The sequence below is a fragment of the Aedes aegypti genome, chromosome 1, assembly GCF_002204515.2.
Source record: "Aedes aegypti strain LVP_AGWG chromosome 1, AaegL5.0 Primary Assembly, whole genome shotgun sequence".
Classification (NCBI taxonomy): Eukaryota; Metazoa; Arthropoda; class Insecta; order Diptera; family Culicidae; genus Aedes; species Aedes aegypti.
The window spans coordinates 146,975,617-147,047,705 of NC_035107.1; the positions used below are offsets into that span (position 1 = coordinate 146,975,617).

Below are 72,089 nucleotides of genomic sequence, written 5' to 3' on the forward strand. Positions count from 1 at the left end.
TGCGCGCTACTCAGACGTTTTGATCAATCTAACTTCCAATCTCAAAAACTTCCACATTTATGATAAACAGTACATTAATTTCAGGTTAAGCTTCTGAGAATTGTTTTCTGAATATTTATTTATTAAATGGCATCCAAACAGGTCACTCTTTTATCTTATTTTATATATTCGATCTAATGACTTCGACTTATATATTCGATCTATTGAATTCGACAGTCCGGAGATGGTGGCTTTGTAGCCGTAGGTCCAAGACAGAAGTTTTTCTATCAATATTACAGGCATAATGTGATCACCTACAGCGCTTACATCCGCAAATAGTAAGATAGTTAAATCGAGTCCTTAATAAAGAATCTCGTGTAGAAATTCTTACAATATTCTGCAAAAATTTGAATTAGTGTGGTTTGAATAAGTTTTCCAAGCCCAACAGTCCAATCCAGGCGTTGGCCATAAAACAACACATGATGAATCTCACAGCTCGTAATAAACAACTCTTCCAGGGCTGTAAAAGAAATAATATTTTAATAAATAATGAATAATTTAGTAAAAATACATTCAACAAAGTCGCTGTGGGAGAATGTTTTATAGATTTTGAACGTTGCTTGATGTTTCCATGTTTTCATAAATTTTCCATCTTGTCACAGTTTGCTGAGATGCAACCATAAAAATTATAGTGAAGGCAAGAAACGTCATGTGGGGGTGGTTCAAAAGTTTATGGCAATCTCGCGTAAAAAGCTGGATAGAGTGGAAGTCCTAATGATGTTGATACTAAAGAACTACTTATTGGGGATTTGTTTGAAGTTTTTAAAGATATTATTAATCTTCGAACACTTGTGACATATGACAATCATGTTTCTCATGTACCCGAGGAGGAAAGAATAACTCGCCAATTACTTATGTATACCATATTTTGGTATCATACCACAATTAGGTATTGTTCAGTTATCAATACCTCATTTTGATATTATAATGGTATTTGAAAAAAATGTTAAAAACAATTAAAAATACTTCATTTTGGTATTCGACAGCTATTGAGGACTGCTGGAGGTATTGAACTAGTATTGAAAAATTTCACTTTTATATGAAAATCCATCAAATATTATTTAGGTATTACAATACCTGATCTAGTTATCGGCTTGGTATTTGTAGAATATGCAGAAGGTATTATTTGAGGTATTTTACCTCTTATGCAGGGCTCATTCATACCTCATTCAGGTTGTAAGTATTGGAAATTATCTGGTATGGAATACCTCAATTTGGTATTCAGTAGTTATTTTCTTCTGCTCGGGTAGTAATCATCCTGTTGTGGCTAAGGCAGCATCCATTTATTACGTAACGCTAAAATTAGAATTTTGGGACCCCCTCTCTCTTCCCGTGACGCTTTTTGTATGAAAACTTCCAAATATTTGTATGAGCCGTAACGCTTGAGCCTACTCCCCCCTCCCCCTAGAGCGTTACGTAATTTGTGGATGCCGCCTAAGAATGTTGAACACTATATTCTTTTACGTAAACTGCTGCACTACTCGGTGGAAAACTAGACGTAAACATCGAAGTAGTGCCAGATATACAAAGAAGTAAACTTTGTTAAGCAAAATAAATACGGCAGACTTTGGTGGGCTGGTCACTTAGTGTGAAAGTCGAAAAATAAGCTGTAAATTAAAAATTCTTCTACTTCTTGGCATTACGTCCCCACTTGAACAGAGCTTGCTTCTCAGCGTAGTGTTCTTATGAGCACTTCCATAGAGTGTTCTTATGAGCTCTAACATAGAGCTTTCTTTGCCAAAGTGGCCATTTTTGCATTCGTATATCGTGTGGCAGGTACGGTGATACTTTATGCCCAGGGAAGTCAAGGAAATTTGCATTATGAAAAGATCCTAGACCGACCGGGAATCGAACCCAGACACCTTCAGCATGGCTTTGCTTTGTAGCCGCGGATTCTAACCACTCGCCTAATGAAGGCCCCAAATTAAAAATTATCACCATTAAATGTTTCACGTTTATCGAACGTACCATCAATTGCATATTGGAATTTATTTCTTAGATTTCATTCCATTAAACTAAGCTAAACAGTAAGCATATAAAAACATACTCAAGCCACTCTGGTATGTTAAGTCAGTTCCCAAATAACATTAGCAGCTGAACAACAGTTTATTCAGCTGAAATAAACTTTAGAGTGGTTTGTTCAACTCTTATCCCACTAAAATGTTTGTTGGGTTGTAAATATTTTTATAACAACTATAACTATAACAACGGTAACCGTTTTATACTAGTTAAGAACAGTTTTGCCAACTTTTTGAGTGTTCTTGTAGGTTTTTTCAGTGATATAGCAAAATTTGATTATGGATCATATTGAATTTTTAAGTAAAAAACTTCAAATTAAGATTTCTCGAGGGTTTTTTTTTAAATTGGCCCACCGTGTCGGGGCCCCGTGAAATTGTCGGGGCACCGTGTACAGCCTTCCTGAGGGACCGATTTGATCCCCAAGCTAGATATTTAAATCAGTTCACAATTTGTTGAATGTACCTAGTTTATTTTTATGATACAACACCTACAAACAAATTTTGGGATCAATAATTCCATGGATGTTATTCGATTGCTTGTGCTATTTTCGCATTGTACATCGTAAAAAATATAACATAGTTATTTATTTGGGCGAAACATCTCAAAATCTCCTACCTCCACTATTTCCACGACACGGGTAGAAATCAGAATCCATAAGCAAGATTATGACTCATGATATCATAATTTCAGAGTGTTTTCAGCTTATGAAAATACACCATGATTTGGACTCAGATTTGGAGTCAGATTGCCGTAACGCAACACACGCGTTATGTTTTTGTAGCGGATTGCTCGGAATCATGGATCACATGTCTAAAATCATGAGTCGCGCTTCCGTTTATGATCGACGACATTAAAAAAATAAAAAAGCTATAGCGAGATTCGAACCAAGAACCTTCTGATTGAGAGACCCGTAGCATACCACACTACCACTTGAACATGTTTGTGGGGCTCGTGGTCGTGTGGTTAGTGTCGTCCGGCATGGGGTGTGGGTTCGATTCCCGCTTCAGCCATTGAGAGACTTTTCGTCAGGAATGTTTCTCGGCTGTGCTACTGGAGCATGCTTGTCCGTTGTCTAGTGTTAAGTTACAGTCTGTGCAGCTAAATGGCTAAAGACGTTGTCCATGTCCATGTCTTTTTGTTTAATGACGGTGATCGAAACGAATGAAGTTATGCAATGCACCCCGTTTAGTGTTGCCAGTCTGGATGTTAAGCTTATGGGGGCAGGATCCGTCATTAATTTCGGAATTTTCAAAAGCAGTTTTTTCCAAATTATGAATTTCATGACTAGTAAATCATGATTAGGGAATCATATTTTTATCCGTGTAAGAGAGCGTTTACCCCAGATTTTTTTTTTAATATATTGATTATTCCACTAAGACCGAAATTTTGCCCCATTTTACTCTAAGAAAAAATATCAGTCAAATATATGAAAAAAAACTCTTTGAATCGATTCGAAGTCGTTTCTAGTACATGACACTGAAGACGTCCTTACAGTTGTGGCGTACGCGTGCCTGTCAAAGGATACAAACTCTAGTGGAATTGAAGGGTACAGTACTAAATTCGGGTTTCATTCACTTATAGGTATTTCACTTAACTTCTCGAAGATTTATTACCAAGAAAAACAAATGTTCATTAAACAGTGGACTCTTATGCTAATTTCAAATTTATGTTTTGAATAAATATTTTCATTATTCATTGATTTTTAAAAACTTATTGACAATTTTCATTACCCAAAATTGCTCCACGGGCCGCATTCTAGAGCTCCGAGTGGCACATGTGTCACGTGATAGAGAGAGAAAGATCAAATCCGGCGCAGCAACCCTATCCATGCATACAGTGCCTTAACCCATCAAAAGGCGCGTCGGCGGCATATCCAGCGTGGCGTGGCGATTGGGCCGCAAAATGCGCGACTTCGGCTTCACCTCGGTTGGGATATCAAGATACGGTTGTTTTCCACCAGACCGCGCAGCCACAAACGAGACTCCTCGCGCCGTCACTCCCCCTTGCCACCCTTCCGGGGACCGAAAACCGCCGTTTTTTACCCGGTTTGCTCCCCGCGATTCGGTAGAGGGATTCATCAAAAGTAAGAGTATTATCACTTCAGCTCGCTAGTTCATTCAAGCCTTTTGAAGTGTTTGGTGGTGTGTCGAGAGCATTGTTCAGCAGCACAAGAGGAGACCCGTGCCATAGTTTTCGCAGCAGCAGCAGATTCTGCACACATCCGTGGACTCGAGTGGAGTGAAGTGTGAAGTGTTTCCCGATCTAGGTAGAACTTAAACCCATCAGAATGAATCGCTTCGTTGCCGTTTGCTTATTGCTGTCTGCCAGTGCATGTGAGTACAAGATGTGAACTGAGCGCGAATATGATTAAATTGAAGAAGATGTGACTAGGCGTGTAGCATTTCTTATGATTACATAATTTTCTAAAAAGAAACTAATGACTATTTAAGGTGAAGATAAATCTAAGCTCTGCCTGAAGTTGTGAATAGCACAAATCCAGAAAACAGAGCACACATTTCTGCTGAAAATTGAATCGATAGGCTACTGAATGGGGTGAATAGGGTTGTTAAGCGATAAATTACTGTCTAATAATGTCACTTTAACTCAATAACGTTAAAGATTTTTGATAACCCTTCATTGGCGATAACCAAACGATTAATCAACTTCAACATCAATGTGTTTTCGATAAATTTGCGATAATGTAGCTACAACAACGGCCAAAATCGACATTTTATCCGGAGAAAAGTGAAGAGAGATAAAAAAAGTCCGGAGTTCTACATGTTTGTGTCACATTTCTTCGAAAAGTTATATCAAAAAGTAAGTTGTAGATCTAATTAAAACTTATAATTCCTGAAGGCAGTATGGCAATAACCTTAAAATACTGTACTTACAGGCAAATTTTGAATTTTTCAAGATTTTTTGTGAAGTGATGTTTTTTAAATTAAAAAAATGACGTTCTCACAGCTTTTACAGCAAAAATTGCATACCTTGCATGACCTTTCGAATGCTGCTAAAAACAAAATACATGCCTTGCTACTACATTGAAAATTTTATCCGCTCAAATGATGACTTTATCATATTTAAACTTTAAATTTTAAAATTGGTTCAAATTAGAACCAGCATTGTCAACCTTCCTGATATATCTGGAATACTCCAGATTTTTGAGGCCTCATTTTACAAAAATCTGGAAGATCCAGATAAAATTTGTAATAAATTTGTAAATTTTGTAAATAATTTGTAAGGTTCTCCATACACGACATATTAGATTCAGACTATTCCAGACAAATTTTCAAAATCATTCAGAAATTTCAAAAATTGACTTGGTATCCCTGATTGGAACCTTGACACTTATGATCATGTTTGACTTTCACTACGCCGACAAATTTCCACTGGAAAAACAAGTGCTTACACAGAAGTTGTTCCTAACTGACATTTTGGAAGGGCACGGAAAACAAAATTGATCCAACACGGGTGTGACAAAATTAAAAAAAAGCAGAAAGAAAGTTTATTTTGGACTTAAACCTACGGAAAACACTTGAAAATTGAGTAAAATGTGTATCTGGCTTAAACTTAAGCGCTTGGTACTAAAATTGAAACAGGGCCTCAGAACCCTATTATGGGTTTCATAGTATTGCACTCAAATTTGCTTATATCTTCAAAGTGACAAAAATTATAAACATGCAATGTTGGGCAAAAATGTATATCTTTACTTCTTCTACAACTCTTCTAACAACCATATTCACATAGAACTAGAAACAAAAATGTTTGACTTAAAAGCTAAGTGTGATGTTCCGCTCAAGATCAAAGGATAGTGCTTTTCTTGACCATTTTTGTCAATAAATTTTTCACGCATCGAGATAGACGTTTGATTTTCTGTTGAAGTGCATAATTTCCTTAAATTCTTACTATCAGAAATTATTTAATAAGCTAATATAAAGAGTTAGAACAAAAGTATCGTCTGAATAGTTGTGCATAATAACATTATCTGAACGTTCACTGAAGAACGTAACCATAAATTCCCTTAAACAAAAAATATAACTCAATTACGAACAACTTATCCAAAAACATCATGCGTCTAAAATCAACTAGAACTGAGAAAACACCTATTTCTTTTATTTTATTGCCATTTTATTTTTTTGACAATAAAATTATGTTTTGACATGTTAAATTATATTTCATGAAAAATCGATTTCATAAACTGATAAAGATCAAAAGAGTACTGATTTAGTCGAAATTTATTTGACAATATTTGAATTCCACACAACAAAAAGTTATACAATTGTGATCAATTTGCCCCCGGATTACGGTACCACAAAAATAAATTGATTATTTTAGGAGGCTTGATGGTGCTTTTGAAGAAATATAGGTTGTTGAATTTTTCAGACAATTTCTTATAATTATTGATTTTGATAATCTTGAAAAATCAACCGTTCTAAACGTTGTTCCTTTTTCATGTGAAATTTAATTACTTTGGTGGCTCTTTGATTATCTCTACATCGTACAAACCGATTGCGATAAGGTGTCCACTTTATAAAATGAACAGTCTTAAATTATCGATTAGAAAATTCATAGGGTAGGTGTAGCAATTAAAGACGTAATGGTTCCCTATTTCGCCATACGTGATAATTTATTTGATTTCATGTTTTGATCATTTTGTGTGTTTTAGTACAGTCAACTCTCCCTTACTCGATATTCGGTATCTTGATATCGAGTTAGACAACCAGAAGTAAAAGTTTGTTTTCATGGCTACCTCGATGGCCCCTTTGATCACATTTGCACTGCTTGTGCGTTCTCGATACCTCCCTAGCTCGATGGTCCCTTCAATATCTTATAGCTATGGAGAGAAGACTGTAGTTTGATGTCAAACATGTATCGATGTGGAAATAGACCTGTGCGCCGAAATAATTTTATTCGGCGGCGGCGTTAGGGCATTTTTGTACCGGCGGCGGCGGCGTAATCGGCGTCACGCCGTTAACTAGTTTCGGCGGCGGCGACGGCGGCGTACATCGGCGTCATGAAAATTGGACATCAAATGTTTGAAAATTTTCTTCTTTTTTCCGGCGTTCTATAAACCGTAGGAACGTGCTGGCACAGAGCCTTCTTCTCACCTTAGTTTTCTACAAACAAGTCCACAGTTATTAACTGAGAGCTTTCTTTGCCAAAGTTGACATTTTCGCATACGTATCTTGTATAGGGGCTGTCCATTAATTACGTAAGGGATTTAGGGGGGAGTTTGGAGATTTCTTATACGACAAACAAAATGTTTCCAGTTTTCTTACAAAAAATCTTACCATGGGGGGAGGGGGGATTTAAAAATGCAGAAAATTGTCTTACGTAATTAATGGACAGCCCCATAGCTGGTACGATGATGCTTTATGCCCAAGGAAGGCATTTCCTATTATATATTGAACATTTCCAATTATACGAAAAGGTCCTGAGCTGGCCGGGAATCGAACCCAGACACCTTCAACATGGTTTTTCTTTGTAGAAAATTTGTGAAGATTACGAAAAAAAAGCCCTCCAGCGATGGGATTTGAACTTACAATCCATCACCCAGGATTAAGCTGAATATTTTAGCGTTTAGCGCTACGGAAGTTTGGGCACATAAATATAAACTAAATTAAAAAACGACAAAACAGTTGCACTATCACCATAATTTTAATAGTACAGTGATTGAAATTGTTGTCCCGTATTCGCTTATCAGAAATAATATTTGAAGGATTATGAAAACCTTTAAAAAGCGTAATATAAATATTTGCAACAAATCCTGAAAAAAAGCTTGGAGAAATTTCTGGGGAAATCCTTGCAAGAAAACTCATGGAGATATTCTAGCAAATTTCTGAAGTTTCCCTGATGGGATACTAACAGAAAACATTTGAAAAGTTCAATCATACCTTTAAAATCTCTGGACAAATTTCAAAAACAGAGAATCGTTAAGAAAAATAAAAACCAGGTTAAAAAGTCGAAGAACCAGAAAGAAACTCGCAGAAAAAATTGGAGAAATTACCCCAGAAATATGTGAATGATTCATCGAAAAAAATATGTAGGAAGAACCTTTGGAATTTTTTTGCTGGTTTTTTGGGAGAACTCTTCGAATGATACTTGCACAAATGTATTGAAGAAATTCTCGAAGTAATCCAAAAAAGAATCAAGAACCTTTTAAAAATTCAAGCAGCAATATATGTGATTATAAGGACTAGCTTGAAGATGTTCTGAAGAATACATTGGAAGAACCCCTTCGGAAATACAAGACAAAAATATTGGAAATATTACTGAAGGAGTTCTGGGATGAATCTTAAGAGCATATCTTAGAGGAAGAGTTTTTAAGCGAATACCTAAAGAAACGCATTGTGCATTTTTTTTTAGAAAAACTCCCAAATTACCTAAAGAAGTTTGTAGAAGTATTCCTTAAAAATGTTTGAGGATTTCTCAGAGTGGCGCTTAAACAAATCTCTAGTTTAGTTAAAAAAAATACACAAAAAAGATTTTTAAATAAATTTCCTGTAAAAAAAGCAATTTTCCTGGATGACTAAAATATATAAAATACAAATGAGAAAATGATCCTGCAGCTTGAAATGTTCGTTTATTTTTATTCGAACTGGTCAAATTTGGAGGACTTAATAGTTCACATTTATGAGATATTTTTTGAATAAATTTATAAAACACTGTGAAAGTTTTGGACAAAACCATATAAGGATTTGTTAAAATATCTAAAACACCGTACATCTTCTGGAATTCAAATAATATTCTGGGAGATTTTGAAATTATATGAAAATATTTCTGCTCTGTGTATATGTAAAATCTAAATTTAAATAATAATTTTCCGCAAAGTGACTAAGTTCAATAGCCAACCCTTCGCCCCCTAAGAATGCACATTGGGCCAGACCGCTAAATTAGGTGGAAAAAATTATTTCGACTATGAAGATAATTCTTTAGAACAAAAGTGTCTTGAGCAAAATTGTTACATATGATGAGGACTACATTTTGACATTAAGTGACATTAGGGTGGTCCAACAAAATACGGAAATATTTTTGCCAACTTTCATGCTTTTCAAGTTAGCGCTTTGAAGTGTTCTAGGAAGTTGTTCTTTGTTTAATTTTGAACAACTTTGCCGAAGACGCCAGCCTTATAAGTCTACTGTAGCCCTTGCTATGGCGTTTTCAATGATGGGAGTAGGGTGGTCCATGAAAAATTGATATTTTGCCCTTAACTTTTTTATTTGGAATTCTATCAAAATACTTCTTCTACCAAGTTTTAGAACTAGTTGAAACGTGCATTTTGGTGAAAAAATTAAGTGATTCTATCCATTCGTTTATGAGATATGACCATTTTTATTCAAAAAAAATCATATTTTTCAAACGTCAATATCTCAAAAAGGGGGAAAAACGGGGATAAAATTTGTGCAGGATCTGAAAGGTATAACTTAGGGATTCAAACGGTATATTGTATTTCTGAAGGATATTGGAGGATTTACAGTATAATTTTGATGTGAAAACAAACATTTTTTACTGAAAATTCATGATTTTAGCTGAAGTATTGATGTGTGCTGTTAAAATCGAAGTCAAAACCATCTTCTTAATCGATTTTTTTTCTCCTATAAATATAAACCTTTTGTAGTAGAGGTTGACCGCAACTTTGTATTCACGACAGTTGATTTAATGCATCAGTAATAATATGTATGAAATGTATTCAATAGAATATATAATTATGGCTTCTACAAGCATTTATACATGCTGTTCAATGAAGCTGAACGTTTATTTTTTGTAATGTAAACCGATCCAAGCTCAAGCTCATGCTAATCAATTGCAAAATAATTGTTATACAAAACCAAAAACCATTGCCTATTGCATAGTCTAAATTTTTAATTTTAAACTAAATTTAATCACTTTCAACCAAACACAGCTTGCTCATTGGAAATGTACAACGAATCAAAATATTTTTTCGTTAATAATTTAAAACATAAATCAATCAGACTCATACTCCGAACAAGCGGATTTTGTAAGGCATGTTGGTTGAAATATTTCACTGATATATGTCATCAAATTCCCAGGAAGTGTCAGTCAATTGCAATTCAAATTTGATGTGTTTGAATCTATTTTATACCTTGAGAGTAGTTATGACGTTCTACCTCGATGTCAGATAAACCAGCTGCAATTAATCAATTTGCAAAATTATTTATATGAATAGGTTTATTCGTGCTATTCGAAATTTTATTCACAGTGATTGAAATATGTGGCAGAATAATTCCAGTGTTCGGCAATGGAAATAAAATGTTGTTCCGTACTTTTGCGAAAAACTAAAAAATAAAAAGTGAAATATTAAAATTTTTATCATTAATTCAGGTTAAATTTCACGGTCCACGGTTCACTGTTAAATTATGCAAAGAAATTTAATATTTCATAAATATCGGCTGATTTTTGCCCATTATTACATTTGAAGTCAGCGTAAGCTGCAAGTGTTCGGAATATGAATCTAAACAGAAATTAGTATAGTATGCTGAAAAATATTCATTTAAACAGTTTTCAACGCAAATCATGTTCAGGACTTTGCCGTATTGTTCAATATTTCAACTAAAATCATGAATTTTCAGTACAACAAGCTCGTTTTCACATCGAAATTACACTGTAAATCCTCCAATATCCTCCAGAAATACAATATACCATTTAAAACCCTAAGCTATACCTTTCAGATCCTGCGCAAATTTCATCCCCGTTTTTCCCCCTTTTTGAGATATTGACGTTTGGAAAATATGATTTTTTTTGAATAAAAATGGTCATATCTCATTAACAAATGAATAGAATCACTTAATTCTTTCACCAAAATGCACGTTTCAACTAGTTCTAAAATTTTGTTGAAGAAGTAATTTTGATAGAATTTGAAATAAAAAAGTTAAGGGCAAAATATCAATTTTTCATGGACCACCCTACCCCCATCATTGAAAACGCCATAGCAAGGGCTACAGTAGACTTACAAGGTTGGCGTCTTCGGCAAAGTTGTTCAAAATTAAACAAAGAACAACATCCTAGAACACTTCAAAGCGCTAACTTGAAAAGCATTAAAGTTGACAAAAATATTTCCGTATTTTGTTGAACCACCCTAATGTCACTTAATGTCAAAATGTAGTCCTCATCATATGTAACAATTTTGCTCAAGACACTTTTGTTCTAAAAAATCATCTTCATAGTCAAACTAATTTTTTCCTCCTAATTTTGTGGTCTGGCCCAATGTGGAATGGCTTCGGAATTATGCGGAATCGCTGGTTCTTGGGGAAATTATTGTTCTGGCGAAACTTTTGTTAGATCCAAGCAGCCAAGCTGGCCAAATTTTAAAATATAAATCAATGAATCTTCCAAGCAATCCATCAAATATATGCTCAAGAGATGTCAATCCACTCTTATTTGTTGGGAACGTTTAAAAAAGCTCACTATAAATACAGATTTTTTTTATATATCAAGGACTAGTCAAACTAGTAATTTAGATAAGACTTCACCAAGAATCAATTCCTAACGAATCTGTTCATGATTTCAATATATCTCCCGAACATTTGCCAAACATTTTTGTGTGATCCGCTTTCCACAAACCTTTACAAATCTAGCCAATATCATCATCAAATCAAAACAAATTCTTAAATTTCGGTGTTCTCATGTTTGAATTAATATTTTCCCGGGTATTTCCCGTATTTTTCCCAGGCTTTTGAAATTCTCGGGTTTTCCCACTTTTCCCGGATTCCCCGGATGGAAAGACACCCTGTTCAAAGCGATCTTTAGATAAATAACTCCTGTAGAAACATATGAAAAAATCCGATAAGGGTTTTTAAAGGTTTATAGTAAATTTTCTGCAGGATTTTTTTTGAAACCCTTGGACATATTTTTTTTACACCATTGGTTTCAAAAAAGACTGCAGGGAGAATCTCTAAAGTAATTTATGAGAGAATACTTTGAAGAATTCCAACAGATACCTGGATAAAAATAGGCAATAATGCCAGGACATTGACTTGCTACAACTCTTTGAGGAATATATGATGGAACTCCTATCAAGATCCCAGGAAGTGTCAAGGAGGATCTCCTAACGAAATTTCAATTGAATTTTATCGAAGAATATTTTGTGGTCCATAGAGCCATTACCAGAGGAATCACTATAAGCATTGTAAGAGCAATTTCTGGTCTAATAGGCATTCAGAAGTAATATCAGAATGAATTCGTGCAGCAAATTCTGAAAGGAGAAATCCGCGTAGGTATTCTGGGATAAATCCCTGAAGAATCTCTGGAAAGTTTAAAGATGGCGTTTATAGAAAAAATCCTGAGTTCCATAGAGGAATTCTTTAATGTCTTCCTTTATGAATTTCTGAAAGAATCCTTATAGAAATTCCTGAAACAATATAGAACTCTTTTGTAGAGCATTTTTTTAGTAAAAGTATCAAATTTTACGAGCTGAATCATTTATCGGCGTGAAAATAAAAAATAGGAGGCGTAGTGCAGATCGGCGTATGGCGCGCCGCCGATACCTCATTCGGCGTCGGCGTGACGTAAAATGGATCGGCGGCGGCGGCGTGGCGCGGCGGCGCACAGGTCTATGTGGAAACATTCAAAAGTTATACTGATACACTTTCCTATGTTCTACACAAATGCTATAAATAAGCTTATCTATCATTCTAGGGTTGAGCACCGTGACTTTGCGAACATTGATTTTTCTCTGGAACACCCTACTGTTCAGTTCCAAAGATGGGTGTTTCTGAAAATTTATTACGTAAGTTTTTTACGCAGTTTATCTGTTCAAACCTGAAATTTATTCGATGAAAATGTGGTCACTGTATTTTAGTTGTAGAATAGAAAACAGTGAACACATTTTCATGTGAATTTCCATGATTTTGAACGTAAAAACTGCTCTGGCAGCGTCCATTTATTACGTAACGCTAAAATTGAAAATTTTCGACCCCCTCCCCCCCGTCCGTAACGCTTTTTGTATGAGAATTTTTAAATTTTTGTATGAGCCGTAACGCTTGAGCCTACTCCCCCCCTCCCCCTAGAGCGTTACGTAATTTGTGGATGCCGCCTCTTGAAATTTCTCAAATTGATGACGGATCCTGCATTTTGCATGCTTAACCAACTGCTCGGCAGGCAACAGTGGTGCTCCTGGCGGGTAGATTAGATCAAAGTAATCCAGGCTACTATGTTCTACAGCAAAACAGCAGTGTTGCTCTGAATGTAATTAAATGATCATCTCAGCATAATTTAGACTTTGTAATCACTAATAACAAATTATCCTTACGTCCCATCAAAATGTGGTTTTCGGCAAAGTTGTAGCTGGGAAGATTTCGCATTAGTAGAGTTTGTTCACTTTTCCATAAATTATTATTACGAGCAGTTAGAAGACTAAACACAAAATGTTTGTCTTTTCCATAGTAATTTCCATAGAAACTTCAAATGGCCTGTGCCAACCAAATTTCTTCCAAATCATTTCAAATTAAGGGAGAATAATTTTCATCATAATTGACACCGTTTAAGCATAGGGGAGCAAAAACTTAAAAATTTGCATCAGTCTAGTGACATATTGTGTTTTCGGCAGCTTTGTCTCTTCGTCACGGGTGGATTTCTAAAAGCTATAAGGCACAAATTTGTATCAATACTCTTAGCATATAAGTGCATCGTACTGAAAAATTTCAGAATACATAAAACCCCTTTTGAAGAAGAGCACAAAACGGACGAAAACACGCAAGTTCCCCTATATCAAATAAAAGTAATATTTATATGACGTACGGTAGTTTTCATAACACCTAATGACTGAAAATTCGGCTCTCGTGGCTATCGATTACCTGCACACACGGTGCACCACCATCTGGAAAGGAGCTTGCCTGAATGAGGAAGCCAATCATCATTGAGAAATGGTTTTGCTTTTCGCAAATCATCATATTTTGCAAGCCTTTTACGCTTCTTCTTTCCCATTGGTGAACTGTGCACGGTTTATGTTTAGGCTACTACGATCGAGCGCAGACATGACTTTTACTTTCGTTCTCGTATGCTGCACCCTAAGCTGCGCCGTCGGTGTCTACACTTTTCTTACGCCTAAGAAAGGCGCGGCTAAACGGGCATGGCCAATGCTTTGTTGGCTTAAGGCTTGGTTAGTCTGTTTGGTTATGACCGGCAAATGTAGTACTCAGACCTGCCAATACGTTCCATTTATAAGGTACCGTGGGGTAAGTGGATACAGAAAAATCAATAGCCAACTTCATTGCTCTGTTCAGCTAACGTGAATAATGTAATTCAAACATTTTTCTGTGGATAACAAATGAGGTACTAATGTACTTCAAATTGTTATTTGTTTCAATTGTTCTGATTGTTATGCATTGAGTATCAGATGTAACTATATTCAGTAAGAATGATATTACTCTCATTCTTGATATTAGTGCTATTTACATATTTTGATTTTAAAATAAAGAAAAAAAAATTATCAAAATATTATTAAATACATTTGTACATTAGTTTACACTGATTCGAACAAGAACAAACATTGTTGTACTGAAGTATTGTGAGAATATTCCTAACGATGTTTTCGAAAGACACATGTAGTTTAAAATTATTAACTACATTTACTTTTGTTCAACAAATTGAAATATTTTTGTATCATCTGTCTAGAACAATTGATATGGTAAAACATGTACGATAATATTCTTTCAATTGGACAATTTGTATATTTGTTCTCTTGCATTTCAATTTAGATAAAGCACGAAAAGTTTAGTTTGAATTTTCTTTATTAATTTTTTATATATTTTTCATATTAAAAAGAGTGCACAAACCTTTTAGATGGATTCATTTAATTTTTTTTCTAGGAATGAAAAAAGTTAAAGGAAGTTTATTCAATAATCACTTCCCCGGATGTGTAGACATAGATTTTCGGATGAACCAAACAAATCTTCAGGTATCAGAAGGCCGGCTCCAAAGGCACGTTCCCCACCAGTGCCAAAGGTCATTAATGGGGGGTGGGGAGAGGGGGTAGGTTCTGGCCAATGATCACGGTCCATATAAATTTTAAAATTTTAATATAGAAAAATAACCACGAGAGGGGTCTGAAAAAAATTGCCACGTAGTTAATAGACAGCCCTTATCAATATACGATATCGAGTAAGTATTCGTTCAAAAGCAATCCTGCTGGGTGTTTTCTCGGATATTAAAGGTGCTTTCGATAACGTATTGTTCGATGCCATATTAGAAGCTGCACGAAACCATGGTTACCTACAATCATTACCGATTGGATTTATCGAATGCACGAAAATCTACATGGCTTCAAAAGTGATTCTAAAAATGTTTGCTAGTGCACCCAAGGGGGAGTATTTTCATCAGGTTTTTTGGAAGCCCGTAGGAGATACGCTATTGAGGCTACTCAATTATATCGAGTTTTCTAACATATAGATTCGATGACTATCTTTATCTTCTTTGATAGATGATATGTACACAAGCACAGGGCCCAGATAGCCGTAGCGGTAAACGCGCAGCTATTCAGCAAGACCAAGCTGAGGGTCGTGGGTTCGAATCCCACCGGTCGAGGATCTTTTCGGGCTGGAAATTTTCTCGATTCCCAGGGCATAGAGTATCTTCGTACCTGCCACACGATATACACATGCAAAAATGGTCATTGGCATAGTAAGCTCTAAGTTAATAACTGTGGAAGTGCTCATTAGAACACTAAGCTGAGAAGCAGGCTCTGTCCCAGTGGGGACGTAACGCCAGAAAAGAAGAAGAAGATGTACACAAGCAGTCAGTAATTTGGCTAACGCTAGTAAATATATTGTCCTATTTATACGGAAAGACGAAACCGCGAAGAAATTCAACCTCTCCGTCTTGTCCGTATGTCGAAATCATTCTAGTTTCCAGGTGCTCATTCGTATCTCGAGGTGCCCAGTCGTTTTGATTTCAAATAATTCAAAGTCAAAGAGTTTTCCACAAAACATCCTTCACTGAAAGTAACATATTTTGGGCATGACCCCTTAGAGACACTTGGGTCCTAAAGCCCTTTCCCAATTTTAATACCAAACGTTTTATGTTTGGGCCAGAAACACATGTTTACTTAATTTTGCAATGTTTTTCGAAGGTTTAAATCCAAAAAACATTCATTCCGGTGTTTGAGTTTTTGTCACACCCCTTTTGGGGTAAGAATTGCTCAAGCACAGTGCATAGGCTGGTTTTAGCGGGTCGTCGTTGGTGCGTCATTACCGCATTCCCTGAGTTATCTTCTCAGGGAATCTGTTTGCAGATTTTTCCCTTGTGAAAAACAAAAAAAAACACCCCTTTTGGGTGTGTGTACTTACCAGTCAGGTTGAGGCCTAGGTGGCCTCTGCTATACGTAGGAGACGTCTCCATTCGACTCGGTCCATAGCTGCCCGTCGGCAGCCACGCATTCTGCGAAGGGTCTGCAGATCGTCCTCAACTTGATCGACCCATCTTGCTCGCTGCGCACCATGTTGTTATCCGACATTCTGGTGACATGCCCGGCCCACCGCAGCCTCCCAATTTTTGCGAGGTTGGTTCTCCCAGCAGCTGGTGCAATACATGGTTCATTCGTCTTCTCCACGTTCCGTGTTCCATCTGCACTCCGCCGTAGATGGTCCGCAGGACCGCAACACCTTCCGTTTAAAAAAAAAAAAAACCAAGGGCGCGTTGATCCTCTGCCCGGAGGGTCCATGTTTCATGCCCATAAAGGAGTACCAGTCTAATCAGCGTCTTGTAGATGGTTAACTTTGTGCGATGGCGAACGTTGCTCGATCGGAGCGTTCTGCGGAGTCCAAATTAGGCACGATTTCTAGCAACGATGCGTCTCTGGATTTCTCTGCTGGTGTTGTTGTCGGCGGTAACCAGTGAGCCCAAGTGCACGAATTCTTCGACAACCTCGATTTCATCACCGTCAATATGAACTTGAGGGGCGGGGGCGTGTCTTCTGAGCCCCTCGCTATCATATACTTCTCATGTGATCTTCTGGCGATTACACTCATAGACCGCGCAAGCAAACTCACGGATCTTTCAGAAAAACCCAACACAATAGTACATGGGATAGGCAAAATTTTGCCTATTTTCAAATGATCATAACTCTATCAAAAATTGGGGAAATTGGAAGTAGTCGATCGCAAATTTGGTCTAGTTTCAGGAACTTGCAAATTGGCCTCCAGACACCGGAGATGTTCCGGATTTTCCGAGGCAATGTTCAAATGGAATTTTTCCGACTGTTGTATTTTTGTGCGGTGTGAAGTTGTATAGATGTTTACTATTTTTCTAGAAACTAGAACTAATAGGAAATTGAATGCCGCCGGACGTTGGTGTATTCTCTACGCGAATAAGTGTCCTTTGACTCATTAAATCCACAAAAGCACATTGGACAGCTTTATATTACAACATGCTACCTCATATATCTTTGTTCAATCAACTTTCATTCGAAAATTAAGCTTTGTTTGAGCTTGAGAGAAATAACACTACCTTTTACCATGATAACATTTCAAAATAATGTGCTTTGTTCCTCAAAATTTAGATTAAAAAAATTCAGCAATGCCTATTTTTTGAGATAATGTTCTACCAGTCACGCCGTGTTAATATGATGTGGCCGTTGAGCGGTAAAATTTGCCACAGATGTAACAAGAACCCGCTTTATAGTGTAATTAAAAAAAAATGAATTATCGAAGATTTTAGGACCCTATTGGCGGAGAAAGTGCCTCTAAAACCGGCCTTTGATACCTTGTTACGAAAGGTCGACTATGCTCAAATGCAAAACAGCCAAAGTTGCCAGACTAATAGATGCGCCACCCAAAGAAAATCACACTCAGAAGAGATCAGATTAAACTACAACATTTATTGCTTCAAACAGCGCATCTTTGCCTAGCCTAACTAGCTAATGCTACGTAATGTTTGCTTCTTAGGCAGCGTCCATTTATTACGTAACGCTAAAATTGGAAATTTTTAACCCCTTCCCTTCGTAACGCTTTTTGTATGAAAAATTTCTAATTTTTGTATGAACCGTAACGCTCGAGCCTACTCACCCCTCCCCCTAGAGCGTTACGTAATTTGTGGATGCCGCCTTATGCTAGGTTATCAATATTTACTGTCTACTCACGATGGGCCCATCTTGTGATTCTTTCTGGTACCGTCCGCTTGATCTTTTGGTGACGTTGAGGTGTGCCATCCGAGTTGCGTTACTGCAGCGCATGCATTGGCGTAATGCTGGTGGATTCTTCGCTGGCGGTCGCTGCTGAAGCCCGATCTCTCCCAACAGACAATCGTGAAGGGGTAGCCCACGGTAGCTGGTGCTTACTGTGCCAACCGTCTATCCCACTGCTCTTGAGCGTGATCCCGATCGCTATGGTCCAGTGATGTCATGCGTGTGCGGCTCTCTCAATGGGAGCTGCTGAGAATAGAGTATGGGGAAGAAAAGGCCCTGAGGGCACAATGCCGTCATTTCTCATGTCCACTACAGAGGCTAATACAATCTACTCACTCCGATTGTTGGAGGCCTTTTGGTTGTGTGTTGAGAGAGTACGCAATCTCTCGCTTCGCAATAGTGGTGATGTGTACTGGAAGGATAAGCTCAAGGTCAGATACTCGCGTTTCTCCTGAAGCGCATTTCACTCACCGAGCGTTGTTCAGGCTTTTGCCCTTGAATCTCCTTCCTTGGTGTGAAGAGCTACAGACTCATCGGAGTGGGCTGTAAGGAACTTAGTATAAGCATCGCGTTTCCTGTGTTGTGGTGTAGCATCAACTCACCTAGTAATGTTTAGGTCGCTTTGTGGTAGCCCAACGGCCGTGGATGACATGCAATTGACCAGTGGTGCGATGTGGGTGGAAACCTCCCTGGGTACACACGTGGGTTTCTTCAATCCTCCTGCAGTTCGTCTGATGTACCGGTGAGCGAATACTGCTCACTATATGAGGAAGGATTCCACCTTAAGATAACGAGTTGTGATAAAGATTACGGCATTTTACCAGTCCATATGAGTTTCCCGACGTAGTTCGGTTTGGCAGCAACGACTCACTAGAAGCGCCCAGCACAATTCAGCCATACGCACTTGATCACTGCTCACGCTCTTCTGAGCTTCTTTCCGTGCAATGTAGTCGATCTTCGTGGGAGCGTCGGAAGTGAGGGTACAATGGCGATTGCAAGATAATTGATGCTCGCAATTTTATATCAAGCGGACGGCCCATGTATCAAATTTTAGCTTAGCTTAGCTTAGCTTAGACTGACTACACATATCAATGGTTGCTATTCCGTGATTGACCGAGGTCAGTGAAAATGCACAAAGAATCAATTAGAAGATCGGCTGGGAATGGCCATAATATTCTTCAGTGTGCATAATTCAGTGCCTCTATTTATACATGGTCAATAACGGCGCCGGCCACGTCCTTGCAGTCAGGTGGGATTGGGGGAAGGAATGTTAGTGTGTAACCTTTGCTATTTGGAGACCGTGTTTGCCTCTGCATCTCCACAAAGGTTACTGGGATGGATGTTTGTTAATGGGGAGGATCGTTGGGTCACAGGATTCACTTTGATAAGCGATTAGACCATGATAAATAATTATTTGTGAGCTATAAATATGCTTATATGTAAATATAATATTTTCATTTGGTGTGAACAATATCTATGTAGAGAAAAATTATGCCGACAATTGAGGTGACGAACCTATCAAAGTTTGTTGAATAAAGTGAACCTTTCGCAAGTCTACACTCGTAGTATCGAACCATTGAAAGTTTTTTTTAATTACAAAAATAAAAGTAAAAGGAAAAAGGTGTTTTGAGAAAAAAAATGGACGTAAATAACTTATGAATCAGAGTTTATGTCGACACTCACAGTGACGAACCTTTCATAGTTTGTTGAAAAATTATTAAAGGTGCAATCATACATATTTTATAGATTAGATATAGTAGCATGAAACGAGGTCACCAATTGATCCGTCATCCTTGAGCAGCAACAATCCACTTTCAGCTTCACTGGTTTGCTCGGCTATATAAAAACACACAGAGAAAATAGGCACGCGACCCGAGAGGGAAAACAACTGACGACTGCTCGGGCTTTCTTGACGCACTGCCAAGGAGCAAGCGTCAACGTCGAAAGATCAAAAAGAACTAATCGAACGCGGCACTTTTTCACTTTACTCGACCGATGCGCGACATGTTTGATCCTGCCCTCATCGCCGGCCCCCGCAGGAGCAAGCATCAAGGTCGAAGGATCAAACACAACTAAATGATCACGCCACTTTTTCACTTTCACTCGACCGACGCGCGACATGTTTGATCCTGCCCTCATCGCCGGTCCCCGCAGGAGCAAGCGTCAAGGTCGAAGGATCAAACACAACTCAGGACGGCCCATGTATCAAATTTTATATCTACAAACACGGACCTGTCACATGAAAAGGCCTTTAGGTCCAATTCTATGTGCCCTGTATGGTCTTATCCACTGATGTACTAAACTGACTCGGTCGAAGAATTTTGACACTAGAGCGGGTCCAGATCCCGTGGAGATCATACGGGAGCGTGCCCCGCTCAAGTGTCACAATTCTCAGATCGAGTGAATTTAGTACACCGGTGGATTAGACCATGTCTCTTGTTTTCATTAACTCTGTTATGTGACTGGGTTGATAGAACAAGCCATGACAGATAAACACGAAGTACAGACAATACAAATTACTCAAATACTGCACAGGGGTTCACATACCATATTCTCACGTAACAGTCAGTGTACCCTTAGTAGACAGTCTCTTATAGTCACTTTGGTGGTTTTTACGGCCATTCAGGAGCTATTTATCCAAGTCCTATTCAATTAAATGTCCGAGATGAGCCAGCCTCGTTAATAAAGATAATAATAATCAATTAAATATTCTTATATATTGATTCATTATTCAAAGTAAAAATATAAAAGTTTTGTTAAAAGGAAAATAATCATCATAGTTTTTCAAATTTTCAAAACCAGATTATTTGCTCAACACTTAAGCAATGATCATGAAAATCTATCATTGTATGTTCCTTGCTGTGTGTTATGCAATGATAGGATCTCATGTGGATTCTTTTTTAAATTTGAACTAAAACCTGGGTTTTAAATTTTGATGATTGGATGATGGATTCTTGAGCCTTAAAATAGATTTTGATTGGTGTTCTGCCCACGCTATGAAGACTATAGACACATGTTGTTGGTTGCACAAGCGATATTTAGTACAAACATATGATTGTTTTCTTCATATATTTGTACAATACCAAGATGAAATGCGTTCCGATGACGTAAAAACAATGCCACTGGCTCTATTTTTTCGTTTTTATACGAATATTTGTTCTTGACTGTTAGCTTATTGATACACCGAATTTAGATAAGAAATAGGGCTCCAAATTTATAGTCATGACTCATGAGTCCTGCACATACTAATCATATGTGGATCATTTTTATTCCACCCATGATCAAGCGTGTAAGTAAGAGAGCATTGCCCGTCCCGTCGCAGGCATCATTACATCAGTCAGTGTAAGGTGTCGGAGAAAATGAGTCTGCAACCGGCCAACACTAATCGATACATATGTGTGGTATTTATTTATTGTACAAAACGTCGAACCCGTAGTCTGTAAAAGCTCGAAGCAGCAATCGGGCTACCGGGCCGGCTATAATGCACGGTAAAGATTTTGTAGTTACATAAGTTTTGTTTACGCGTGTCGGCAAAGAGCCCACGAGCACAATGGATGTCGATAAGTGTGCCACAGTTTACAATTTTTCATGTTCGAAAATCGTATTAGCGAAATTGATCGATGAGCGCAATATGGCCTGGCCCAGTGTTGATGCTTCTCGTTAGCACCTGACCAGGTTGCGGCTATGAGGGGCAATGGATCAAGATATTTGGCAATACGCTGATTGTGAATCAACTTCACATGTTTGCTTATTTGCTTTGGGTGGCCTGTGTGGCCTTGAAATAATTTTGGTCACTTGTGTCATTAGTTTGGCAGGAGAGATAAATTGGTGTTATACAAACAATTAATAACCTGGAGCATTTCAATGTCACTTGCTAGAGGATTGAAATCCTTGAATCGGTTCTTCAGAGTCGCATCTGTGAGAGAATAGAAAATATAATTTGATGATAATCAACTCATCTGTGTGAAGCTGAATATTTAAATGAAGAGATTAGGTCCCACACACGCAGCGAACTGGACTATCGAATTTCATACATTTTGCCTTATGAAAGGTGGAATGATTATTGCAATACGAACGCTTTATGTATCGTTTTTGCATCTCTCCACATTAAGGCGTCGATTGGCGCGTGGTGTACGCTCGGGCCTATCGATCGCAAGGTTCTTGGTTCGATTCCAGGTTGCCGCGTTAAACGTTTTTTGTTTTCAAATTCGGGTTTCATAAGGCAAATTTATGAATTTCAACCCGATTTCTTGTGGCGAATTTTCATAAGGGGTTCCTATGTTTATCGATAGTCCATTTGCCTGAGTGCATTAGTTAACAAAAACTTGGTAACCCCGTGTCAGATCACAACTTGACCCACCCAATCGCGATGTTGTTGTGTCAGTAAATTGTCAGAGAATATTCTTCTCTCTTTTCTCTTTCCTGCGAAAGTGCTTAGTATTCTCATGAGCACTTTCAAATTGACTGAGAGCTATTTTTGCCAGTGCATTTTTGCGTGTGAGCATCGCGTGGTAATTAAACAGAGACTATATATAGACCTCCACACAAAAATCATGCTTTTTGTTTCACTCTTTCATGAAATTAGTAATTAAGGCCGCACGGGACGTCATTATAATCATCCTATCCATTTGAAGAAGCAGATCTCAAGTACCACTCAATATAGGGATGTGAAAAATTTATCACTATATTCTATATATGTGGTGCACAATCGATTAAATTTTCAGCTTCATCGGTTCACTAAAACTCGAGATTTGCTTCGGCAAAGTTTTGATGATAATTGTTAGAGTGAGACAAAAGATAGGGAAAATAACACGGTCTCCCGTGTCCCCTTAACAAAGCCAGTAAACGCCAAAATTCCATACAAAACAGTGCAGTATTTTTGCTTTCACTAAGGCATATACGGGTTATTGGGAATTTCTCGTCGTACCAATAAGTACGACGAGAAATTCCCAATAACCCGTATATGCCTGAGTGAAAGCAAAAATACTAAAACCCTTACCGCTCAGCGAATACTTACGGATTCAAAAAAAAATTTGTCAGTGATTTACAACTTCTATCCCAGTTTCAGTTTTTTTTGTTTTTAATTTTTGCACAGTTTTAGGATACAGCTCACTTATTACGTGGCACATTTTTACCGTAAACCACCTTCATAAGGCACGTATGGAATCTCAGACCTAACGCGAGCAACACAATTGAGCCATAGCAACTCATATTCGACCAAATCTGGTCATAACTAGAGTGAAGTAACCCAACCGTAGAATGTGTGTTGTTTCGAAACTTCCTCATCATCCCTTAAAACTTTAGGGGACATAAGTTAGATTCAGATTTTGCTACCACTGTCGTATAGGCATTATTTTATTTGACCCAATCCAGTTTATTGTAAGATCACATGTTGAACTCGACTAGATGCTTCCCTTGAGGTCCCTATACATTTAAATGGCCGCTACAGAAATTTTGCATTGTATGCACCTTTCCAAAATTCTGCGGAAAATATCGGTAACGTATTATATGGGATTGTTATACAGACATCAGTGAATTCCCATGGCATTTATTTCAATTGTTCACTTTAAACTATTTGGTGCGACATCTCAACATCAGAAATATTCGAATCCAAAGCATCTGAAATGGTTTGCATAAATGGTGCAATATTTTGGATCAAGTGATCACAGAAGTAATGAAATGCCAGGATTCATTCACTAAATGAAATTTTTCAAGGCATGCTTTTTAAATCTCTCTTGTGCAATGATGATTTTGGAAGATTGGTCCCGGGTCCCAAAAATGGTCATATCAAATACTGGACACATGGTTATCCAATCCAATCGACTTTAAAAAGGTTCACGCTGATGCGTTTTTCTTAATTCCATGATATAGTGGCCACATTATAGGGTAAAAGCACCGGTTTTGGCCAGCCTAAGAAAAAATGTCGATTAAAAATAAAAAGGAAGCCGTATTTATTATACAAATATGTGAAATGCAAGCTGTCAATCCATATTATGTGTCTAAAATATCAAAACTGAGCTAAAATTATTTTTTCGCTTTGAATATCCCGTTGGTCAATATAAGCCAACGGAACCAGTTTCGGCCATAGATTTAATTTCGTTTCCTTAATTGGCCAATTGCATTGATTTCTCATGAGAGTGGCCAAATTAGGAGTGCCCGGGCCAAATTAGGTGTATGGGAGTTAGAATTATAAGGAAAATGAATTGTTTTTCATATGTTTTGAATCAATCTGACGAGTAAATGAATGTAGGGTAGAAGCACCGGTTTCGGCCATACGCCAGTTGTAGCCATAGTGGATTATACGCCGTTTTACATAGCCAATCAGTATGAAACCTTTTGTGTTCAGTAGATCACATTCACATGATAGATATACATTCATTTACTCGTCCGAATTGATTCAAAACATACGAAAAACAATACGTTTTCCTTATAATTTCAACTCCCATACACCTAATTTGGCCAGGCTACTCCTAATCTGGCCACTCTCATAAGAAATCAATGTGGTTGACCAATTTAGGATCCGAAACTAAATCTTTCACAAAATCAAACTTGGAAAATGAATCTATGTTGCAGGTAGGTTTGAATATCTGCCGTAGTGGAACATTTTAAGTTTGATACGATGAATAATAGCGTTTACGAGGAAGTAGAACGAAACCCTATTTGTTTATCTGTAACTATTCCTGATAAAATTCATAAGGATTTCCCAATGAAATTTCAAAACCATTCCTAAAAGAATACTCGGAGAAGTTGCTGATAAAATTCCTGTCAGATTTTTTTCAATTCTGGGAGGATTATCCGTCGAAGAAGCAATAGTAGTTTGATAAATTCTTACATGAATCTTTGGAGAGAATCTGGGATAAAGTCTAGACATCTTTTCTGAAAAGATACATGGAAGAACATGATGAAATTATCGCTGGAATATATGAAGGGGTCTTTTAAGGAACCCATGAATTATTTGCTAGAGAGAATAATTGGTAATTTGGATTTTTTGCACAAATCCCTAAAGATACAAGAACACGAATGTTCAAAAATAAAATTCACATAGACACCGCAATTAATTCAAGAAAACCCGAAAAACTCTAGCCGGTATATATGGAGAAATCACCCAAAGCCTTCCAAGAAAGAAGTCATCTGAGGAATCCCTGAAGAAATTCCCGAACAATCAATGAAATGTGTTGGAATATCCTTAGAAAAACGCATAGGGGAATTAGATAAAAAATTCTTGAAGTGACGCTTGAACTAATCTATTTCAAAAATCCAGAAAGAATCTTTGGCAGGATTACTCAAGAAATAGAGAATTTAAAAAATATATTTAGAGGAAAATTTTTTGAAAAAAATCAATACTAGGGGGAGACTTTCTAGTACCGGACACCTAAGCCGCTAAATTCGTAATTCAAAAACTATTTATTTAATGCGGTATTTGTGCCTATTTATGATCAATATTGTTGTTTCTGTAGCGTACAGAAATAAATTTAAAAATATAAATATGAATTTTGATGATGGTTTCAGTACCGTAATCCGGGGTAACATTGAATAGTTTTTTTTTTAATATTTATACAAAATTTCATTTGAAAATACAAATGTTGCAAGTTTTTTATTTAAAAAACGAGTTTTCAGCGATTTTTTTTATTTAGCTGATATGGGGTAACATTGATCACCTGTGTAAACAACGATCGGTAATATTGAAAATATCGTAACTTACTTTAATCATGGCTTCTGAAGCCGAATATGAAGGCCAAACGCTTACTCTTTGAGTTATTTTAATATTAAAAACACCTCGAACCGCGGAATACGCCTAAAAGTAAGCAATTTCCCAAGAAAATTTTACATTCTCTACAGCAGTGGTTCTTAACTTTTTTGAAGCTGCGGCCCCCTTTGAAGATCTACAAACAACCTGCGGACCCCCAAAAATGGATCCTGATGAGATATCTCTCAAAGATCTCAAAGTTATTTGTCAGACATAAGTACTTGTCATTAGGCAGGAGTACAAAAAAAAGTTTGAAATTCATCATAGATAATGTAAAGATTTGTGCACTTTTTGATTACGGAGATTGGTACGTGTAACAAATTGGGGAAGATTTTAAACGTTAATAACTTAGTTTTTCGTGAACCAACCAGAATTTGGATTTTGATCAGAATAAGCCGATCGATCCATGTTCAGAGAGTTTAACAGTTCATGAATCATAACAGTTCGTGACATCGCATTCGGAGAGCTCTATGAATGTTGGTATTCATTCTCTATCATGGTACGTGACGAGAGAGCACTCAGGACGGCTACGATATCGAGCCATTTGAGAGATTTATGTTTTGCTTAAAATTTGTAACAACAAGAATGAGAGAGTATCAGCGAATGTTACACGTAGTGACACAGTGATCGGCACCCAAAAGTGGATATTATGTGTTCTATTTCTTTATCGTGTCTCATTACCTTCCATGAACGTTAAAAATAATGCGTGTTGTGTGAATACAAGGAATAAAAATTATGACTCGTTGCAAAATATGAGTTCTGTAGCCTTCAAGAAATCTCCAAAAATCTCCTGCCAAAATAAATCAAAAGTACCGGGAATAAGTGATGAGATAATCACAGTAGTTCATTGAAGATAGTCTCGAGATTCACAAGGTTGTATGAAAAGTTTCACAAGATTTACTCAAGGACTCTTTCAGAAATTCAAAAAATCCTCGCTTAACATGGTATCAATTGATATTTTAAGGAAGTCTATGATTGGCTACTCAGGAGTAACTTATCAGCCGTGGGATGAATTCGTTAAAATTTTCTCCAAGAACTCTCTGAAAACTTTGTCACATATCCATCAAGTAATTTCGCAGATATCTACTAATGATCACTATGTGAAAGATTTTTTTTTTCAATCCTACCTATAACTGCCTGGAAACAGAGGAACTATTCGAAGATCTCATCAGTAAACTTGCAAAATTATAACTAACAAGGATTAAGCTGCTAATATTTCAAAAAATCCTTTAGAAACGATCCCAGTTTCACTTTCAAGATCACACTGTTGAAACATTGAGCAGTGTTTAATGAATAGAATTATAACGACTGTGTGCAGATAAAATAATCCTCTTGTTCATTTTCATTTGCGTAGTTACGAAAGGAAAAATAAGTTATATTTCAATAATATTTGATACATCAAATGCTTTCTTGAAAGGAACTTAGTATGAGATGTTTACATTTATTAATCAATCGACACTTATTTCTCAATGGATTTGCGGACCCCCTGAAAGGTTGTCGCGGCCCCCTAGGGGTCCGCGGACCACTGGTTGAGAAACCCTGCTCTACAGTAACTCGTTATTGATGCCTAATTAAATATTCTTATGAAAGTTTTGATAATATAATCGGTTTCTGCAGTCAGTGTCATTTTTAGTGAGAACCGCTATTTGCTTGCTCATATCGCTTGCAAAACTTATGTGAGACGTGAATCTTCGGCAGTGCCATCCTTAACCATTGAAATCATTGTTTCGAAAAGTTGTCAAATTTTCCCATGAATTCAACGCAATTTTTGCACAAATCCTAATTTTTGAATACCGTACTGTATCAATATCCGGACGCTTAAGCAGAGGCAATTGTTTAAACTTCAATTTCAATGTGTTTTATTTGGATTTAAATGCAGCCATCTTGTGTTACCAACAGTTTTAAACTTAATCATTGTAGTAACAAACAATTTAATGGTAAAAATAACGATTATGCCATGAAAAACATTGAAATGAAAAGGCATATCGTGTCCTTAAATCCGGACACCTGAAGCAAGCTTTGTTTTCAAATCCGGAAACTTTAGAATCAAAATCCGGACAGTCATGCTGTGATACGAAATTTTCGTATAATACTGATTCAATAATACCCTCATTGAATTAATAACAACATTTACAAGCTTTTCATATTAACATGTGATCTATGCAGCCTGAAAGAATGGAATCTATTCACATTAACACAAAGTTTACCTAATCCGCAGCTCAAGATTCAGAATAAACTGCTCGTGGTACAAACTACAGAAAAATATTGAAGTTTTTCCGCATAAAAGGACATCTGAGCACTTAAAACATTTTTTATGATATATTCTCAAGTCTCACTTACAAATATTCTTTTACATAGAAACATAACAGGACTTTACTATGATGTCCGGATTTAACGACACTTGCACAGTTTCCCGGACAGCCTAAGTTCGCGCTTTAAAATTCATATTTACACTATAATCCACCACTGCCGTGTTTCCAAATGGTTAAACTATCCTTCTGTCCACAATAGCACTGAAACACTTCGTAAATATTACATTTTTGCAAACATTATCGCCAGCTAAAACTTATGGTGGGCTCGACGACGCTATAATCAAAATAACTTCCACTACCAGAAAGTGACGTTTATCTTAAGCAGCTAGTTGCTTTTTATTTTTTAAGGCTGGTTTGCTACTGACAAGAAAAGGAATCGCCTATCTCGATGCGTGGAAAATTTCTTCCCAGAATTGGTTCAGAAAAACACATTTTTCTGATCGCAGTACGCTGTTGAGAAGAAATGTCACTTCAAAGGGAACCCTCTGTAGGAAATTTCTTGACCCATTCAGTCAAGGAATTTCTTTACTTTTCTTGAGCGAAACAGCATACTTAGCTTTAATAATTAACGGGCAATGGTAACTAGATTGTAACTGATAGTAATATGTTTGGAATTGTAACTAGAAGTTATGAGTAAAATTAAACAAAATAATGTAATATTATTCGATAATTCAATGAATTTTACCGAAGTGTCCGGATATTGGTACTGTCTGGATTTCGATTCACCACATATAAGAAAAAGAAGCGCAATACATGGTTTGGAAATATTTTATCAATAAATGATGATACGAACTTTTTATGAGATGAGTCATTTCGATCAATGTTACCCCGCTGATCAATGATATCGCGGATGACGGTACCAAATTGACCAATATTACTCAATACCGGGAACTATCTGGAAATGTCCAGAATTCTGTAAGTTTTTACATCATTGAATTTTTTAGTCTAAGATTCGTATTTTACATTCACAATAGTAATGAGTTTTACTTAGTATGCAATTGATTCATGAAAAAACCTCTTTCATATATCATGAACACATTTCACGTGTGGTTCGCAACCATTTCTCTCTATAATTTATTGCTTTGAACAGCTTAACATAGACAAAGGTGAATACATGGTGAGGGCCGAGTAGGAATCCTAGATAGAATTCGAGGAGATATATGTAAACGAATACTTGAACATTTTTTTTGTAGAAATCGCTGAAGAAATATTTGTTAGAATCCTTGGAAAAACTCAATGAAGATTACTTTTTAATTTTCTGAAGATTCCATAAGGTGTCTTATTTCCACATAAATTCTTTGAAGAAATAAAGGCATCCTTAATTCAAGTCCTACTTGGAAGAATCTCTTGAGGAAAAAAATGGCAAACTTTTGGTAGAATCACTGAAGAGATCCCCATTGTAATATCCATACATTTGTCCAAAGGGGGAAACAACAGAAATAAATACACTACACTTGAACTTCATGATGTGCCAGAGTAAACTTCTGACTCGTCTACCGAGCCAGCCGATATTTATTTGATCTGAGTATAATAGAGTATAATACAATATGAACCTTGCTATTCAAATTATGGGTTTCCATGCATTCGTTTACATAGGGTATCTATTATTTACTGAGCCATTTCTTGGTCACAACAGTCCTTCCCCCTATAATAATGCTTATCTGCATTTTACAAACAAGATGGTGAAATTGTCGTATTTATTTTCTTATTCTTCAGAGCTCGACTAATATCAAACTAAACATACTAATCAATCATTAATCGAAATCACTTTGAACAACACAACTATTTTTTCACAAAACTATCATCCATAATGGCTATCAAACAAAGATCTGACAATGATTATTTCCAAATGAAAACTATCATTATGTTGATTACAGTCATTACGTATTGAAAAACAACACTCAAATAGCCTAATAACATTACCACCGAATAATGTAAGCCTACAGATAAAAATTACCTTTTACGTTACAATCATTACAAGAAATATTATGAAACTATTCAATTTTATTCTGCTAGTCGAAAAACAATACACATTTCTATTCCCTTTCACACTAAAAAAAGCTTTTTTTTTTACTCGCTGTTATTTTTATCTTTACACGTTATCGGTAATCTTACGTACCTTATGCCTCACCACGAAGTGTTCTGTATAGCCAGCTTCTGATCAATCCGTACCCAAGAAGCTCTCCACTGTTAAATCAGGCTCGTCCATCATTGCCATTCCGACATTTCATTAATCAATTCATTGGTCAAATCAATTTATATGAGGTAACTCTCCACATTTTTAATTTTTACTCTACGCATTCTCAAACAAAATCCTTTTCCAATATATTTGGTATTGCCATTGCAATCGATGCGTAACATAGCACTACAGCTCATAACATATGCCAGTAGGCAATACACAACATTAAAACTTCTTCGCAAAAATCTGCGCCAGTCGAGGCGCCGCGCCGTGGCGATTCTCCATTTGGAAACAAATGCGGCACATACTTGGACAACTATTGTTACAGCCATTGAGCTGGTAACACAAACTATTGTTACAGCCATTAAGCTGAACTGGGTATTAGCCGTCAATAATAGGTCACTATCACCATATTGCAACTGTAAAACCGAATCATGCATCACAGCTGATTACCGAGCTAGCATAACTTTTGCGCTTTTTACACTTCACACGCGTCGTTAGTTTTTCTCTCGTCGCCAAACTGTAATATCCATACATTTGTCCAAAGGGGGAAACAACAGAAATAAATACACTACACTTGAACTTCATGATGTGCCAGAGTAAACTTCTGACTCGTCTACCGAGCCAGCCGATATTTATTTGATCTGAGTATAATAGAGTATAATACAATATGAACCTTGCTATTCAAATTATGGGTTTCCATGCATTCGTTTACATAGGGTATCTATTATTTACTGAGCCATTTCTTGGTCACAACACCCATGAGTATTCCTTTTACTGGTTTCTAGATGTATTACTACGGGCACGTATGGGGTAATAAAGATATATCTAAAAAAAATCTTTGGAATTTTTTAGAAGAATTCTTAGATATTTTTTATGAAATGCATGGACAAATCCAGGAAGAATTTTTGATACGTTTTCAAAAGCATTCATGAAGAAATATCAAAAATAATCCTTGAAGAAGATCTGAATAAAATATGCAAGTTTTTCAGAAAAATATGAAGCAATCCTACGATAAGTTCCTGAAAGAATTCACATTGGAATCCTTCAAAATCAACGAATTCCTGATAAAACCTGGAAGACATATTTTTGAAGCAATTTATGAAGAAGTTACTGGAGGCATCAATAAAAAACATATCGGAAAAATCCTTGAAGAGATTTCATGAAATTAGTTCCTGAATATTAACTCGGAGGTGTTCTTGGACACGTTTACGAATTGTTTCAATTTACGAACCCCCGATTTAGCGTAAATTGAAGTTCCAGTGCACACCAAGTTCGGTTCTATTTTCCAAGTGTTTAAGTAATGGATTTCACTGAACCGCTGAAAGCGGTAGCACGTCAAAAGTTTCTGACCCGCACTCCTGTGCCAGTTCATCAAATCCGCATAAGTCTGATGACACGCTCGAAGTACCATCCAACTTTCAATGAATGGCAGACTTTATTGCTTCGAGTTCAGCAGTAGAGGTTCACGCCGAAAAGTGTTTCATGGTTACTGATCCGCTCTAAGTAGGGTATCCTAAGCGTTCGACACGTCGTCGCGCCATAAGAAGACAAACACTACGAAGAAGACCCGGATCGTGGTTGAATTGTTCTGGCGAATGGTGCCTATTTTATTAGCTCTCAGTCTCATTTGTATGGAGGAATGTGCAACGGAGAGTGAGGGGTGGGCTTGAACTTGGCTTGGCGCTGGGCCGACTCTATTGTTAAGGCGGGCGGTTCTGTACTTGGTGAATGAGTACATTCGAATGACACGTTTTCTATGAATCCGTTAGCGATTGATTGGTGTTAATGTCGTTTGCTCCAATTTGGGAAAGGCAATTGATTATGTACCGAATTTATCCTCAATGCATGGTATAGGTGGTTTAGGACACCTCATTGACTTTGGATGTTTTCTTCAATTCTTCAGTGTTACAATAATTCCTCATAATCGATTCCAACCAAAAAATATCGATGGGAAACAGATTGCATCATCATAATCATCAGCATTGTCTCGATCGTGAGCATACTTGTCATTATGTAGTTCAACCGGTTGGCCTTGCACGTGCGCATGTCCTGTCTTTGCCTTTTGTAAGTACCATGCCATGCCTTATGCCGGCGGACTTCGAAAAGTGGTCGATAACACTAATGGCTTGGCTCCATGGTTGGATCTACATGCTTTCGATAATTTGTGTCTCCAAGGTGTGTTGTGGTGGACGCCTTTTCGAAAGTTGTTTCCTACCGTATTGCTCTTTGGTGAAAAAAACAAAATAAAAATGAAAACCAGCTCGGTGATATTAGCAACAGTGTGGGACCTAGCCATTGAACGAGGTAGTTTGACCTGTATGTCCTGTAGGTAACGTGTTTCAAGAAGTGCGTGCGAAGTCAGCAAAAGGTGTAGGTATTTGTCCATAGCCATGTTAGGCTGCAGGATGTAACCATTAATTCATGGTGTCCTTTTAACAATTGAATGAAAAAAGGATTCCTGGAATTTGTCGAGACATCATTCAAGGGGGAAACTAGAACATCTTGTTGATGGGTGCCCAACTGAAGATTTCTTGAGAGAGATAGAGGAACTTGAGCAGATTGCTTTAAGAACTTGAAAGGGATTTGCTCGAAAATATCTGGGAAAATTCATGACCTTATACCTTCAAGCATGGAAGCATGTCCAACCCCAGTTTTTTTTGAAAAAGAAATGATTGAAATCAGTGAAAATGGCACTACCGCAACTATAGGAACACGTGGGTGTTGTGGAACTAATGGATCACTTACCCTATGATAATTATAAGATATAGATGTAGTTAGAAAATGTTTCATACTTTCAAACTGTGTTTTGAGTTATATTAAAAGACAGGGACACCGTCTTCTGAAAGAAAAGTTTCAATGGCTGCAGGGGGAATCGAACCCACACCCCATGACACTATGCGCTCATTGTCTGACGACACTAACCACACGGCCACGAAGCCTACAGTATATGTTCTCCATGTTGAAATTCACCAAAGCATTTGAATTGAACGTATTTTTTTTACCGTTCGACCACTTTGTAGTCCTATGGTGAATTGGAAAGATCTTGAGATCAATTAGTTACAATTTTAAAGTTTAAATCAATGATTTTGAATTATAATACAAATCAAGTTTGTAACTGAAACGTGTTTGTGTATATGAATTATACAAACCTGATATCAATTCTGTTCAGAGATTTGTTTCAAACGAACTGTCTTTTTCATTTTAGATAATTCTACATTTATATAAACTCTCTGTAATTAGAAGATGCAACGTTAATTGTGTGAAAGATATATAAAACTTGCTTTTAGCAACTTTGAATCAGTGGCGAGATATCGATTATGTATAGCTTCGTAACGATATGTTATCAATTTTGAAACAATTGTCCAGTTTTACAAGTTGATGTAACATTTTTTTTGTTTCTCTCTAATCTGTGTTTTCTATGCAAATTTGAGAAAAAATTTGAGAATTTTCTAGGACTTACTACCAAGGTCCAAGGATTTAGAAGACACAATAACATCAATAATTTAATCATGCAAAATCACAAAATACCTTATTTTTAACACGCGCAATGAACCTTACATCTATCATGTCGTTTCGAAATTGATGGCTATTCAAGAATCAGCTCATGTTTTTTCAGTTGATTTGATTTTTGAGATAAAATGTATTGCTCAGTCGTACATGTTAAATTTTAAATTAATCGGATTTTTTAAATCTTCCCGATTAGACGGAAGAAACAAGATTTTATTCCCCTGATATGATTTTGTTAAATCACCACTTTTTATAAAATATGTACCGTTCGTATTCTAACAAAAAATCTAAACAAATTTTGCTCCAAATAAGATAAAAATATAGCAAATTCTATCATAATTATGACAAAACTATTACAGAATGTGTTTCAATGATGTTAAAAGAACAAAATTATTGCAAATTATGTTATTGTTCATAACTTTCCGACCAGATGAAAGAAACAATAATATAATAGAATGTTTTTCTTCAATATGATGTAGTTATAGTTATGTAGTTATCAGTTGTTATAAAACACATAACGTTAGTAGTTAAAATAACATTTATTTTATACGAAAATAGCACCAAATAGATCACGACAAATCTTATTTTAATTATAACAAAATTATCCCAGAATATGTTTTAAGGATGTTACAAACAAAAAAAAAAAAACAAAAATTATGTTAAGGGAAGTATGCACTTCAACAGAAAAGTAATCGCCTACCTCGATGCGTGGGAAATTTCTTGCAAGAAAAAGCATTTTTCTTTGATCGCAGTATGCATTCCAACCACTTGCTATTACCACTATTTGCAAGATAGTTTTATTCTGTTAAAGTTTGTCGAAGACGCTAATAAGATAAAATTGAGTTTTAACATTGTTTGATCCAGATTTGTTCGCCACAGTACTCAGAAATCACAGTTTTCTCAATATATGTGGTACTAGTGGTCCCGGCAAACTTCGTCTTGCTATCAAGTAGGCTGTTGAAAAACGCTGTGGATAGTCCCATTCAAAATGACAGTTCCGTTTACTATCATTTTTTCTAATTTTCCGGTGAATATCCTGGGATATTTATACATACAAACGCGTCGAACCTCTTGACGAATAAAACGGAAAAATAATCATTAAAATCGGTTGACCCGTTCAGAATCCATTTCGTGACACACAAACACCACTCCATTTTTATTTTCATAGATAGATATAGATAGATAGATAGATAGATAGAAAACACACATGGACATTATTTCTTCAAGCCCTAGTCAACGGGAATCATAAGACATAAGAAATCTATGAAATAATTGACCATCAACTGCTTACATGTTGCTTGAGGCAATAAATTACAAAAATGCCCAAAGATCGAACACAGCTTCGCAACCGGATGAAAGTTGAATTGTGCGTAACACATGTACCGACGAGTGAATGAATTGAACAAGTTAGCATTGCTTTTTCTTTCCAATTGATGATTGTTTTGATCGCATTTCACTGACCATTCAGAACGATTTGGAAACAGTGATCATCATCGACTGAGAAAAAGGAGTGCTAACGTGTTCATTTTTTATGTTCTTTAAAGCTCACGGTGGTGCTTTTGGCTCACTCACAGCAGATTTACATATGTGCTTCATAATTACATATTTTTTACAATTTATTTTCATAAGATAAATCGTAACTTTGAACGGGATTGACTTTTAGATATGCATAGTCATCATGTCTGGAAATCGAAAATATGTACATCTCAATGAGATTTCAATTTGTCCTCCATGATGTTTCTGATCTCAGTTTTGATATTTTAACCATTAAACTTACCAAAATGATAGCAAACTGAGTTATCAAAATTCGCGACATCAAAATTGATTTTCAATATGATCTCAAGCTTTGATCGGGAATAGCTACAGCAGTAGGGGTGTCAAGTCCAAATCGGTGATTTTTTTTAATATCAGTCATTTACTAAATATATATTTACCCACTTAAACACATTTATCTCATATTGAGTAAAATACAGTTTTTACCCTAATTGTTTTTAATCCAAAGTGGTGTTTGTTACAAAATATGATATGATTTCAATATGCTGCAGTATGATGTAACGTTCATAACTTCGGATGTTATTTACAACAAACTCACATATGCAATGTCAAAAATATAACAAATGTTGTTATAAATCTGTTGCAGTTTTTTCGATATCTATTTATGCTATAATTTCTCGCAAAAACTTTGTTCAGATCACTTTTAGAACTTTTGATTGCGCAACTTTTGCTTAAAAATCTTCTGAGTTATCTTATATGGTTGTAGAGTTCTCAGAGATTTTCTTCGAAAAAATGATTGTTTTCAAATGTCGATATCCCTAGGAGGCGCAAACGGATCCTGAATCTTTCGACGCCATTAGAAAGAACTTTTACGATGTTTTTTATGTGAAGAATCTGAATTGAATTAAAAAAATGATATATAATATAGCACGAAACAGTCCATAATTTGAGATTAGACTTGAGTTAACTCTATAGTGGCTTCAGCAAAAATGTGCAAAAGTTCTCAAAGTGTCTTATACAAAATATTCATAACAAATCAACGCATAAGGATATAACAACCATATTGTGGGCTTCGTAGCCGTGCGGTTAGTGTTACCAGGCATTTAGCCGCATCGTGCTAAGGAGTGTGGGTTCGATTCCCGCTGCAAGCCGGAAAACTTTTCGTGAGAAATGTTCTCCGACTGTACCATTGGGCGTTGCATGCTAGTCCGTTGTCTAGTGTGGTGCTTCCTTCACAGGGCAAAATGCCCACTGGAAGCATTAACGTGTGGGTGTCTTTTTTAAACAACCAAAATAAGTGTATGAAAAAACAAAGCAAATTAAATAAATGATATGAGAACAACCACAATAAGTTGAATCTAAGCAGTTGATAGAATGGAAATTATTGGCTAAACCAGTTTTGACAGAGATCCATGTGTGGTTAATCAACCTTAAACGATAACAAAACGTATCCTTTGATGAATTCCTTCACATTAACAACGTCTAACTTCCCGTAATGTATATGAGGCGATATGAAGGTATCTGTAATTTTCTTATCTATTTAAGATAAGATGTAAGTTCCAAATGTCTGTCTTAGGTCATCGATCAGAAGCTAGACCTGCACGCTAAAGTTAGTTTATCAACAAACAGGCAGTTGACTCACCCATTTACAGTTTTTTTTTATATGAGACTCATAATATGAGTAAAATTTACAAATACAAATTCGTAAAGTTCACCCATAAGTAAAGTCGTTTTGCCTCAATATGGGTATTTGGGTGAAAAATAAAATATGAACGTTTAATATTATTATTATTGGAAATTAGCAAAGAAAAGATAAATGAAGTTCTCATATTTGGGTATTTTTCCATAATTTCGCTCAAATTCAAATACCTCATAAACTGTGTGTGCTCTTCTTGGCAATTATGGGTAAATTTTACCCCTTTTTGGGTAGACTGATTAGCGTGCTACTGCAACAAGCCCGGCCCGTACCCAATTTTTTTTATATTCAACCCTGAGCTCGCCGGGTTCGGGGATCGCAGCAAGCCGTGTTCGCGGGCGGCTGCGTTTTGAATTTTGTGTCACGCTTACCTCGCTCCGAGTTTTTTTTTCGATTCGGCTTGTGATGGTGCTATGCCACGTGCAAATGTTCTGTGGAAACAAAAGGGTATTTTTTCTTCGGAAGATGATTTTCTTGCGTTTTGCTCGAAAGTGCTCTGTGATGGCGTTTTGATTTTGAAATTGAATTCGTTTTGTGCGACTTGTTTTTTACCTTCTGTGTGTGTGTTGAGCGCGTTGATTAAAAAATTAAATGTGGTTCGCGGAAACTCGGTTCGTGATAGGTTATGAACCGCAGTTTGTATGTACGCGGTGCGTGCGTTTTGATGGGCAGTGCCAAGTTACGGCTTACACTATTGTTCTTTATTAGAGGAACAACGGATTGCAGAGGAGTTTCAAAAAGAAAAAAGGAATTTAATGAATTTGTTCTAATCAGGAGCGCATTATCATAATGCGTAAATATTAACCATTTGTCGGCCAGAACGTCTACCAAACGTATCCTATGGCACTACCCTTTCCATCAACATTCCACAACATCCCGTAACACCTATAAGAGGTTGTAGAGTTCTCTGCATCTTTCTTAAGTTCTTATTGATCCCTATAAATCATCCTTTCCCATTCCCCAGCTTTCGCAAGGACGTGGCCAGGACAGCTCTCGATTATTGGAGGATGCGTCAATCTTGTCTAAAAGTTAGAGGTTAGTCAGAAATTTCTGACTTTGGTAACGGACGAAAAGGAGGCAACCCTCATACAATGGTCTAGGACTGTACCACCTACGAGTTTGTGCGAAATGCTTAATGCTAATGCTAACCCTGAGTCCACCGGGTTCGGGTCGGGTTTCGGGCTTTCAAACCCAAAGCCCGAACTTCTCTACTTAGATTCCGCTTACTGCGATTAATCTTATCTGATAATTCATTTATTGAACTTCTAATGACTTTTGCTACAGTTGTTTTAGTTGTACTAGCAAATTTGTCTCTTATTTTACAAATAAACTTTGGTTTATGGTGAATATATACTAAAACATTAATTTATGAATACTTAGATTAGATTAGAGGAGTTAGACACTTTTGAAACTTTCAATTGAGAACATTTTTGCTGAAACTACCAAAAAGCTATCTCGTTTATTTTTCAAGTTATGGACGTTTTTCGTTCTAATACACATCATTTTCAATATTCAATTAATATTTTCAAACAAAAAACGTCCTCACAGTTTTCTTGCCACGCACAAAGAGAATGATAATATTTCTAATGACGCCAAAAGATGTGCGATCTGTTAGCGTCATTCAGAGATATCGACATTTAAAAATAATCATATTTTGGAGGAAAATCTCTGATAACTCTGCAACCATGAAAGATAGAACAGTAGTTTTTCTTGGCAAAAAGTTGTGCAATTGAATGTTTTAAAAGTGCTCGAAACAAAGTTTTTGCGAGAAATTATCACATAGAATTTTGGGTTATTCGGCAAATTTGCTCCGAATCTTGTTGTTCTAAAACATTGTAGAACATTGTCTTGGTTTAAATGCATCAGCAAAAAAAATTTATATTCTGATCAATACGGGCCACCAAAGTTTCACATCTCTGAAAAAATGTCTAAAAATATGCGAAATCTTTTCCAAAGACACCATATATCTAAAACTGACGGTTTGAGTGCAAACATTTTTGTCTTCCTAGATATGGATTTGTTGTAAAAAAAAAACTGATCTTAACTCAATAACTTGTGAATTCTGTTAGATTCAGCTTGTCGGATATTGATCCCATGCATTCGCTCTTGTTGTAAAAAATACTGGTTGTAAAACTAGACATCCTGTTGATTTCATTCGACCTAAAACAAAGGCAATTCGCCAAGAATTGCCGAAATGGCAGCAATTTGAACTTTTTCCATTTGCTGGGCGGATACGGGTAAAGCTTCCAATGAATGTTACTTATAGAACATGTGTAGAAAGATTTTTCTTGTTTCTATTGTTCTATCACTAGTAAATCTATGCTTGCAGTGTAGATAAAGATCTTATCAGCTATTACATCTTGTCGTGGAAACAACTTAAGCTATCATTACACAACGGCACATATTTGGCTTGGATTGATACAGAACCAAACAAATTTTTGATATTGCAACTTGAAAACATGCTCACAGTCTGTTTCAAACAAGCTTTCAAAAACTCTTCAGCCTTTAACCAATAAAATATGATTAGGATTAATTATGATTAGGTTACAATTCTAAACTAATTTATATTTTGCCAACGTACTTTTAAGACTATTATATTCCGTTAGTTGCACTTATTAAGAAAATACAAAATACTTTCGACAATTTTCCATCTTAGCCGTTTTCTTTGAAGTAACCAACCATTTCATTACTACCAAATGTTAATTTTCATCGTTATTTCGTTACAGATGCGCAGCAGTTCAAATGCCCACCCAAGGATGGCCAGTATGAAGATTCCATTCAGTGCGACAAATTCTACGAATGTTACGATGGACGCGCCACCGAAAGGTTATGCCCGGATGGTTTAGTGTTCGATCCCACAATCCGAAAAATCAACAAATGTGATCAGCCTTTCAACGTTGACTGCGGAGACCGTGTAGAATTACGTGAGTATCGATTCTGCGTCTGCATACACATAGATCTCATTACAACGCGATTTTCCTCCTCGCAGAGCAACCAAAGGGCAATGCGCTATGCCCACGGAAGAACGGATTCTTTGCCCATCCAGACCCAGCTGTCTGCAACGTGTTCTACAACTGTATCGAGGGCGAGGCTAACGAAATCACGTGTACTGCTGGACTGCACTTCGATGAATACAGCGGAACCTGTGTGTGGCCTAACGATGCCGGCCGCCAGGGATGCAATCCAGGGGCTAATAGTAAGTTCTAATTTGCATCAATCACTCTACATAAAGTTTCTAACACCACTTTAAAACCTTACAGAGAAGCTCAAGGACGGATTCACCTGCCCGAAGGAACAGAAGACCGATGAAGCTGGTCAGACTGTTGCTCACCCCAAGTTCGCCCATCCAACCGACTGCCAACGGTTCTACGTTTGCCTGAATGGCGTGGAACCCCGTGACTTGGGCTGCCAGGTCGGAGAGGTCTACAACGAGGAAACGGAACGATGCGACGCACCGGAAAATGTTCCTGGATGGTGAGTTTTACCTTTGGAATTTATCCAGTCAGAATCATAACCTAATTGGGATTTCACTTTGTATTGCAGCGAGGACTGGTACAAAGACAGTGATGAGAAGAAACATTAGACTGCTGAGTAGATAGTAGATCATCGAGAATTTTCATTTTTGATCATCCATAAAACTACATCAATCGATATAGTTAAGACAATAAACAATCGTTTTTACGTAAACATTCGAAATAAGGTTGTTTTTTTTTCATTATTACGATTTAATTTAATTAATAATTGAGGCCACCAAAACCAGTTTCGACCAGAGATTTTGCTTCGATTCCTAAATTGGTCATCTCACTGATTTCTTATGAGAGTGGCCGAATTAGGTGTATGGGACTTAGAATTATAAGGAAAGGTAATTGTTTTTCTTTATTTTGAAACAATTCGGACGAGTACATGAATGTATCTCTATCGTATGAATGTGGTCTACTGAACACAAAAGGTGCCATTGCCATATTTGAGCCTATTTCATCATCTACCCTATGGGAGAGGAAAGGGAAAGAAAAGAAGAGAGGAAGTGGGAGTGGGGTCCCTTGAAGATAGAAGATCGCATAAGCGAAATGAGAGCATGTAGCTCTATACCACAATTGGCTCGAACAGCGCCCTAAACAGGGCACTGCAAAACGCTTGAGCGTAAAGTGAGCCTATAGATCATTACCACAGCGGGTTCAAAATAGCTTTAAACGGTTAAAACGGCTTAGGAGGACAAAAACAGCTTTTAACGGCTTAAAATGACATGGCTTAAAACGGTTTAAAATGGCTTCAAACGGCTCAAAACGGCTTAAAATGGCTTAAAATGGCTTAAAACGGCTTAAAATGGCTTAAAACAGCTTAAAACGGCTTAAAATGGCTAAAAACGGCTTAAAATGGCTTAAAATGGCTTAAAATGGCTTAAAATGGCTTAAAATGGCTTAAAACGGCTTAAAATGGCTTAAAACGGCTCAAAACGGCTTGAAATGGTTTAAAACGGCTTAAAATAACTTCAAACGGCTCAAAACGGCTTAAAATGGCTTAAAACGACTCAAAACGGCTTTAAACGGCTTAAAATGGCTTAAAATGGCTTAAACGGCTTAAAATGGCTTCAAATGGCTTAAAACGGTTTAAAATGGCTTAAAATGGCTTAGAAGGACCATAACAGCTTTAAACGGCTTAAAATGGCATGGCTTAAAACGGTTTAAAATGGCTTCAAACGGCTCAAAACGGCTTAAAATGGCTTAAATGGCTTAAAACGGCTTAAAATGGCTTAAAACAGCTTAAAACGGCTCCAAACGGCTTAAAATGGTTTAAAATGGCTTAAAACGGCTCAAAATGGCTTGAAACGGCTTAAAACGTCTTAAAATGGCTTAAAACGGCTTAAAATGGTTTAAAATGGCTTAAAATGGCTTAAAATGGCTTAAAACGGCTTAAAATGGCATAAAATGGCTTAAATGGCTTAAAACGGCTTAAAATGGCTTAAAACAGCTTAAAACGGCTCCAAACGGCTTAAAATGGTTTAAAATGGCTTAAAACGGCTCAAAACGGCTTAAAATGGCTTAAATGGCTTAAAACGGCTTAAAATGGCTTAAAACAGCTTAAAACGGCTCCAAACGGCTTAAAATGGTTTAAAATGGCTTAAAACGGCTCAAAATGGCTTGAAACGGCTTAAAACGTCTTAAAATGGCTTAAAACGGCTTAAAATGGTTTAAAATGGCTTAAAATGGCTTAAAATGGCTTAAAACGGCTCAAAACGGCTTAAAATGGCTTAAATGGCTTAAAACGGCTTAAAATGGCTTAAAACAGCTTAAAACGGCTCCAAACGGCTTAAAATGGTTTAAAATGGCTTAAAACGGCTCAAAATGGCTTGAAACGGCTCAAAACGGCTTAAAATAGTTTAAAACGGCTTGAAATAACTTCAAACGGCTTTAAACGGCTTAAAATGGCTTAAAACGACTCAAAACGGCTTTAAACGGCTTAAAATGGCATAAAATGGCTTAAACGGCTTAAAATGGCTTCAAATGGCTTCAAATGGCTTAGAAGGACCAAAACAGCCTAAAACGGCTCAAAACAGCCTAAAACGGCTTAATATGGCTTAAAATGGCTTAAAATGGCTTAAAATGGCTTAAAACGGCTTAAAACGGCTCAAAACGGCTCAAAACGGCTTTAAACGGCTTAAAATGGCTTAAAACGGCTTAAAATGGTTTAAAATGGCTTAAAACGGCTCAAAATGGCTTGAAACGGCTCAAAACGGCTTGAAATGGTTTAAAACGGCTTAAAATAACTTCAAACGGCTTTAAACGGCTTAAAATGGCTTAAAATGGCTTAAAATGGCTTAAAACGACTCAAAACGGCTTAAAATGGCATAAAATGGCTTAAACGGCTTAAAATGGCTTCAAATGGCTTAGAAGCACCAAAACAGCTTAAAACGGCTCAAAACAGCTTAAAACGGCTTAATATGGCTTAAAATGGCTTAAAATGGCTGAAAATGGCTTAAAACGGCTTAAAATGGCTTGAAACGGCTCAAAACGGCTTTAAACGGCTTTAAATGGCTTAAAATGGCTTAAAATGGCTTAAAACGGCTTAAAATGGCTTGAAACGGCTCAAAACGGCTTTAAACGGCTTAAAATGGTTTAAAACGGCTTAAAATAACTTCAAACGGCTCAAAACGGCTTAAAATGGCTTAAAACGACTCAAAACGGCTTTAAACGGCTTAAAATGACTTAAAATGGCTTAGAAGGACCAAAACAGCTTAAAACGGCTTAAAACAGCTTAAAACGGCTTAATATGGCTTAAAACGGCTTAAAATTGCTTCAAATAGCATTAATAGCCTAAAACGGCTTAAAACGGCTCAAAACGGCTTTTAACGGCTTGAAACGGCTTTAAATGGCTTCAAATGGCTTAAAATGGCTTAAAACGGCTTAAAATGGCTTAAAACGGCTTAAAATGGCTTCATATGCCTTAATATGGCTTAAAACGGCTTAGGAGGATAAAAGCAGCTTTAAACGGCTTAAAATGGCTTAAAACGGCTTAAAATGGCTTAAAATGGCTTAAAATAGCAAAACAGCTTAAACGGCTCAAAACGGCTTAAAATGGCTTAATATGGCTTCAAACGGCTTAAAATGGCTTAAAACAGCTTAAAACGGCTCAAAACGGCTTTAAATGGCTTAAAATGGATTAAAACGGCTTTAAATGGCTTAAAATGGCGTAATATGGCTTTATTTATTTATTTATTTATTTATTTATTTGAACTAAATAATTTAGAAAGAGGGAAAAGCCCCTTTGAGTGATTATCATCAAAGAAATCGTTCTCAAAAAGGCATAAAACCTCTTTATCTTTTCTAAAATCGTTATAAAAAAAATATTATAAACTAAAGGCTCAAACGGCTTTAATCCATAGCAGAGCCACAATCTTCAAGGAGGACCAGGAACCAGAATCTACTTGAAATCATCAAAACGGGACAGATCTGGGAAAATTTTCTTCAAACCAATTCTGAAATAAAAAAGAAACAAGTATCAAACATAATATGAAATATCATTCAAAAAATTCTGAAATAATAAAGAAACAAGTATCAAACATAATATGAAATATCATTCAAAAATCTATAAAGTAATTTCAAAGATGGTAGAAATCTACTTCCTAATATGTCTCGTACAGATGAAGGAAGATGATCATGATGGTTCGTTAAATCGCTAACAAATTTATTTCTTGGAATAATGTATCGAGTACAGTGGAAAACTATATGATCAATATCTTCATAAGTTTCACAACAATCACATAAATTGGAATCACTTATATCTATACGATATAAGTGACTATTACAAATATAATGATTAGAAATTATTCTTGATAATGTACAAATAAAATTTCTTCCAACAGATAATTTTTTGTACCACGTAGTTTGATTGACAATAGGAAAAATAGAATGACACCAACGTCCTTTATCACTAAAATTCCAAGAAATCTGCCAATTGTTTAAAGAATGTTTTCTTAATTCAGTGTAATATTCAGATGATGCAATTTGACGATCATACCATAATATGGTATTACCATATTCCACAGCGAACACCTAATTTAGCTAATGAATCAGCCTGCTCATTACCATAAATATTGGAATGAGAAGGAACCCAAACAAATTTAATAATGTATCCCTGAGTATGTAGATAAAATAGTTCTTCTTTAAGTTTCAAAATGATATGATGAGTTTTAGAATTATAATTGATAGTTTTAATTGCATTCAAACAACTCAAGCTGTCTGAACATATGATAAAAATATTGGGTGAAAATTGTTTAATCAAAGAACACGTAAAATATAAGGCTGTTAATTCAGCTACGAAAATTGAACAAGGTGATTGGAGTTTGAAAAAATATGCTGAATAATGATTATATACTCCAAAACCAGCAATACCTTGGGTAAATGATCCATCTGAAAAATAAAACTGTTTGGCATCAAGACCTATAAATTTACGTTTAAAAAATAATGGAGCAAAACGAGAATATTCATTATTTGAAATTTGTTTTAATTCTTCATGCAATGACAAATCAATATTAGGTTGAAATGAATGAATATCTATACCAAAACTATGAAAATGAAGAGAATGATTAGAATTTGATGCCACATTTATAGAACAACAATAATTGAAAGAATCTAAAATTCTACAAGTAGGATTTATGTCACGTAAACATTTCAGTATATTAACTATTGGATGGTTTATACTGAAGCATTGAATCATAAATTTACAATTCAATCCATGTAAACGAATTTTCAACTTCTACAGATTTTGTGTGAGTAGAATTCATCAATTTTAAACAAATTCTTAAGCATCGATTTTGGAGTTTTTCAAGTTTACAAAACTTGGATTGGACCGAACTTGCAAAAGTAAAACATCCATATTCCAAAACAGAACGAATAGTGGTTTTATAAAGTGTAATTAAATCAGAAGGATGTGCATCCCACCAGGTACCAGTAATGGTTCTTAGAAAATTTATTCTCTTTGCACAAACAACTTGAATGTATTGAATATGTTTATTCCACGATAATTTCGAATCGAACCATAATCCTAAATACTTATACTCATCAACTTGTTCAATTTCGTAACCATCAAGATACAAATGAATATTAACAGGGGAACGCTTGCGAGAAAATAAAATGAATTTGGTTTTAGACACGGAAAAAGAAATTCCATTATTATGAGCCCAAATATCAATGTTATCCAATGCATTTTGCATAAAATGACGAATGATTTCTCTATTATTACCACAAATAGAAATAACCTTATCATCAGCAAATTGATAAAATTGACAACCGTTTGGAATAACAGAAGAAATATCACTCGTAAATAAATTATATAAAAATGGACTCAAACAAGAACCTTGAGGAAGTCCAAAATAACTATAACGAATAAGTTTAGAAGAACCATCATGAAAAAAATGCATTATTTTAAAAGAGAATAAATTATATAAAAAATTTGTAATTATATATGGAATTTTGAAACTATTTAATTTATAAAAAAGTAGATCAATTAAAACAGAATCATAAGCTCCTGAAACATCGAGAAAAGTAGAAACCATATCCTGCTTTCTATTAAAGCAAAGATTAATTTGCGAAGCTAAAAGGGCAGTGCAATCACGAGTACTAAAACGTTTCCTGAATCCAAATTGAGAAGATGATAAAATTTGATTATTTTCAGCCCATAATTCAAGACGATTTAGTAACATTCTTTCCATGAGTTTGCGAAGACATGACAATAAACGAATTGGTCTACGACTATCAACCAACGAAGGATCCTTGCCTGGTTTTACAATACTAACAACCTCAATTGAACGCCATTCAGAAGGGAAAATGTTTTGCTGAAGAAATGAATTATACAATGCCAATAAATGAGACTTTCCTTCATGGGGTAGATTTTGCAATACAATAAATTTTATGTTATCTATTCCTGGTGAAGTGTTTTTAGTAATAGATAACGCTAAATCAAGCTCTTCTAAAGAAAACAATGCACAAAGCTCAGGAAAATAATTATATTTTTGATTATTTTTTAAAGAAGTAGCGCGAGGAACAAAAGCTGGACAAATTTTAGATGCAAATGTATCAATCCAATTCTCGGAATACTCTAAAATATTTGGAGGAGAAAAATTATAATTTCTCAAATTTCTAGCTACCGACCATAAAGAAGACAAACCAGAATTTCTATCAAGATTCTCAACAAAATTTCTCCAATAATTTCTTTTTTTTATATTTAGTAACTCGAGTAAATTGAGCTTCAGCTTTCCAATATGAAAAAATAATTTTCCCTTGATCCAATACGACGGAATTTTTTGAAAGCTTCTGATTTATTTTTAAGTGCTATTGAACAATCATTATCCCACCAAAATGAATGACGTCTGTTTTTAGTGCAAATATTTGATTTAATTTTTTTACTTTGAGCTTTCAGTAAACAATGATTTAATGTCTTAGAAAATTGTTTATAATTTTCTAGTGGTGGTAAAGAATAATCAAAACTGATTAATGTAAAGGAAATTAGATCAGAAAATTTTCTCCCAGTCTACATTTCTATACAGATCAGGAACAAATGATTCATTACATGTAGAATTACAATTAGAACAAGAAATTTCAATTAAAATAGGTAGATGATCACTACCATTAGGATCATTTATAATTTTCCAAGAAGAAAAAAAGATAAAGTATTGGAACAAAGAGATAAATCAATACATGTATGATGCGCAGGTGGAACAGCAATTCTAGTGAATGATCCATCATTAAGGATATTTAAATTGAGTTCATCAACCCAATTCCATTATCAAATTTCCCCTACCATCAGTATTATTACTACCCCATGCTATATTATGAGCATTAAAATCTCCTAATATATAAAATGGAGAAGGAACCACTATCCAAAATATTTTTAATTTGTGTTAAAGAAAAAATAGAATTTGGAGGAATGTAAAAACAAATAATTGAAAATTGAATGTTATTATGTTTAATAGTAACAGCAATGCATTCTACAGATGAATTAGGAGGTAAATCCAAATATTTAAACTGAATACCATCACGAATCCCAATTAGAACCCCTCCAGATGGAGTATTTCTATCTTTCCTAATCATAATTATATGATGAAATATGTATGTTTTTGCATTCAAGAGATCTTAGAACAACCTTGCCGAAGGGGTAATATCATGGGTAATATTTATTAGTAATGAAAATATCTCAGGATCATTTTTCTGAGCGATCAGGATCAAAATATATCTGCGTTCGAAAAATTGCATCTTCAGCGTCGTTTTGTGGAAGAAATCCGAATCAAACGGCACATCGCATGTTTAGTCCTTAATCTATTAAACATCTTTGCCGAAAACACCATCTTGCTAAAATATCGTTATCCTGAGATGAGATATTCGCGATCAAAATACGCCATCTGTTGGTAGAATTTCAAGTTGGGTGGCTTATTACATGCTAGACCTTGACCTATTCAACACTTTTGTCGAAGACGTCAACTTTATAGGTAACCAGGATCCTGAGATATCTGTGTTCGCAAAATATCATGCTCACTAGCGCCATCTATTGAAAGAAATCCGAATCAAAAAGATCATCACATGGTAGCCCATGAACTACTGAACAACTTTGCTGAAAACACCATCTTTCTAAAAATCGGGATCCTGAGATATTCGTGATTGAAATATTGCATGCTCACTAGCGCTACCTTGTGGCAGTTTTTCTTGTAAGGTAGCTTATCATATGTTAGTCCTTGACCTACTAAACAACTTTGTCCAAGACATCATCTCTCTAGGTAATCAAGATCTTGAGATATCGGTGTTTGAAAAATTAAATGCTCACTAGCACCATCTGGTGGCAGAATTTCGAAACAAGCAGCCTATCAAATGTTAGCCCTTGACCTACTGAACAACTTTGCCGAAGACACCATCTTGCTAAAAAAATCTAGATCCTGAGATATTTGTGTACGAGATGTTGCATTGCGAAATGTCCACTACATCGGTTCCCCCGGGGCACAATCCGATGGCCACAGGAAGATGAGGATGTTTCCAAAGTGTTTTCTGTCCACTGACCAATTGGTACCGTTGGACTGAAGAAATTTGTCGAAGACATCCATATTCTATCTTGCCTAGCTTTGGATGTACAATCAAAATTGCTCCGCGTGTACTCAGTACACGATGCGACCGCTCGTGTGACGGGCCTGGTAAAAAAAAGTTACACGAGCGGTCGCACTGGTGTACTGAGTACACGCCTAAAAACTTAGGTTAAAAACACGATGTTTTCGAATACTTTTCGTTGATTTTTTCGAAAAATTTCTTCTCTACAAGCAAGAAGAAGAGTAGATCTTGGAATAGGACCAACACCCGGATCAATTTGAAGGGATTTTCAACGTGTTTTTCGACTTTTCGCAAAGTGCGTGTACTCAGTACACTAGGGCGACCGACGGTGGGTTAAGAATGTAAATTTCCCTTAGGAAATTGCATACCTTTAGGCGTATTCCGTGGTTCGAGGTGTTTTTAATTTTAAAATAACTCAAAAAGTAAATGTAAGCGTTTGGCCTTCATAATCGGCTTCAGGGCCCATGATTTAAGTAAGTAACGACATTTTCAATATTACCGAACGTTGTTTACATAAGTGATCAATGTTACCCCATACCAGCTAAATCAAAAAATCGCTTGAAACATTTTATTAAACATTCTTAAATCGTTCAAAAAACAAAATAAAGTATATAGTTATGAGCTATAGGGGGCAGTACTTGTTTTAAAAATATAAAATTTGCAACATTTGCATTTTCAAACGAAATATTTAGGAAATATTAAAAAAAAATGATCAATGTTACCCCGGATTACGGTACTTACAACCTGAATGAGGTATGAATGAGCCCTGAATAAGAGGTAAAATACCTCAAATAATACCATCTGCATATTCTACAAATACCAAGCTAATAATTAGATCAGGTATTGTAATACCTTAATAATACTTGATTGATTTTAATATAAAAGTGAAATTTTTCAATAGTAGTTCAATACCTCCAGCAGATCTCAATAGCTGTTTAATACCTCATTAAAGTATTTTTAACTATTTCAAAGATTTTTTTCAATACCATTATAATAGCAAATTGAGGTATTGATAATTGAACAACACCTAATTTTGGTATGATACCAAAATATGGTATGCATAAGTTATTGAGGAGTTATTTGTTCCTCCTCGGGTATTAGCATTATTTTCACCGAACTTATTTTAAATCATTTGACAGATTTCAATTCCACTCGGAATCCCGAGGATTCAAGTTGGATTTTTTCGGATTACAGATTCCGGTTGGAATACTAAGGTTTCCGGTTGGAATTCAAAAATCCCAGAATTCTCCGAAATCGATAAATTATTATAAAATCGAATGTTTCAAAAACTTCTACCGGATTTCCAATAATTGCATCAGATTCCATTTGGAATATTTAAAAGCTTGTTTCACGCCATTATTGAATGAGCTCCTTCAAAATGTGAAGCTAGAAGAAACGAAAATGAATTAGCCCGCCAGAAAGTTGTAAAGCTTTAAAAACATACAATTCGAAACGTCTCATAAGATGTCTTGTACTCTTATATTAGAAAGCATTGTACCTATTTATTACCTTATTTTTATCTCCTAAAGACGTAGAGGTAGCTTGTTCTTTCATCATATAATGTTGGACAATTTTAGTCTTTTTCCGTAATTCTGCTACAAGGGTCGATGAATGGTTTTTCAAAAAATCAATCTTCTCTGCTTGTCGGTTGCTTGCATGTGGTAAACGAATTATTCGTTCGATTAGTTTTGTTTTGCATGGTTCCTAGATGTAACAAGAAAAATAGATATTAAGGCTCATGAATCCACCATTCAATCATCAGCAATTAGGGCCCAGATAGCCGTCGAGGATCTTTTCGTAATGGAAATTTTCTCGACTTCCAAGGGCATAAAGTATCTTCGTACCTGCCACACGATATACACATGCAAAAATGGTCAATCGGCAAAGCAAGTTTTCAGTTAATAACTGTGGAAGTGCTCATATGAATACTAATCTGAGAAGCATGCTTTTTCCCAGTAACGCCAGAAAGAAGAAGAATCATCAGCAATCGTTATTTTCGCTTAAATTTAACAAATCTTTATAAAAATCTGTCATTATATTACAGATAGCATATGCAATGCAATAATAGATTTTCTTGAACATTACTTCAGTTTTGAAAAATCGATGAAAATTTACGATGGTGTTTATTAGATTATACTGCTGATTTTTTTTTTTTCAGCAGAGTCTATGTATGTATATAGACTCTGGTCTCAAGCATTTAGATACTGCCACAGCCAAACAGACGTAACAGCTGGAATAGAAATCAATTGATTGATCATCTTATGTTTTTTTAGAGTCCGTCGGCGGTCGTATGTCCGCAGCTGTTACAGCGAACTGACACCCGCAGGGTGAAAAGAATAGACAAACTTTCCCACCTAATTTGAAAGCACGTGGTTTTCGCAGAATGATAGCACTGTATCTATGTTTTAGTGATAGATATCAGGAGTGAACACGTTGAGTGTTAAGAGACAAAACTACTAATTGAACTTTAACACTTCACTTTTTGCAAAAAATAAAATACTAAAATCACTGATAAGGCGAGCAAATACATTTAAGGTGAAGATGAATCGAAGCCAAAGTTAAAATTTTCAAGAGCACGGATCTGGAAAATTAAGCATCCTTTTAAGCTGAAAACTTAATGGATTGATCACTACACACTTAGAAAATATCACCGACTCCGGTAATTTTTTTACCGAAATATAAACCGCTAAGCGCTCGGTAATGCTTTCGGTAATGTTAAGAATTACCGAACAGTCTGTAATTTAAATCAAAACGCAGCTGTCCAAAAAATACAATATGTACGTGAATTATTACCGAGCGAATTGTTTAATAAATTACTGAACGGATTGTTCGTAACAGCAGGCAGTCGGAATAGAATAAGATGATCGCAAAAAAAAAAAACAATTAATCTTATCTTGATATCAAATTAATCGATTTTATTCGTGTTTCCATTTTTTAATCGATAAGACATGTTTGAGAAGTGTTACTGCTTGCCTGTTGGTGAAACATCACCAACAACTCGAACGCGCGCTTAACTTATAAGAAGACAATCCTGGCTCATTTGCAGCTGTTCTCCACTCACGAACAAAACCGGAGCCAGCAATTCCCGTAATGGGTGATACTACAACGAAAACATTTTATTACATTTCAAAAATAAGCTTTTAATAGGTACAGAAAGGAAGTACCAGACGCTGATTCCCTGCTGCTGTAGTCTTTCTCAAAAACAGTGTTCACGGCCTCAAAAACAGAAAACCTATTAGACAGTATCGGATGCAATAAAATCGTGTTGACAAGCACTTCGAAACAAATATGGCGGCAACAGAAATTTCAAGTTACCATTTGTTCGGTAAAGCATTGTAGCACTTTGAACTGAAGTACGGTAAAAAATTACAGTCTACGGCGATTCTAAACGATTTACCGTTTTTCGGTACATAACCACGATTTCGGTAAAAGTTGTTTTGATATTTTAATTTTTTTAAGGTTGTTCGGTAAATCTCGTCTGTAATACCGAAACATCAGTAAAATATTTATTTACAGCACGCTTCCGGCAAAATTAATTACCGAACAACGAGAAAAAATCTAAGTGTGTAGCTGGTGGTGATCAATCGATTAGATTTTCAGCTCAAACGGATGTTTGGTTCTTCAGATCCGTGCTCTTGAAAATTTGAACTTTGGCTTCGATTCATCTTCACCTTAAACTGTAATATGTTGCTTATCTTGCAAGATAGGCCTATTTCTTCTGCGACTTACAGACTTCTTCAGTGTCGAGTGCTCGACGATGAGTGTGCTTGTTGTCTAGTCCATGTACTGTGTTTCTCTGTGTACTCTCAATTTTTTTTATTTGTAAACCAAAATTTGTTGTTGTAAGTTTAAGAGTTTGTTTGAAACAAGCTTGTTTCATAGGTTGTTTCAATGTGATATCTGCATGTACTTATAAGGTGTATTATACTTGCTTCAAACTAAATTTTTAGTTATTTTCACAAACAGCTGGTTTCCCAGACAACCAGAAATCGCATAAGAGGGTCTTCGAATCGATTGAAGCCATTAAAAAGAAAATAATGAAGAAAAGAGGGACCCAAAAGAATTTAATTTATCAAGAAGAAAAGCTAAAACTGGTAAACATTTTTTAATCAGTTTTTTTCCAAAAATCATTTAACTCTAATAAATCTATTACCTGTTCCAAAATGCTCAAAATGGAATTATCATGATTGTCAATTTTTTTTTGCAGAATCATCAATATTTTCTTTAGAGTTTTTATTGTTGGAACAATTATCATTTACTCTTTGAAATCCTGGTATACTTTTGGGATTTGAAGTAGTATCAAGAGGAGGAAAACTTTTATCAAATGAAGTAGATGGCTGAGGATCACAATTATAATTAATTTTACCAGATAATAAATTTGCTCTCTTTCTCTTGGTTGGAGGTTTGTATAAAAATTGATTAGAATTTTCATTTAAATTATCATCATCATAATCTGATAATGTTTCATAAATATTAGAAGAAGCAAAATCTCCAGAAGCTTTTAAAATTTCTGAATAAGAGAAACGATTTTTTAATTTAATTTGTTGATTAAACTTTTGTTGATTTGCTTTGTAAACTGAAACACTCTTTGATTGAACTATGATTTAATTTACAATAAATACAAACATCAGAATGTTTATCACATTCTGATGACGAATGGGATTCACCACATTTCGAGCATTTTGGTTTGTTTGAACAATAATTTGAAGTATGTCCAAACAAAAGGCAACGAGTACAATGCATTAGCCTAGGATAATAAAGCCTCACACTGTATGTAACATTGTCAATTGAAACAAAATCGGGAATCACAGAGCCCGCAAAAGTAAATTTCATACAATCAGAATGGACATAATTTGTATTACTGCCATTAAATGATAATTTGGATAATCTATTACAATCTAGAATTTCACAGGTTAAATTGATTTATTTTTAAAAATTCCTAAACCATAATCAATAATATCATTACAACTCAAAAATTCGTCATAAATGACACCACTAATTTCGCATGAGTCGCAAGGTGCGTACATTTTATATAAATTTGAAAATAAGTTAGATTCAAGTAGAGCATTCGCATCTCCTCGAGAACCAAAAACTACTCTTAACTTATCCAAAGATATTTTTTTGATTTCTTTAACAGATTTGTATTGTTTATACACCTCTGCAGAAATCAACAAAACATTAATAGGTTTGTCCTTTTTCCGAAAATAAACTGGATATGGACCAAGAAAACTGGCAGGAAATAACTTAACTCGAAATGGTTTGGATGCTGCCTCAAGAGGTGCAGAATGATCATCCTCTTTTGAATTTGGTAAATCCCCGTCGGTTTCCATAATTGGAAAACAACGGGGAATATTAATCAACAAAAAAAAACTAATAAAAGCTACAAATGAAGAAAATTGTAGAAATAAGAAACAAAAAAATTGTACTCAGCTCAACCCAAAAACGTCAAAGTTTCTCTTCTTGAAAGTCAACTTCAAACTTCAAAATCCACGCAATACAGAAACTGGAACGCTTCTAAAGCCAAAAGTTCTCTTGAACAGCTTGCCACCAACAGTTCGAAGAAGAAGTCCTCAGTCCAAAGTTCACAAAAATTCCTCCTCAGTGGAAAATACAGCATAAACTTCAAAGCAATCTTCACCCTCCAAACGTTTCGCAAAAATCCAAGACGAAACGACTTTCGTCAACACCAAAGCACTCACGAACTTCAACTCTTGAGCAGCCACGGAAAAATTTTCTCCTCCTGGAAAAGAGAAAAAATGTCAGACGTTGAAAAAAACACGTCCTGTTACTTCAAGGCCTACTACAGCTAAGAATATGGCTTAAAACGGATTAAATGGCTTAAAAACGTCTTTAAATGGCTTAAAACGGCTTAAAATGGCTTAAAACGGCTAAAAAACGGCTTTGGACGGCTTAAAATGGCTTCATATGGCTTAATATGGCTTAAAACGGCTTAGGAGGACAAAAATAGCTTTAAACGGCTTAATATGGCTTCATATGGCTTAATATGGCTTAAAACGGCTTAGGAGGACAAAAAACAGCTTTAAACGGCTTAAAACGGCTTAATATGGCTTAAAAGGACCAAAACAGCTTAAAACGGCTCAAAACAGCTTAAAACGGCTTGAAATGGCTTAATATGGCTTAAAGTGTCTTAAAATGGCTTAAAATTGCTTAAAATGGCTTTAAATGGCTTCAAACGGCTTAAAATGGCTTGAAACGGCTCAAAACGGCTTTAAACGGCTTAAAACGGCTTAAAACGGCTTAAAATGGGTAAAATAGCATAAACAGCCTAAAACGGCTTGAAACGGCTTAAAATGGCTTCATATGGCTTAATATGGCTTAAAACGGCTTAGGAGGACAAAAACAGCTTTAAACGAATTGAAACGGCTTAAAACGGCTTTAAAATGGCTTTAAAACGGCTCAAAACGGTTTTAAACGGCTTAAAATGGCTAAAAACGGCTTAAAACGACTTTAAATGGCTTAAAATGGCCTAAAAAGGCTTAAAACGGTTCAAAATGGCTTAGAAGGACCAAAACAGCTTAAAACAGCTTAAAAGGGCTTAAAACGGTTTAAAATGGCTTAAAATGGCTTAAAACTAGCATAAACAGCTTAAAACGGCTCAAAACGACTTAAAATGGCTTAAAATGGCTTAAAGCGGCTTAAAATGGCTTAAAATGGTTTAAAATGGCTTAAAAATTGCTTAAAACGGCTTAAAATGGCTTTAAAAGGCTCAAAACGGCTCAAAACAGCTTTAAACGGCTAAAAATGGCTTGAAATGGCTTAAAATGGCTTAGAGCGGCTAAAAAATGGCTTAAAACGGCTTAAAATAGCATAAACAGCCTAAAACGGATTAAAACTGATTAAAACGGCTTGAAACGGCTTAAAATGGCTTAAAAACGGCTCAAAACGGCTTTAAACGGCTTAAAATGGCTAAAAATGGCTTAAAATGGCCTAAAAAGGCTTAAAACGGTTAAAAATGGCTAAGAAGGACCAACAAAGCTTAAAACAGCTTAAAACGTTAGAACTCGTTTACTTGTACAAATAACATCACACCTGCATAAATGGTGACGGAAATCGTTTGAGTAACGAGTTTCCTCGCATAAAACGCTATTTTTTAGTTTATCAGTGCATTTTGTTTCGTTCCGTATACACGTACAGAGTAAGTCGAATCAATTCGTAGCAGCTGTCAAATGAAGTTTGTTATCATAAATTAAGTCGCATAAGATTACAGAAGAGTTCGCAATAAAATCGATGCACTCGCATCGCATGTCGACTTTCATCATATAATATATGCACATATATCGCCTCCACTTTTTTACGTATAAGGCCTTTTCGCGACATCTTATACATGAAACTTTGCACATTGAAGCATCGCATAACGCAAAAGGTGATTCCGTTATATGTAAATTCTGGTTGTCTGGGTTGGTTCTACCAAAAATTAGGTTGTTTGTTTATCTGATAAGTGTTCAGTTTCAAACTTAAATAATAGGTTGATTCGACAATGATAATATGTTGAAACAAACTAAGATTTTGTTTCAATCAAGATCAACCAAAATTTTAGTTTGAAATAAATCAACTTCATGAGTTGTTTCTGTATTTGCTTTTGGATAAACACGCAGTTAATCTAATGATTTCCACCATCTTTGTACAAATTATTAATTGAAATTTCGAGATCATGAAAGGATTCCGTTTTTCACCAGTGAATGGTATTTCAAACGTTTGCACATTTGTCTCTGAGGTATTTTGATTAATTTGATTCGCAAACCAGCCATATAAAAGCAATGAAAAATGATAGTAAGTAATTCTCTAGAAAATTATCTACTTATTTCTTAAAAGTATATGGAGTACCGTGTACCTTTTAATTCCGCTCCTAAATGCTTATCTTTGACAGATACGCGTATTTCGACTACCACTTGCAGTCTTCTTCAGTGTCAGTTACTCGTATCCACTCCGAAGAAGACTGCAAGTGGTAGTCGAAATACGCGTATCTGTTAAAGATAAGCATTTAGGAGCGGAATAAAAAGGTACACGGTACTCCATCTACTTTTAAGTTTCTCTATTTGAGATTCTGCTCAGAGGATTCGAACATTCATTAAAGAGTACTTATTTCTCCAAACATTTCTTCATGGAAGCAGTTCCAGGATTTTTTTTAAAGAATCCCTGGAAGAATGCTTGGGATTATTTCTGATAAAATTCCTAGAGGAATTCTTGTAAAGATCCCTGAAGGTATTTTTTGAGGCCCAGAACTCTAGATAAACTTCAAGGTAAATCGCTGGAGGATTTGTAAAAACAGTTGTGTAGTTTTAAAAATCCTTTAAATATTTCCTTTAGCGATTTTGCTGAAGCTATTTATAGGAGAATTGCTGGAAGAATCTCTGAAGACATCTCTGCAAGAATCCCTCTAGATATTTTTCTGGATAAATGCCTGGAGAAGTCCATGGAAGAACTTCTGGAGGAATCTCTGAAGAAACATCATGAGAAATCGCTTGAAAATATCTGAAAGAATATCTGCAGGAATCCCTGGACCAAATCCTAAAAATATTCATGGAAGAATTCTTGAAGACATTCTAGAAGGAATCTTATTAAAAATATTACCGAAAGATTCTATGGAGAAATTACTGGATATATTTCTTTTGGAACTCTTTAAGAAACACCATCAGCGATTTTTCCCTGGAAATCCCTGGAAGAACTCCAGGCAGAATTTCTGAAGGGATTGCTGAAGGTACTCCTAAAGCCCTTCTTCTTCTTGGCATCAACGTCTTCACTGGGACAGAGCTTGCTTCTCAGCTTAGAGTTGTTATGAGCACTTCCACAGTTATTAACTGAGAGCTTTCTTTGACAAAGTTGCCATTTTCGCATTCGTATATCGTGTGGCAGGTACGATGAAACTCTATGCCCCGGGGAAGTCAAGGAAATTTCCATTACGAAAAGATCCTGGTTCGACCGGGAATCGAACCCAGACACCTTCAGCATGGCTTTGCTTTGTAGCCGCGGACTCTAACCACTCGACTAAGGAAGGCCTCTCTCCAGGAGCCCTATATTAATCAAATAAGAGTTATTGATAAATTTGTTTGCTATTGTTTAGCACCTTATAGGATTATAAAAAAAAGCGGAAAAACTGTAAATTTCACAGAACATTATTTATATGTTATGAGTGGTAAGGCAGATATAGGATGTTGAATTTTCAGACATTTTTAAATTTCAAAACGTTCTAATGTAGGGTAACTGAGGGCATAACGTGCCGTCTAAGGAAGGTAATGTACTTCATTATTAGGGGTCATGCTCAAATTACGTCACGCTCCAAGGGGGGGAGGTGTCTAAAAAGTCGAAATTTAACGTGACATAATTTGTGTATCATCCCTTATAAGTTTTTTTTTAAATCATTCTCTGATAGACAAACATGTTTTCTATCAAATAGTAGAAAAAGCCATCCGTTTTAATTTTTCTGGAGTTAATAAATCAATTTAAAAAAAAAATGCTTGCATATCTGCATTTTATTTTTTTGCGGGGTAAAATGTGTCACCTGAGCTTGGCGTTAACCGTACGAACGTACGAATGCACAATAGAGTGAAGCAAATTTTGAAATTTTAGTTCCACTATGTTTAAACGATTTTAATTATGGTTAATAGCATCCTCCCAAAGTTTAAAATGATTTGTAAGAAATTTGGTTGTGCACACGCCATTTGAAGTTTATATGGAGATTTCTATGGAAAACGCCAATTTTTTGGCGCCATCTATCTTATCGTCATAATATTTTATAGAAAAGTGAACACACTCATAGCATGTGAAAACTTCCCAGCTACAACTTTGCCGAAGACCACTTTTTGATTGGACGTCAGGATAAATTGTTATTCATCATCATAAAGTTGGTTTGCATGTAGCATGTTTAACCAACTGTTCGGCAGGCAACAGTGGTGCTCTTGGTGGGAAGAATAGATCAAAGTAATCCAGACTACTATGTTCTACAGCAAAAAAGCAGTGTTGCTCTGAAAGAAATTGAATGATCATCTCAGCATGATGTAGGCTTTGGAATCAATAATAACAAATTATCCTTATGGCCCATCAAACTGTGGTCTTCGGCAAAGTTGTAGCTGGGAAGTTTCTACATGAGATGAGTGTGTTCACTTTTCCATAGATTATTATGACGAGCTGTTAAGAGGACTGAACACAAAAGGTTTGCCTTTTCCACAGTAATTTCCATATAAACTTCAAATAGCGTGTGCACAACCAAATTTCTTCCGAATCACTTCAAATTTTGGGAGGATCATTTTCATCATAATTGACATCGTTTAAGCATAGGGCAGCAAAAACTTCAAAATTTGCATCAGTCTATTGCACAATCATGCTTGAATCAATTTCATAAAACGATTTGGTCAACACTTTCGTGATCCTATTAAAAATACTTTATGTTGCGTATGTAAGATCAATATTAGAACACGGTGTGCCAGAAACCGTTATTAACGTAAAAAAATGTCCAAGAATTTGGCACCTACCATTCGAAATATATAGTATTCAAGCATCTTCTCCGTGAATTTGAAAATATTTTAACGAGGGAATCGAAAGTTATCGTGATTTGAAGGGTTTGAACTGTTTTGGAAGGGATTTTTACATACTTCACAATTTTCCCCACCAGTGCATCATTATTAATTTGTAAACTAGCCAAGTAACTGTCGTATTCACAAGGGAGCACAACATTGTCGAGATAAAATCACTGAGTATTATATTTTCTTTTATTCCATTGCACAAACAAACCGTTCGAAATCACAAAATTAATAAAATTCTTATTTTAATCACTGTTTTAAACACACAGACATTGTTTATAAGTATTAATTTAGTTGCACAACAAATAGCGTTACGTTTTTTTTTAAATCACACCGCAAAGTACGCACAACAATTCGCGCAGAAAATCGCCAATAAACTGATCCGCTTCAACGCAGTTCTCTTCGTCGAACTCCCCAAGTCCATCCCGTCTGGAAAACCGCTTCCCATCTCTTTTTCATCTTCATGCTTCATCTCTCTTTCTCTCCTATTCGTAGCCATCATTCCATCGATTCCATCATCCCGGCTCAGCGCGAGCCCGCTTCCCGAAAGGAGACGAACATCTTCGTGTCTCGCCCGTTTCCACAACCTGAGATCACGATCGGCTCTCGATAAATCTGTGCGAAGATAGAACACACTGAAAAAATAGCTAAATAATTTTGTTGTTATATTAAATTTTATTCAACTCATCTGATATACTTCGTCCATTATACTACATTCGCCTTCTCCTCTACTCATGAAACCCAAAATTATTTATTAATAAAATGTATACTGTTATGCAAACATGCATGGTTTGAAAACATATTGAAAGACCACAGTTATTTGTTTATTAAATTTTCCACTCTGTTCTCTTACAACAAACTTCTTATACTATGTTTACTACCTATTCTAATGTGACCAGATGTGTCCCGGAAAAAATCCGGGACGCTTGTCAGATCTCATCCCCAATGAAGCGCTGCCTATATTTGATGTATAATTTACATTCGTATTCAATCTAAGACATGTACCATATACTAAGTTAATTGAAATAAAAAGTATTGACACTGTACAGTCAAGCTAAAAATTGTTCTGTCCCGGATAATCCGGGACGTCTGGTCACTTTAACCTATTCTTAATTAACATCGAACTTTACATGCCCCACTTGAATTTTATGTTTAACTTCTGAATGAATAAATCTCCTTGGAGTCCTGCACACAATATAAAAGTGCTCTCTTTTGTGTTATCGCATCGCCACCAAATCGAACAGCGCACAACTCACTCGTGACGTTATTCATCTCGCCGTATTTTGAAACCGGATTTTAGCATGGCGCTGCATTTTTATGATTCGTGGACCGAAAAACAAGATATTTAAAAAATGTTTTGTCATGATTTCTACCGGAATCATAATATCATTCCTAACTTGACCACTCTATACATCTATGATTACTGTGCTTTTCCTACACTAAAAGAAATTATATTAAAAACGTATAAAAAGTGGACTTCATATCGGTGCAAATAGCGTCGTAAGTTATTTGGACATCAACAAACAGAGAGGTTTAATATGAGTTATTTAATCATTTGAGCCAGCCTTAATTATTATATAAACATGTTATCTTCTTTGAAGTTGAACTTAAAAATTACTTATTTTTTTAACCCAATTCTCTTTAATACTAGGTATTTCTCATAACTCCATCAAATATATTTTAGCGAAGATAATTTTCAATCATATACATAATTTAATTTTGGCTGCAAAATTTTCAAAGGGGCTCTGAAATTGCCTAACAGTTTGTTACAAAGTCTATTTTAACTATTTATAACATACTTGCTGTCACAAGGTAAACTTCGACCATGATGTTATCATGACGGAGGAAACCAAACTTCCCTAAAATGTATCATGTTTTAATCTCATTAACCTTCTTTACGTGAAATCAAACTATACGACATAGATCCAGTACAAATCTGATAAGCCGCTCTAAAGCTATGCGTGAACAAATGTTTGGCGTCCATTGATGTATAGATAAATATTTAATTTTAAAGTGTTTCAAATTGTATCAACAAATCAGAACAAACAGTAAAATGTTGATGACCGTCTTAAATTTCTTTTCTAAAGTTCAACAAAACGCAAAAAAACATTCGTGAGTTTATCAACTAACTTCCTACTCAACAAAGTTAGTATATTCTGAGAAATTTGTTATTTTTGTTTCATACTAAAAGTTGAGCAATACGCAAATATTGAGCAGAAAAACCTGAAAATATCCCACGAACTCATTGAATGACGAATTTACCAACTACAAACTAATTTACGAACCAAGTCAGTCCCTTTCGGGACGTGCTGGACATACTTTTTTGAAATGGCTCGTTCTGGCTCTGTTTCAGATGAACATAAAAGTACAATTCATTTTGTAGCATTACCTCCTTGCAAGAAAAAAAAAATGATCATAAAGGTGAAAAATCGTCTGTCCCGAAAGAGATAAACAACAATTATCGCAAATTAATTTTTTTCGCAAATTCATGTCTCAATTTGTCAAACAAACACACTGTGTCTTCTGATTGGAAGTTTCCAAAGACTATGTTTCAGACATACCAGCAAATCTGGTTTATGCCAGTAAAGGGCAAACATTCATTAATGAACAATACCGATTCTTGGATATTTTAAAGACCTTGCTGATAATTGGGTCTAAAAATTTCTAATGAATTCTTGTTTTTATTTAATAATACGAAAGAGCATGTTCTTTCAACTACTTAAGTTTTTTTTTCAGTTCTAAGAACGACTATAACATATTTAAACTTTAATTTTAAAAATAGTGTCAAATATGAACCTTCACACTTTTGATCATGTTTGACGGTCACTTTGTCGACAAAAATGCCACATGGGTTTTAGTTTTAACACTGGGGTTGTTCCTATTTGATATATCGGAAGAGACACGGAAAAAAAATAACCCAAATTTTGAGTTTAAGCCAAGGAATGTGACAAAATCTGAAAAAAAAAACTTAAAAAAATGTTTTTTGGACTTAAACAAACGAAAAACATTTAAAAATTCTGTAAATAAGTGTTATTTGCCTTAAGCGTTTGGTATTAAAATTGAGACAGGGTTTTAGGACCATATTTCCCTTAAATCTAGATAAGCAGTCTCCAGAATGCTCCAATATACAAAAAATAAGGACCTTTTTTTTTAATCTTGTTTTTGAACTTGCAAAACATATGTTTTTTTCTTCCGGATAACAATAATTGATTTGAATAACAACTTGTCATCTTAAAACAAATTGAAAAATTATCATGTTCTAACACACAACACATTTGGTAATTTCGATCATTCCTCAAATTTACATGTTATTTATCTCAAAACAATCACTGGTTTTGATTGCTTCTTATGGTTGGAGCTCCGAAAATTCACCAAGTAACAAAACCTTCGAAACAAACGAAGTTTGCACGAACCTCCTTCCAATACTAAAATTTACATTTTCTTCTTTACATAATGTTTATTTATATTGTTCTCCCTTACAAAGTTTTCACTGAGCTCATAGAGCTGATATAATTTCATGAAATTACGAATTTATACATAACTAACCAACAATTATGGTTTTTTTTTTTTGCATATGTAAATGAATCTTACTAATCATTTTACTTTAAATCGATCCTTCTCAAGAAAAATCTATTGCACATTTCATTTGTTTTTTTTTAGTCCATAAACTTACAATATTTATGTTCTTTCTTCCGAAAACTAATAGCTGATTTGGAATCCAAAAGATTGGTCGAGTAACAAAATCAAATGTAACAGTAAAATTATCAAATCAAAGAAGTTGTCTTGTTCTATCACTCAAAACATTCGCTGATTTGGATCACTTCCCATATTAACATATTGTCTACCCTAAAAACAATCACAGCTTGTTTTCAATTAGTTCTCAAATGTTATCTATAGATTCGCACCGATCCCACCTGTTCTAGTACTGCAATTGAGTGCTACAATTATATAATACAATTATGCTACAATTACAATGCTACAATGCTACATTTATGCTACAGAAATTCAACGGAAATCACGAACCTGCCTTTATTGTTTTTGATCACTTCTTATGGATTGAGCTTGCAAGGCATCAAACAGATCCATCAAATAGCAAAACCAAAAAACTTCCGAAACAAAATGGCGTTTCACGTATTTCTTTTCCATAATGATCACTTTTCAAATTTACATGTTTTTCTTCACATAATATTGACTGGTTTTGTTCTTCCTTACATAATATTCTTTAATTTATTTTGTCACATCTCATCGATGGAGCTTACCAGGCTCTAAATGATTCATCGAGTAAAAATAAACATAAAATTTCAGAGAATTTCCTACACTAATCAAATTGTCCTGTTTTTTCATTCAAAACATTCACTAACTTTTATCATCCTTAAGAGATTTTTTTGCGATTCCTTATTTTAAATCTATTGTTTGTTCTGATCATTGTAAGATCCTAATCTCAAAACAATCGCTGATTTATTCACTCATGCTTGGATGTAGCTTATCAGGCTTCAAAAGATTCGTAAGGTAACAACACCCCAATCAATTTACAATCATCTTCCTTAACAAAGACATTTACATATTTTTTTCATATACTATTGCTGACTGTGAGCAAATTTAAAATTTGTAAGTTCATCATCCTTAACAATCGCTGGTTTGATAACTTGCCAGGCTTTAAGAGGTCCATCGAGCAACAGACCCAAAAAAAAAAACAGTATCCTTCCCAAACCCACGTAATTTACCTGTTCTTCCTTGCAAACACTCACTGATATTGATCACTTTTCAAATTTACATGTTCTTTTTCTCATAACATTCGTTGTTTCGTCACTTTACATGGGTGAAGCTTATCAGGCTTGAAAATATCCGTCGGATGACGATCCAGAAAATTCCAATTTAGCTCCTAACGAAATACCTAATCCATTTTACGAAACAATAACCGTGTTGATTTTGCTGTTATTTCCACGCGTTACGACACCGCCTCCAGTCAAAACTCCATTCATAAAATGTGAGTTTTTCTTGAACATCTCGTAAAATGGATTTTTGTCGAGTTTCTGCACTGAAAACATGAACTGATTTTGATTATCTCTCAAATTAATTCTTCTCATAAAATATGCTGATTATTGTCACTTTTTTAATGATGAAGCTTTCCAGGATACAAAAGGTCCGTCAAGTAACAAACCAGAAAATTTTCAATCAACTTCCTAAACACAAGAAATTTGTATGTTTTTCGTCTAAACTATCGCTGATTTTGATTAAAATGTTCGTCCTTACGAAAACCCAATTGTTGGTTTGATCACTTTTCATAAATTGAACTTGATTCAGATATAAAAGATCCGTCGAATACGCAAACCAGAAACAAAATGACTATAAACATTCGTCGATATTGATCATTTCTCATTATCCAATCTTGATCACTTCATGTGGATTGATATTGAATACCAACTTGAAATAAATTGGTTTGTTTCGCAACTTGAAACTATCGTTAGATTAATCAATCTTCAGCTTCCCAGGCGTCAAAAAAAGACCCTTCGAGTAAATCAGAAGAATTCAATAGGCTTCGCAAATTAATGGAATGGACCTCAATTCTTGACTTATTTTGTTCTTCCTCTCACAATGTTCACTGATCTCAATTATTTCTCATATATCAAGCTTATTAGGCTTCAAAAGATCCACCTGGAAATTTCAGATAACTTCCTAAGCTAACGAAATTGTCCTGTTCTTGCATTGTAAACATCCACAGATTTTGATCATTTCTCAAATTTTCAGCGTTTCATAAAATTCTTTAATTTTTATTGTTTCTTATACACGGAGTTCATCAAGCTCCAAAAATATTGAGTTTAGTAACAAAATCAGAAAATTGTTTATCGATGTCCTACTTGAAAAAAGTGTATGTTTTGCTTCTAACAAACGCTGATTTTTGTTGCATCTTATGGTTGGAGTTTGTCAGACTCCAAACAAACCGATAACATATTATGACGACTGACCAATCAAGAAAAACAACTCAGCTCCAATATAACCAAACTTTTTAATGTTCTTCCTTCCGCGATCAACAATAATTATTTTAATCACTTCCCTGCAGAAAATAGACTGTTCAAAAAAAAAAAAAAAAATCAACTGTCATTTTCCCTGTTCAAAATAATAACTGTTTTCAATTAAGTTCATGGATGGAGCTTGTCACACGTTAAAACGATGCGTTATGCAAAAAAAATGTTCTATCGTAATAGCATAACAAATGTGTCTACATTTTGGTTCTTCTGGCCAGTTCATGTGTTTTTCTCAACAAATCACAATCAACATCAATCATTTTGCAATATATCTGTCACTAAATTATATGAAACCTAACTAAAAACTATAAATGTTAGTCAAAGTTCTATTCAATCGGCTAGGTTTATGAATAAGTTATTATTCAAACAATCAACCATTAACACTAAATAGACCACTGCAGCATTTCAATTAAAGATATATTAAATCTTCAATCAAGCTCTTAAACATTGGTTGCAATCGACTATACCTTACTGTACCTGTAATTGTTTTCTTGATTGTTTCTTTTAAAAATTAATTCGTTTTCAATTATTCTCCATGCTTATCTTGTCTCACACTTCCACTTATGTTTTATTTAATTTTCTTTTAATCCCATGCCAAAGCTGTAACTAGTAGCTGTTACTTTCAGTTACTAATTTTACTAATTCACTTTGTAATTTCAATAATTTTTAAGAATAATAAGAAAAAGATGAAAAGAAAACTTGAAAACTAAAAAAAATTACACTAAGAAAAATTTCAAAAACTTCAATTCAAAAACTAATTAATTGGACATAATTTTCAAAACTATTTACACTTCAGCCCTCTCAGGGTCTATCCGGGAGAATCACTACTGGGGCGAACTCACTTCCCAAACTTGCATCGCTAATTCAATTTGCACAATTTAAGAGGTGGCGGAAAGGGATTTGCACGTAAAATAATTATAAACTAACACTAAAATTCAATTTTCTTTCACCGATTAGTTTTATTTAAAATTAATATGGGGATTTCAAAGGGTTAGGAATGGGATAATTTGCACCTGATTTTCAAAGGAATGCAACGGTTGCTGGCAAACCTGGGAACCTCGATTTTCAGGTTTCGTCCTAGTGCCAGTCGACGTAGATGTTGCTTTCACTCTGTGTAGTCCGGGCTCCACCAGAGGGTCGTGTCTCACGCAGGGTTGTCTTCCCCTCGTCCGGGTTAAAGAGACCGGGAACGCACTAATCTCCGAATGGTAACGGGTCACGGTGTGTTTCGTAGAACAAGTTTATTACAAAAAATAGGTAAGTCTGAAACTTCTCCACAATATAGTATAGGTTTCTCGCGTTCATTTGCTGCTAAAACCAAAATAATCCGTCGGGGGGTCCAGAGTAATTTTTTTTTTGTTTGATTTCGAGAGACTTGCACATATGTTTGAATTTGTCTATCTATGTGTTTATGTACATTAGGGCGGTTCAAAATTAAAAAATGTTTGAGAATTCAATCTCACATATGTTCCTTACTATCCTTACTATAACAATAGTGTTCTGTGAAATTCGCAGCTTTCTAGGTGGTGATTTAAGGTGGCCCAAAGACAATGTAGGTTTATATGGAAATTACTATGAAGAAATTTTGAGGTATGTTCCAAACACGCTTGTACTGTAATGTAAGTACAAACTTATTATCCCATTGTAAAAGCTCATTCTTCAAACCATAATAAAGAAATTTGCTGAAGAGAGAAATTCAATTCGACAGATAGCAGAAGAGATATTCATGATTTTGTTTGCTATTATTTAGCTTAACCCCTCTACCGGCAGCTTCATTTTTTCAGCACAAAAATATATTTGAATCGCGATAACTTTATTGTTTCTCTATATTTTTCCACTATTTTTTTCACAACTTCTCAAAAATCTCTTCTACTTTTGGAATCAATGTCGGTATTGACCATTGGTCAACTGGTTTTAAAAATATTTCGGTGTTCCTTGGGGGACCGACACTTCCCATATAAAATTTCAATATGATGTTTTAAGAATTTTTCAAGATCTCGTTACGGCTAGAGTGGTACCAAAAACATAAAAGCTCATTGCTCAAAAACAGTTACACCGATTTGTTCAATTTCTTCACAATAGACTTTCATCAAAGTTTAGTTTTGAAAAGCGAATAACCGAATAAGAGAAAAAATCTGTAGCCAGAGATAATTACGAGAGTTATGGCTATGCGTCGGTCCCCCAAGGAATTTTGGAATATCTCCGAATATAAATGACCAATGCTCAAAACCGATACAGATTCTGAAAATAAGAGAGTTATTTGAGAAGTTGTGGATTTTTTTTTTCAAAAATATTGAGAAACAAAAAAGTTACCGCGATTTGAATATTTTGAAAAAATGAAGGTATAGGGGTTAATATGGGGTTATAGTACTGCAAACAAGTACAAAAATCCCAAACCCATTTTAACCTCATGATGTTAGTTTCTGATCTTTTCATAAGCACTGTGCCATTAAGAAAATAACAAAAAAAATATAAGATTTGAAACTTCTCAAATACCATCCAAATTAGCGTATTTTTCAGCACCATGGGGCAAGTATATTACATGCCTTATAACAAGGTTTATCACATGCGAAGCCCTCTACTAGTTAATTCGAATAACTGAAATTGTGTTGTTTGAAAGGCGGATAAATCAATTTGGATCTAGGGGTCATGCACAAATTAAGTCACGCTCCAAGAGGGGTTAAGCCATGCGTACCAAGCCTTACAAAATTATCGGAGGACTCATACAGAAAGTGTGACAAAGGGGGGGGGGGGGGGGTAGGAGGTCGAAAAAATTGAAATTTAGCGTGACATAATTTGTGTACCATCCCCTACGAGTAAAAAGAGAAATCTCGCATAATTTATGATCTCGTCCTAAGAGACATAGCTTATTATTACTGAGCAAACGAATGGATTTACACTTTATTTCATAATGCTACGACGAAGAGAACAATTTTGAATTACAATTTTGAAAGAGAAGATCCTCCTCTGTCTCCCAGCGGTGACATTTTTTTATTTTGGTCCGTTTATCTGCTTAATAACAAAGAGCTACACACTCGGTTATCAATGGTTTTAAGGGTGAATATACATAGAAGCCAAACCTCGAATTTTCAAAAGCACAAGTCTAGAGAAGCAGACAACCGGTAACTCACTGGTCACTTTCTGGTGGCGACTAATCAATAAAATGTTCAACGCAAAAGGATGTCAGGTTCTCAAGATACAAATCTACAAACAAGCTCTTGAAAATTCGAGGTTTGATATCGATGCATCTTCACCTATTAAAAATATTTCCTAATAACTTCTTACATCATTATGACCAATCTAAGTACGATATTCAAGGTTTTTCGTGGACAATAACTAAAATGATGTTTGAGACAGTTTTACAATTATGCGTATATCATATGTCATATATGCTTATTACAGCTCTTTTGAGCAAGAACAACTTTACCTTTTAAGCCAAGGTGTTCAAATGGTTTGATCTTGCAGTTTGTCCCGTATCTATGTTCAACGCAATGTGTGTCGGTACAAAAACACATATCCATGAATACTTCACACAAAATAAAAAAAAAATGTTCTGGACCCCCCGACCGATTATTTTGATTTTGGTCGCAAATGAAAGAGCAAAGTCTAATTGTTTTTAGTTCGAAATTTCGGACTTACCTATTTTTTTGTAATAAAGTTACTCCACAAAGACACCGTGGAGTCACTTCACCCAGCACTCACGGCGCGAACTATTAATTTTTGTTCCTGAGGAATAAATTGATTCGGTTTGAAACCGCGGAACACTTTAACTGTTTGAATTTTTGTTACCAAAAGATCCCTTCGTCTACTCAAGCATCCCTTTTTATTTGGATTCATGGCCAAGCAGAATCCGTGTCGGCATGACGTCATCCTTTATTTTTCTCTGCGCAGTTGTCATTCTGCAGAGAGGTGCTGACGGGCAAAGGATAAAAGGAGTGGATTTGCTATGATACCAAGGGGATTTTTGACAGTAGGATAAGATTTAAATTTAAATTTGAAATTCTATGAAGATGTTTTGTTATTTATTTACATTATAATTTAGAGAGCTTGGTATCGAAGGAAAGGAAATTCAGGAATTTTTATTTACATATTTACAATTTTATTTTGAGGAATCTTAGTGTTAGGGAATAATTATTTACAAATATACAAGTAATTACAATATTATAAAAATATAAACCTAGTACAAATATTTACAAAAAAAAAGAAATAAAAAAATACAACAAAACGAAATGAAAAAAATACAAAAAAGCAAATACAAGATTGTGACCTATCACATAGGTAACATAGCCCACACGCTATCATTTTTTTTTCATACTATCATTTTTCTTTCTACTATCATAGGATCCCACTCGTCCTATATATAGCATAGAGTAGTAGCCCACCCGCTCTACTCTTCATTTTTTTTCATATTATCATTTTTCTTTCTACTATCATAGGATCCCACTCGTCCTATATATAGCATAGAGTAGTAGCCCACCCGCTCTACTCTTCATTTGAATACAGGTACCCACTCGTCCTGTTTTGATCGTGGAATAGTAGCCCACTCGCTCTACTCTCAAATTAATTTCATTTTCTCTTCACGATCAACGCTCCGTCATCATAATCATCGTCATCATCGAAACTTCAAAAGCAGTTTTTCTGTTCAAAACTAAAAATTATTCGTTGAAAATGTGTTCACTGTGTTTCGGTTGGATAATAGAATACAGTGAACATATTTTTCTGTAAATTTTCTTGATTTTGAACTAAAAAACTGCTTATGAAAATTCCGAAATCAATGACGGATCCTGCCCCCTTCATTCTTTCACATGCAGGTACCCACTCGTCCTGCACATGGAGTAGTAGCCCACTCGCTCTACTCTGTTTTGTTTTTTTTTGTTTCGTGTCTTCTTCTAAAATGCAGGTACCCACCCGTCCTGCAAATCTCTACACACTTTGGCATGAAAATAATCTCAATTTTCGATTTAACGTTTTCTTTCAAAACATCGTATTCCTCATACAATTTCTACTTACATTCCATCGGTGAAGAACAATAAACTCAAAATACCCGTTCTTAACATCAACCCAGAATAACCTACCAACTGCGTCATGTCGTATTCACAAGGGAGCACAACATTGTCGAGATAAAATCACTGAGTATTAAAAAAGTTATCGTGATTTGAAGGGTTTGACTGTTTTGGAAGGGATTTTTACATACTTCACAATTTTCCCCACCAGTGCATCATTATTAATTTGTAAACTAGCCAAGTAACCATCAGCTTTGCATTAAGCATTCAAAACATATGATATCCAAGCATCTTCTCTGAAATTTTGAGACAATTTCTTCGAGAAAATCAGAAGTTACAGTGATTTGTATATTTACCATTATTTCTATGAAGTTTAAATAAGGGCTTATTTATATGGCTTTGCTATATTGATGCGCATAATTTACAAATAAAAATGTCTATAGGACTGACACTCGGTATCCAAAAGATAAAATATAATCTTCGCAGTTAGTTTGATAAAATTTTATCAAAAGACAACATAACTAGAGTACTTTGAAGTTTTGGAAAAGCAAATTTTGAATGTTTTTAATTAGTATGTTCAATGTTTTACTATACTAAATCCAACAAAGTCTTGTCAATAAAGCCTGTCCACGATAAATTTCGGACACGGATGGCGGGTGTACCACAGAAAGTTCGAGAATTTTACAGAAAGAAGGATTAACATCCTTGTCAACTGTTTATTTTTTAGATATAACTCTTTTATTCTGAAATCAACAATTGTTTTTGTTGAATTATGAGTAACTTTTTTTTGCTGCCATTATTTGGGTGTCCGAAATTTAACGTGGACAGGCTTTATGTTAATCAATGTGATAAAAGAGCGTGATTGACCGCCCTCTGCTGCTTCTTTGTCATTACAAGAGCAACTATAGGGCTCATTCACAAATTTCATAACGCTGAAGGGGGTGGGTGGGTGTTCTCACGGTGTTACGGCTCATACAAAATTTGTAGAATATTCATATGAAAAGCGTTACGAGGGGGTGGGTGGGTGTCAAAAATGACCATTTTCAGCGTTATGAAATATGTGAATAAACCCATACTTGTAAAAGGAACCAACGGATGCTATGCTGCTTAGGATTTGTTGCATCACCCTCAGTGTGTAAGTTATGGAATTCTCACTTCCTGTACTAAGCAATATCAGCGCCGCCTGCGTTCGAATGCAGGTCAATTTTGGTTATGGAATAAATGTATTACGTGTTGCTATCTCTGACGAAGCCGTTGGGATCTTCTGCACTTCCACGAGAAATCATTGGGAGTTTGGAAAATAGAAAGAGGTTATATTACAGGATTCGTCTTGGTAAACATAACGCTTAATTACAAGAGCCCTAGAGATCAACGCATCATATTCACTGGTGACACCTCCTTACAAGCGTAATAATTTCAACAAAATAATAAATAAAATAAAATAAAAAGTAATTCTTTTATACGTACAAAACTTGACTTGAGACTCATATGACGACACCTTTGATAACGAACCATTCAAAGGTTTTGCATGATGCGAATCATGCAACATCAATCTAAAACGTAAACTATCAGTATCTAAATGAAAAGTCGATATTTATAGTACCTAACAATTCAAGGATCTTGTGTTATTATGTAAAACTAATCCGAATATGAGGCTTGTTGCATTGAAATATTTGAAAAACATGATACAAGGTTTATTTCGACAATAACCGACTTATTATTTGAATTAATTTGAACAACTATTGAACTATTATTTGAACAAATATAAACGTTGTCCAAATTAATTCTGAACAATCGTAT

The 72,089-nt window shown here is 35.5% G+C and overlaps 1 protein-coding gene and 1 long non-coding RNA gene across 2 annotated transcripts; one reads left to right on the forward strand and one right to left on the reverse strand.

Moving 5' to 3' along the window:
- The first annotated feature begins 4,151 nt into the window (after positions 1 to 4,151).
- LOC5576013 (protein obstructor-E) lies at positions 4,152 to 40,830 on the forward strand. The gene is made up of 5 exons (XM_001662303.2): positions 4,152 to 4,391; positions 39,861 to 40,058; positions 40,124 to 40,330; positions 40,395 to 40,608; positions 40,678 to 40,830. Exons 1-5 carry the CDS (start codon positions 4,346 to 4,348, stop codon positions 40,715 to 40,717), a joined length of 705 nt encoding a protein of 234 aa, XP_001662353.1. The 5' UTR covers positions 4,152 to 4,345; the 3' UTR covers positions 40,718 to 40,830.
- On the reverse strand, positions 18,103 to 19,273 carry LOC110678033. The gene is made up of 4 exons (XR_002501409.1): positions 18,799 to 19,273; positions 18,668 to 18,739; positions 18,533 to 18,608; positions 18,103 to 18,472 (listed from the first exon to the last, which is right to left on the reverse strand). It is a non-coding gene; the product is annotated as an uncharacterized LOC110678033 (long non-coding RNA).
- Positions 40,831 to 72,089: the final 31,259 nt, after the last annotated feature.

What these genes read in the sequence shown, in the direction of transcription:
- LOC5576013 (XM_001662303.2), top strand. Translation starts at nt 4,346, where the DNA reads ATGAATCGCTTCGTTGCCGTTTGCTTATTGCTGTCTGCCAGTGCAT. An exon ending in ATGCAATCCAGGGGCTAATA is followed by an intron (nt 40,331 to 40,394) that starts GTAAGTTCTAAT and finishes AAAACCTTACAG; the next exon opens with AGAAGCTCAAGGACGGATTC. An exon ending in CCGGAAAATGTTCCTGGATG is followed by an intron (nt 40,609 to 40,677) that starts GTGAGTTTTACC and finishes TTTGTATTGCAG; the next exon opens with CGAGGACTGGTACAAAGACA.